Source organism: Notechis scutatus, chromosome 3, assembly GCF_049901735.1.
Source record: "Notechis scutatus isolate UNSWTSFEM ecotype Mainland chromosome 3, rNotScu1.2, whole genome shotgun sequence".
Lineage (NCBI taxonomy): Eukaryota > Metazoa > Chordata > Lepidosauria > Squamata > Elapidae > Notechis > Notechis scutatus.
The window spans coordinates 45,448,832-45,502,814 of NC_142011.1; the positions used below are offsets into that span (position 1 = coordinate 45,448,832).

Genomic DNA, 53,983 nt, shown 5'->3' on the forward strand with positions numbered 1-53,983 from the left:
ATACAAGGTAACTGCTGCTATTTAAATGTAAGGGTGCTATGAAGCTCTGCAAAACTAATCCCCCGATCCTTGACTCAACATTACTTACCCAAAGTTCCTCCTGTTTACTCCTCCCTATTAGAGGTCCTTTCTATAGCCTGATTGCTATTGTTCAGATTTTAAAGGCACAATATCTCTGATTATCAAATCCTCATGACAAACAATGGGAGTACTAAATGTTGCACTAACACTTTGCTTATAAATTTCCCAGAGGTATATGTCAAGCTACTATTAAATGGGTAGAAGTTTTACATAGGGAGATCCAGAGTTGAAATTGGGAGGAATGACCTGACTGAAAGGCATTAAACAGAGAACCAGCCTGCAATCTGAAGACATGAGTGCTCTTATCACTGAATATTTTCATAAGAAGATTTGGATAGAATCATTGGGCTGGAAGGGACCTTCAAGGTCTTCTAGTCTAACTCCTTGCACATGACAGCCATTTGTCCAGGATAGTATGAGGATATCCAAACTGGGCAGGGTTAGACTGGAAGACTTCTAAGATCCCTTCCAACCCTACAATTCTGTGATAGTTCTGGGATAAGTACATATTTTATGTGCAGAAGGTTCTGAGATCTCTGCCCAATTGCACTGGAACTGGTAAGAAAGGTCTCAGCCTGAGTTTTGAAGAGTCTCTGCCGTTTGATTGTATTGCAAATATTACGCTAGATTTGTGTTCCTCAATCTCAGCAACTTTAAGTTATGTAGACTTCAAGACTGGCTAGCAAATTCTGAAAGTTGAAGTCCACATATCTTAAAGTTGGTGAGATTGAAAAACCTTGAGCTATTTGGATATTCTCAATCATCCACATCATGATTGTCCCAAAGATGCTTTTTCCAAAAGGCAACTGGACTTTCTTAGGCTTTTCTTTAAAAATGTTTTCTTTCTCATCCAAGAAGCTTCTTCAGTTCTACTAAGCTAAAATTCTGTTGCTGAGCAAACCCTCCTGTTCAGGGGTGGGATACAACAGGGTTAACTACCGGTTCGGGATTTACGAGGTTCAGTGATTTATGATGTGCTTCCCTGCACACTGCGAGCACACATCTGTAAATCGTCATCAGCACGCTGCGTACAGAGAAGCAGCCTTTGAAACAGCCCTCTTTTCCTGCTTTTTTAACTGCAGCTGTGCCTCGTTCGGCAGCTGAAGTTGAAAAATCAGGAAATAAAGATCAGGTAAGAGCCCAGGTGGGTGGGTGGGTGGGCAAAAACATCAGCAGACATAGAACCAGTTCTATGTCTGCTGCTCTTCAGAGCTACCGGTTCTACAGAGGTGGACAGAACCGGTAGAAACCCACCCCTGTTCCTGAATCAGGAGGGTTGGTTCACCTCTCATTGCAATAAACATGGGGCTGCCTTTAAAAGACCACCTGGAAGCTGCAACAGATCCAGAATGTAGTGGTGCACCCATTTCTTTACATGCTGTACTGACTCCCAGTAGACTTCCAGGTGCAATTAAGGATGCTGATTTCTATCTATAAAGCCCTTTAAAGGCATAGTATTGTGTTCCAAACTTGCCTAGCTGCAAGATTGCCCATTTCCAATTGTTTATGTACATTCCTCTCACAAGATCTGACAGAGCAAATATGCTCCAGGTCCCTTTTATAAAACAGTGTTATCTGATAGAATGCCTTCTCAGTTGGTGACTAACTCTTTGGGACAGCATGATGCCGCCGCCACCACCAAGGTTTGGATGGCCCTGACCCTGTTGGCCTTATGTAAGTTCTTGAAAGCCTAGCTTTCCCCCTGGACACTGGACTTCATGAGCCTGCCTTAATACTTGGAAAACAAATGATTGTAGGACTCAGTTTCTCCTGCATATGTATGCATGTTACCTGTGTGCATACTTTTCTATGTTGTATCAGCTGTCCAGCTCTCATAATCTGAAAGGTGTGCAATATATAAAATAAGTTGACTAAAGAAATAATTAAACTTTATCTGCAGGTTGGGTTGATTCTGAATCAGATTGGATTCCTCAAATTTGCAAACATTTTTGTAAGTTCTCCTTCACATTCTGTCATCTTTTTTACTTTTGTCTGAGTTGCATCTGGATCTGATGCTTGATCTTTAGTTAGAACCTTAAATCATATACGCACATGTACAACTTTTAAAAACAAAGATGAATACATGCAATTATCTTACTTTGAATTATGCTTACTAAATAAGAAAATACAGAATGATTCATTCATTTCATTCTGGATCTGGAGGAGTAGCCAAGCCACCAAGAATGATGGTGTGTTGAACTTTTCCCTTTTTTCCAGCTATTACATTAAGCTTTTTTTTTTTCCCTTAAGGAAGAAAAGATTAGCAGACCCCTCTTAGAGGAACACTGAATAAAGCAAAAGGAATCCAAATATATTTTGAAGAGTCAAAAGTGGATGAACCTCACTTCCACCATATGGGGAGGAAGATAAAAATGAAAAGATTAAAACGGCTTCTAGATTTTCTATTGATTCTGATTCAGTCAGATATTTAATTAAACATCTTAAAGAAGATTTGCAATGGGAGAAATCTATAGCTTTGATAGCAATAGACCTTCCAGGTATGCCTCAACAATTTATTAAACAATTCCAAAAAATTGTTTTTAGCAGTAAAATTCATTTTACTGCTGACATTGCCCTTTAATAATCTATTTTTGCTACTTATTCTTGGTAAGTGTTGAGCCCTGTGAAAGTTTTTGCTCACAGGCTAGGCCTGTCCCTTCTCTCAGTTCTGCTGCCATTTCTTAGCCCTGTGGCCTTTGTTGCTCTTCCATGCCTCAGCTACCACAACTAAACCCCATTACAAGGCCACCTACACATCCCTCCCATGTACTTAGGAGTGGTCAGAGATGTTAAATGTGATAAATGAGGACTGAACAATTGCCATTCTTCTCACTGCAGACAGAGCGCTAATATGGAAGCCTCCTGAGGAATAGAGGTTCGCTAGAATGGCACCTCTCAGAAATACTGCTGTCGGGACATGTTTACAATCACCCTGCACGGCCTATCGGCCGAGCTGCCATTTAAAGGAACTCATGCTTCATTTCCGGGCTTAGCAGTTTCCCGGGACAGCAGGCTCTACAGATAGCATGAGCTCAGTGTGATGGGAAAGGGAGTGCCGTGCATCATTCTCCCCATTCCCTTCTTTGTGATGGATTTAGGAACAGCAGCCACCGGCACAAAAGGAAATGGTGTCAAACAGGAAGGAAAATGACCACATTAAGGGGAGGGGGAAATGATGGATTTAATGATAGCTCAGCTGGTCAAGCCTGGGACAAAGCAATGCCATGGCCAATGAAGCAGGCAAATTGAGATATGGGCAATTCTTACTGAAACATTCCATTATTGTTTTCACATTTTCTTTCAATGTGTTTCATTATCATTAGGTGGAGTAATAGTAACATTATACCAGTTACAGTAGGCTAGGATAGAGGAGTTTACTCAGAATTATAAGCCTCTGTATAAAATCCCTTCCATTCTCTGTTTTCTTTCTATATGTCTCAAATTTCCCCACACTTTCTGCCATTTCTGATCATAGAATAGCATGCAGAAGAGATGTGTCTCAGAGTCTAAAGAGTCTGTATGCTAAGTCTCTGACACTGATAAGCTTCCTAATAGGGAAAACTCAGCATATTCACAAGGAAATACTCATGGCTGGCTGGGGAATTCTGGGAGTTGAAATGTGTTTGAATATTAGTAGTTCGGGTTGGTAGTTAGGCTATTGGTTTGAGCTCCAAGCCCGGAGCTCAAACCAACAGCCCAATTCTGAGAATCTCAAAATTGCCAAGTTCTGCTCTGCTTTATGTGGTTAAACACCTCTGCTTTATGTGGTTATACAAATATTATAAATGCTTTATTCCGGTCTCCTCCTATAAACTTGCATAAAAAATCCAATAATCTTTCTCTATAGACAACTTCCGTCTCAAACCTACTATCTCATATCTACAGCTCTACAGCTCTACAAATTAATAAATATTGATCACTGGAGCTAGAGTTCCATTCACTTTCTGCTTTATTAACAGTAAATGGGTGCTGTCATGCCCCTGGTGGAGACTGACTCTGAGGGAGAGGAGGAACAGTTGATAGGGAGTGGAAGTGTGGCTCCGGAGGTTGTGGAGGAGGCTGGGGAAGGGCAGAGGCCAGCTGAGCAGTCAGAGGAGGACCCAGGCCCATCCCCTATCCATCCTAGGGCACGCAGGGAGGAGAGGATAAGGGAGAGACGTGGTCAACTCGGGAGGAGAGGGCCTTGATCCTCTTCATGGGCTGCAGCTGTGACAACTGAATAAGAGTATGGACCTGTGTACTGGCGAACGCTGGAAACAAAGCATGTAAATATCTCTAGTTTATAGTTCCTCTCTGAGTTTGGCATCCTTCCCAGTGTGTGTTATCTGTGGACATCCTCCACCCCTTATCTTGCCTGGTCTGTGTTGCTTTTTTCCTTCTTCGTGTAACTGTGTGGGAGTTTTTTTTGTCTTCTGTCAAAGATATTCAGAGCTTAGAGGCAAAGTGAAGGAATAAAGGGGCTTCACCTATTTTCTGTGACTGTTCATTTTGTATCCCACCCTGGGTCATCACAGGTGCCATGTGAAGGTTCAGCTTCAGACATTATTACTGTTTTGGAAATCGTATTCAACATTAAAATTTGGATTTTCTTAAAATAAAAATGTATATTCAAAAATATATAGGTAGGTGCTATATTCCTGATATTTTTCTTCTGAATAAAGTTAATAGGCATTCCCTGCATCCTACAGCAGTGCACTAGAAGTGCCACTCTTTAATAATTAATCCTATGCTTATTTCCTCATATATAAATCTGATTCATTAGGTTGATATTTATCTTAGTTAACGCTACAGCAATTCTAAATTAACTAAGTGGGACTGATTTCCCACCAGATTCATGTTAGAATTGTACCCATAATATTAAAAAGAGAAGCAGTTCCGTTCAATGAAATCAAAAGAAAATGAACATGATTTTTGTATTTTATTAAATCAATATATTCTCAATGAATATAATTGGAGGAGGAAGCCTGAATTTTTATTTGATAGGTGGGTGTTTTGTCAGTTGAACAACAGCAGCTGCATAGGAATCTAGCCCCATTACACAGGATATGAGGACACTTTAATCTCAGCTGTGGCTTTAACCCCCACTGAGGGAACAACTGAATTCACAATGGTGGGTTATCTTACATACCATAAGACAAGCATATGAAAATGTCATGATGGGACAATTCTATGTTTGCATGTTCTCAGATCAGATTGTGCTTATCTCATATACTGAACTACCAGATAAGGAGTCCAAGGACTCCTTATTATATATTATTATATAAGGAGTCCAGCAATACAAAGCTTAGAGCTTTCAACTGTTTCAAAAGTTTGGGCTCAAGCTTAGCAAATATATTGCACTCATAACCAAAATACACGGCTGGATAGAAGAAAGGCTGAAATAATGGAACTATACTAAACAGCCAGGAGAGACCCCATGCTCTTCTAAGCCACCATGTGGTTTGTTTGGGACTTAGCATGTTGTATGAACATTGTCATCTATAAACCATGGGTTTATAGTATACGATTCCCCTCCCCCTTATATTATTATTCATCCAATAATGTACAGTTAAGCAAGATACAGTATATGTAATCCAGACAAAAAATACAGGTAAGACAGATATATTTGCACATTGAATGAATGAATGAATATAACTTTATTATGGTCTTATAATGTGTCAGTATTTTTTATGTATATTGTAAATAGTGATGTCTATTTACAATATACATAAAAAATACTGACCCATTATAATACATTAATAGTGGATAAAAACATCCATTAAGAAAATACATGTTCTCAAACAGTTAGGGGCACTCCCTGGTTTATACGAGTGGAGAGCCAATAAGTATGTGCGTAAATATCATTTTCCAAAGTTTGTTCTATCTCCAAAAATTGTCACAAATTGACAGCTATAATTCTGCAACCAATTTTTTTTCTAGTAGACATTGCAGCAACACAGAATTTTGCCACTGCACATGTAATAGCTGGGTTTGAATCCTCGAGGAGAAAGTCTATATAAAAATTGTCTGCCCTCCCTGGCAATCTCTCTAGTAAGGGGAGAATATACAATAACCTATAAACTCTACATAACTCAGAGTGCAATAAAACATGTGAGATATCTTCAACTACTCCTTTACCACATATACATACCCATTCTGCTATTGGTGTTTTCTTATACCTGCCCTGAAGGAGTGCTGATTGGGGAATGTTAAATCTGGCTCTGAAGAATGCTATTCTTTGTTTTGGGAAGATCAGATCATTCAGATATCTTGCTGATTCCACACTCCCTGTTTGATTCTGTCCCTGATTTGGCAAGCCAACCTATTTAATTCTTCTGGGAACTCCACGTCCTTCATTCTATTGATTACTACTTGCTTTGCTTGGTCAAAGCCTAGGGACATTAGGAATACTGGTGAGAGTCCATAGGAGCCCAGCTTGTGGTCTATTGCCTGCTTCTAGGGGGAGGGGTCAGTCAGTGCTAGAGGGGTCAGTCCCTCTGGGAAGAAATGCATTTTTAGCCATTTTTAGCTATTTGCACATTTGAAGTTTAGGAAAGTTCATTCAAAGCTACACTTTAGATGGTCAATGGTTAATCACTGCTAGGACTATATAATCTTTCACTGAATCTGGCTGCTTGACCAAAGAAAAGCAGATCCAAGTTATATTTGACAGTTCCAAGTTATATTTGACAGCTAATAATAGTGCATTCCTTCTAGGTTAACTGTGGCATAGATCTATTTGCTGCAGTGCTTTATGAATATGAGGGATTTTGGTTAAGTGTCAATTTGGTGTAGTGGTTAAGATGCTGCTGGTCTAGAAGAAACAAGAAAACTGCCTTAGGCATGAAAGCCAGCTGGGTGACTTTGGGTTAGTCATACTCTCTCAGCCCAACCCACCTCACAAGGGTTATTGCTGTGGAGAAAATAGAGGAGGAAAAATTATGTATGTTTCCCAATCTAAATTACTTATAAAGTAATTAAGATGGATAAAAATAAAGTAAATAAATGAATTTGTTCCCATCACCAATCAGGAAGATGTAGCCTATTTGTGCAAAAAAGAGACACCAAGCAGGTGGGCTAACATTAGGTTAAACTTAGAGAGAGTCCCTGCTATCCCAATGACTGTTTTCTTGCCGCATAGTGTTTGGATTTTAATGTCTCACACAAATCTTATGAGAATCAGCAAACAGAGTTGGGAATGATATCAAGAAAGACATATATTCCTCAATAAATATTGACTGTGTATAATAAATATTAATGCATACTATACAATGAGTAATATCAGGAAGGAATGTACAGATCACCAGAGCAATGGCTAAATGCCACTATAAAGTAAAGGGGTCCCCACTTATTTTACTCCACTAGTCATTGCCAACCATAGGGGGCAGTGCTCATATCTTTTTCAAGGCCATGAAGCCAGCGCTATCCGAAGAAATTTCCATGGTTATTTGGCCAGCGTGACACCACAGAGTTCTGTTAGTCTTCCCACCAAAGTGGTACCTATTTATCTATTTATGTTGTATGCTCTTGAACTGCTAGGTTGGCAGGAGCTGGGGCAAGGCCAGGAGCTCACTCCATTGCATGGCGATCGGATCTTGAACCTGGGCTGCCGGCTTTCCAGCCAACAAGCTCAGCATCTTAACCACTGAGCACTGTGTTGCCCTACTATAAAGTAAGGATATGTAAAAATTGTTGACCTGGTAGTGGAACATTCTAGAGCAGTGATGGCTAAGCTTTTCGGCACTGAGTGCCCAAAGCACACACATCCCCAAAATGCAATATGCGCACATCCCACACACATGCACTCTGCTCCCACGCATGCGTGCACATCCCCCCTACGTGTGCCCCTAGGCCAAAGTAAATGGGAAATCCAGATTCACTTAACAATCATGCTACTAACTTAACAACCGCAGTGATTCATTTAACAACTATGGCAAGAAAGGTCATACCTTGTTTAGCAATAGACATGTTGAGTTCAATTGTGGTTGCAAGTCAAGGACTACCTGTATCGTAACTCTGCATATGAAGAACAGTCTTAATTAAACTTTAGTACCACATCTTCATATCTTTATTGGACAGGTTCCCAATGATGCCTTGGTGTTTTTACAATTCTGGTTAGATATCATATTTACCTATTGTATTTTTGCTTTGAAAAGAATATGATTGATGGATTGATTGAATTTATATTACCGCCCATTCGCCCATGGCGACTCAAGGCAGCTTACAGAATATAAAACCACAATAAAATATGCTATTAAGAGGAGGGGAAGAAGGGGGAAAGGTGGGGGGGAAGCTAGTTCCTCTAAGTTTATCAGGTGTGATCTAAAAATATTTGCAATGCCTAAATACCCTAATAAGGTAATAGCAATTTTTAGCTCCAAGAGTTTGGTGTTTCTTTCTTCTAGCATATGCAGCATGAATTAAGCTGGTTATTAAAAAAAATAGGTGTGGAGGTTTTGAAAGTTTTTCTGTAAATCATTTCATTGATCCTTTCAAGTTATATTTTTAAGCATTCTTCTTGGAAGTCCTTTGCCTTGAAATAAATGGAAATCTGTACCTTTAGCAGTTAACTCCTTTATTTTTTAAGAGTTCCAGGATTGGTTGTACATGTGCTACAACATGAGACTAGCATTTGCACACTGGGCCATTCTACTTCAAGATAAAAATGAATCATTTTATGGTAATTGCAAATGTAAACAGAAAGATCAGTGTTACTAGCCACATCATTATGTTTTTTGGCAGCCTTATTGGAGTGCTTTGCCATTGCCTTTTTCCCTAAAGATTTTTTTCCAAAGTAATTTACAACACTGGAATTACCTGGTGGTCCAAGTCTTAACATGGTGCCACCCTGCCTGCTTCTGGGCCCTAATAAGGTCTGTCAAATGTGGCTACCTGTTGAAAAATACAAACTCACTGAGAGATGTAAACACTCCCTTTGTGGGGAACAGAAAACTAGTCTATCTGGGAGCAAAGCTCTTCTACCTGAAGAGTTAGTTTTCCGGTTTCAGCAATGCTTGCTTTAGGTTAAGTGAAAAACCCAATGCAATCCTAAATTGCATTAACAGAGGGATTCAGTCAAGATCACGTGAGGTACTAATACCACTCTATAAAGCCTTAGTAGGACCCACAGCTAAAATATTGCATCCACTTTTGGTCACCACACTAAAAAGATATTGAGACTCAAGGTAAACAGCACCAAACTTGATTGCAGGAAATATGATTTCAGCAACAGAGTGGTCAATGTCTGGAATACTCTACCTGACTCTGGTTTCTTCCCCAAACCTCAAAAACTTTAACCTTAGACTGTCTACTATTGACCTCACCCCTTTCCTAAGAGGTCTGTAGGGGGCATGCATAAGCACACCAATGTGCCTACCGTCCCTGTCCTATTGTTTCTTTTTATTTTTCTTATATGTATCCATTTCATGTATTCCTAACTATGTTTATACTTATACATATTATCTTATAATCGATTGACAAATAAATAAATAAATAAATCAAACTCTAGAAAGCGTGCAGAGAGGAGCAACAAAAATGATTAGGGGACTGGAGGCTAAAACATACAATGAACATTTGCAGGAACTGGGCTTGGCTAGTCTAGTGAAGAGAAGGACCAGGGGAGACATGATAAGCGGTCTTCCAATATTTGAGGGGCTGCCACAGAGGAGGGGGTCAACCTGTTTTCCAAAGCGCCTGTAGGCCAGACAAGGAATAATGGATGGAAACTGATCAAGGAGAGTTTCAACCTGGAAATGAGAAATTTTCTGACAGTGAGAACAATCAACCAATGGAACAGCTTGTCTTCAGAAGTTGTGGATGCTTCATTTTATTTATTTATTTATTTATTTGTTTATTTATTTATTTTGTCAAGTGATTATAAGATAACAGGCATAAGTATAAACATAGTTATGAATACACGAAATGGATACATATAAGAAAAATTTAAAAAAAACCAATAGGACAGGGATGGTAGGCACATTGGTGCGCTTAAGCACTTCATCACTGGAAGCTTTCAAGAAGAGGCTGACTGCAATCTATCAGAAATCGTATAGGGGTCTCCGGCTTGGGGAGGTGGTTGCTCTTCCTTAAAGCGCCAGTTCCTCGCACACCCCATTTCGAAACAGCTGCCGAAACTCCCCAGGAAAGGAACGCCGCGGCATTCGCAGGCAACACGTGATTGGCTCCCACTCCGCCAAGCCTTGCAGCCCATTTTCCGCCTCTCTTCACGGCAAGAAGGGAAGGCGTCCTGCAAAGTCCCGCCTCCTCCCCTGCTGCGGTTGGCTGGAACTGCTACCAATCCGCTCCAGGAGTTCGGAATTGTCGTTCGTGTCAGCGGTGTAGAACCAATAATCGGTAAACAGGCGGACGAGCATTGGAGGCGGGTGATGTCAACTCCACCGAGTGTGGGTGGGGTTTATATTTAACCCGCCCTCTCCCCTCCTCAGCTCGCAGCAGCGGCTTCTCGGTCCCAGCTTTAATTGGAAGCCAGCGGTTGTCGGGAGAGGTGAGTCGAGGGGGAAGCTTGGATAACGGAATCCAGCAAGTGGAACCAAGGAAGCCGAATTGGGATGCAGGTAGGTCTCATTCGCTGCTCAAGTGGAACTAAGGCAAGGTTGTAGGTGGTGGAGTAGAGATGCAGTTTCCAGAAGAGGCTTTAAAAGTATAAAGCAGTGGGGATGGGGTGGGGGTGAACTGTAGGTACCTATTCAAGTGGTGGGCTTTTTTCTGCCTTCCTGCTTGCCTCTCTTTTTCTTCAGTCGTCTTCGCTTTGCACCCAGGACTTGTGTTTCGGTGGCGGGGGGGTTGATTTTTTTCTGGACAATGGCTGTAGATGCTGGTTAAAGAAATGGAGTCTCCATAAAAGTAGACTGCTCTTCTCGTCTTTGGGGTGGGGGGTCGCTTGTGGGTATCACTTATAGGGATGCAGATCTTTGGGGAAAGGGGAGGTTTTGTTGATGGCAGAGGGAAAGGGAAGGATAAGCAGGTTAGGATGTGGGTTTCGAGTAACTGGATTCTTTCCCTAGATTGTCTGATAGGATGCTGACAATATGGATTTGAGTGCCATAAGGAGCATTAAGGGGTGTTTCTGACCAAATCATGCATGAAAAGTAAAAGTAAATCTGACTTTCTGAAGGAGATGTAAGGTCATCACAAATATCAGGGGCCTGTGGATGGATCCACAGGATGTGGTCTGCTAAAATTAATACTAAGAGAGGAAGGAAAGGAGATGCATTGAGATAAGACAGAATATCACTTTCAGAAAGTATTTGTGAAACTTAATGGTAGCTTATTAGATTATCTTTATTTCATGTAATAATGACTAAGAAGCCACCGCCTAACTCATACCTAATTTATTAAATGTGTATACTACACATCTCTGGGCGACTTGCAACAATTATGGTAAAATAAAAGACATTAGACAAAAGACAGCAAGCACTCACTTAAAAGCCTAGGTGAAGATAGCACATCCCAACTTTCTTTGAATATAAAGTTGGATGGATTACATAGCTGTCTGAGAGCAAGTCTCTGCCCAGTGTTCATTCCTTATGCATGAACTTTCAGCCTTGGATTTCAAGGCTCTTGAAGGCCCTCTTTCAAAAACATGTTATTTATTGCTTATACTGACATAGCAAGTTTCCAGGTTTTTGTTTGTTTCATAAATCAATAATGCCAACTGCAAATAGAACATAAGAAAGCTTGATAGTTTCCAAATTTAATACAAAAATATGCTCGTGGACTAGTGGGAGCTCATATATTCTTACAGAACTTTGACAATATGGCTGGTTGATGTTCAATGGGTTTAAAAAAACTCTTCAGAATGATTCCAGAATTCACATAACAACATCGCCTACCTAATGACAATATAATTGCTTTTAGAATTTAGTATAAAGCAGTTAAAAACGTGTTGAGATATGGTGTGTTGAAGTGACTTGTTACCTGTAGGATTCCTTGTACATTAATAAAACTAGCTCATAAAATTTCTTCAGTAAATTGTGTAAGAATTTGGGGAAGTGCACCTACATGAGATGTTGGAGAACTACAGCTCAAGGAAACTCTTACCTGGCCCTCTTGATGTAATGAAACTCTGTTTTTACGCAGTGCATTAGGTCACATTAGCTTAGTTATGATTTAGTCACTGTTGTGGATGAATTAATACAGCATACCTAGCCACAAAACACAATGGTGGGATGGGTTACATCTTTTAGGTAATAGCTGGGTATGTGCACATGTTGATCAAAAATGAGGTTGGATAATTTGTGACTCAGTGTATTGCAGTGTAAAGTTTGAGTACAACCTTTCTAGTGTGGCCTATCTATGTTTTAGTGTGTTGCATGAGCTTATGAGATAAGGTTATTTCAATGAAATATGGATTAGGGTGTTTGTAATCAGAGTCAGAAAACAATGTGGAACTTATGCTCTAAACAAAATTTGTTAGCTGTTGGAGTAAAAAGCATCAAACACACAGCACAGCAGAGGGCAGTAATGTACATACATTAGCACATTCATGTTTCTGCTGTAAGTTTCCCTACTTCTATACTTATTCCAGAGAAAAACTGACAGCGATTTAGCTTCATGTCCCCAAAATGTTCCGAAGATGTAGCTTACCAGCTACTTACAACTTCAACAATATTCATTGGCTGAAGTTACACTAGGTCACTAACAACAAATACTATAATAGTCTCATCCTCTGCATGAAATACATTTATGCAATATATCATGTGACTCTTATTGATGACAATCTTAAATGACATTTAACATAAAAGAGAGAAGTAGGGGCTGGGCAGATGTGATGGTGAGAGCGGAAACATATGACCCTCTTCCTTTGCAGCTGCTATTATATTTCCATATGTGCTCATATAGGGTTTTTGGCTTTTTACTAGCATAGGGAAAGTAAAGCTAATACACAGGAAGGAAAAACAAAATGAAAGTTTTTCTAAGTTTTTGAAAAATACATTATGTCTTTTCCATTTTTCTATATTTAAGGTGAGACCAGTATGATCCTTGAAGAGTCTATGAAATACTTTGTCATTGCTAACATTGGACGAGCTGGCGGTGTAAGCCTATCCAGGGACTTCATGCTGCTTTAAATAAAAATCTTAATTGCCCTGGGTTGTAAAGTGTAAGATATCCTTTCAGAGAAAAGGGCAGCTCTTCTTACGGGCAACCAATAACCTAGCTGTCCTACAAGAACATGAACTTGAAGTTGGGAGACGGCAAGATGTTAATCAAGCCTTTCATAATCACCTAGAGTCACATAGCAGCATGTCAGCTCTGACCGAACTAGCATTCTCCATTCTAGAAAGAGGTAATATAAGAGTTTGATTTTTTTTCCTTTAAAAGTCTCGATTATAGAAACTGACTACAAAGCTGAATTCAGATTTTATTTTGTTAATCTTGTTTTTTTAAAGCTTGGATCCAAATTCATTTCATGCTATTTTTAAAGACTATTATACAAAGTGCCTTACTGAAGGATCTCTTTTCTCTACTCTGAAGAGCAGCCGAACTGTTCCTAGCAGTCACGGTGAAACATAACCTGAAATCAGCACACCGCTTTGGATTATGTTCTGAACATTGCAGACCAAAGAAATCAATAATCTGGGCGTTTTACATTGTGTTTTAAGTGTGCTGGATATTCCTTTCTGGAGGTTAAATTACAAGAAAAGTGAACCGGAGTGGATTTGATTTGATTGGAAACTATTGTAGTTTCTCTGCTGGCTCTGTGTCTGGCAACTCCAGTTCTGAATTGTGCTTGATGGGGGTTTTTCTTAGGGGTGCCAACCTTTCAATTAAGGACAGAATATTAGAGTTGGGGGACTTGGCTTCTATGTGCCAAAAGCCATATCAGCTTAACCCCCAAACAGAAGTCTGTTGTCCTAACAGTTGCCTTCAGTGCTACATAAAGAAGAACTATATAATTGTGCAACATAACATCTAAGATGGAACTAAAAGAGGCTCATCATGCCAATGGAGTGTTGCTGCCCATTGTGGCTGGGCCTATAGACTGTCTATCCAGCCCTGACCGAGAACATCTTGTTGAGTCTTCTGATTTTTTAGAACCAGAAGAAGGAGGAGGCATGGAAGTGGTGGTGATAGAATCCCGAGCCAATGCAAAAGGGGTGCGTGAAGAGGATGCCCTGTTGGAAAATGGCAGCCAAGCTACTGAAAGCGATGATACTAGTACAGACCGGGGTCCAGAACCAACCTCTCCTCTCAAAGAGACTTCTTTTTCTATTGGTCTACAAGTCCTTTTTCCATTCCTGCTGGCAGGGTTTGGAACAGTAGCTGCTGGGATGGTGCTGGATATTGTACAGGTAAGACTGAACTCTTTTACAAAGTATGGTATGAGATTCTTATGAGTCTGTAACTCTGCTCCTTGTATAAGTTAAATACTAAACAAGCACTTATGTGTCTCTAGAAGTCTTAAAGTTTCCTTTTTAGTTAGTAAATTGCACATTCTGGAGTCAGACATATTGTTATTTCTTAATTGATTCTTAAATAAGAATCCCACCTTAAAAATTAAGGGAGAAAGAATGTTTGCAGTTCCTGAATGAAACTATGTTCATTCTCTATTCTCCTATCCATTCAAGATCTTTCTTATAATTCTCAATTTTAAGCAATTCCAATAAGTTTCTATCTCTTGTTATCAAAAGAGCATTTTAAAATATCTTCAGGATTCTACTCAAAACTCATTTTAAATAGAATAAATACGTTCTAATTCACCATAACGTTTTCAGTACTTTCTTTGTATCTTCAACATTGTCCATCTGGGATGACTCTAATTGCAGTAATATGTCATTAAGTAGCCAATGATCAAAACTGGTAAAGATTTAAATGTTGATAAATCAGAGCAATTGCTAGGTGGCCAAAAGATATAGTTGAGAATTCAGAAGCATCCTAACGTTTTGCAGTGTGTTAAGTCCTGATTTGGCTGTGCCCAAATTCAGGTTCTTCCTCCTGTGCAATAGATATTAAGACAATTGAGGCTTCCAGCAGACTAGTTGAAATCTTAGCTGACATGTGAAAGTAAACCATTTTTCAAATAGAGGAACTGAATTTCTAAGATTCCAATGTCACTGTCCTCTGAATTACTTTGCAATGAGAATGTGTGACTGGGTTGTATTAAAGTTCAGGATTATAAGTTGTTTGTTTCCTTTATTCAGGAATAGATCTTTAAATTTGCAGAATCTAATTTATGGCTTTTATAGGAAATAGGCAATGGCATACTATTATCAAGTGGTCTTGGTTTAAAGTGTTATGTCCAAGGAATAACAGTTATTTCTTAAGCAGTTATAACATTTCCTTCTGTTACAACACCTATTCATCTTAGCCAGCATTAAATATTATACTCAGAAAAAAAGTGCTTTTGGCCAATGATACATCACTTTGAAAATTTATCCATTAATATATCAGTTTTAATTTTTTTAAATTAGGTAAAGAGACGGCTGTTGTCTGTCCTTTTACCTCAAAAATGCTTTTACAGGTAGTCCTGGGCTTAGGACCACAATTGAGCCCAACATTTTTATTGCTGAGTGAGACATTTGTTAAGTGAATTTTGTTCCATTTTACAACCTTTCTTCCCACAATTGTATGAATCACTGCAGTTAAGTTAGTAACATGGTTAAGTGAATCTGGCTTTCCCATTGACTTTGCTTGTCAGAAGCTAGCAAAAGTTGGTCACATGAACCCAGGACACTGCAGCCAACATAAATATGATTCAGTTGCTAAGTGTCTAGGTTTTGATCCTGTGACCTGTGATGCTGCAACAGTCAAAAGTATGCAAAACAGTCACTTCTTTTAGTGCCATTGTAAGTTCGAACAGTCACTAAATGAAATGTTGTGTGCTTCAAATTAGCATTTTGAATTGAAACCCCCTGTGTTTAGGTGGTCTATCTGTAGCCATTGTGTGAAACAAATTTTGATTTTAAACTGTTATTTCTTTTATGGTGCTTCTTTGTTTTATACTTGTGGACTGCCCTGACAACCTGCTGCCAAAAAGCCTGTATAAAAGTTATGAATAATATTCCAATATATCAACTAATTAAGTCATAGTTTTTGAGGTCTAAGAGATATGTTAGGAATGGGGGGGGAGAGAGACTTTAAACTAACACGAGATTTTTTTTCTTAGGAAAAGTAGATTAGGCTATACAAGTATAACTATTAAATTCTGGTGGTTAATTTTTGGGGGGACATGCTTACAGCTATTTTTTCTGCTTCTGCAGTTCTGTTCATCAGCTCCATGAAGCCAATGTTCCTGGTGTTATGAAATACGTACAATTTTATACTTAATGGAGAGAATCCTGGGCAAAAGATCACTGTGATGGAATATAGTAATTTGGCACTTGGATAAACAGTGGCTCTGTAATGATGATCAGGTTACCCCCTAGCCATTTAAAGTTCTTCAAGTATCTCTTGGTACTAATCAAATGATTGGTTTGCTAAAGGGGTGTGGTAAAGACATAAGTTAAGATGGTTTTGCATAATTCTGAAAAATGCAGAAAGTGGAATGGTCACTGTTTTATGTAAAAGGACTACCTCCTTGTGACTTCATGGATAGTAGGTACTGTTTACGTAAAGTGAATTGTATTTCTGTTTTGCATACAGTGAAACATCTCTTGAAGCATATTTTGGTTGCTTTAATGGACATGGGAATCCAGTGTTTTTATCATTTCAATTTGAACCAGTTTTTCAATGTGATGTGGAAGTTCTCTGAACTATAATATACAAATTTGATCATTTTTTAAAATTATCTACAAGTAACCCAGAATTCTACTTAACCTCTGATCAGATTTTATAGTATTTGGTGAGTTGCTTTGATCACCAAAGCATGCTTATTTATAGATAAAAGGTTAAAACTGCTTTGGACAAGCTGAAATTCTAATACTGTTCAAGAGCACGAAGCTAATGGATTGTGAGGCACTAAATTTCAGAACTGAAAAATTTCCATCCAGCAGATTTGTCTGCATTAACACCTACTTGGGAATGGTTACTGAGAAATCTATACTATGGTTTCACAGGTCATGTCTTTTGGGTATATCAGATTTCACTGTTATTTGCTATTCAGAAATGCTCTTCCCCAAATAAAAATACATAATTGGTATTTACAATGATCTGTGAAAATACAGGTAACATAACTAAGGGTAGATGAATTTGTTAAAATTATGTCAAAGCTTGTTTTGCTGCTGTTACAGCTTTGTGTGCCAAGTATACAAGAACGGCATGCATGACATTTCCATCACTTACAGAATCTTTCTACTTATTTATCTAATTGTCCTGAGACACAAAGCTGAACTACTGCCTAATAGTTGTAATTTTCCTCATTTTGCTTGTAATTATCACTCGTGGGAGGTGAACTGTAAATAATGTGTTGCCTGAGGCAGAATAAGTGCAGTTCATATTCTCTTCCTTCCCTTCCATCCTTTGGAGGTGATTTGAGGAACTTGTCTAGTCTTTGGATGTTGAAATCAGAACAGATTTCTTTTCATGGAACAAATGCAATGTTCTGAGAATCAGAATTGATGAGAGTCAACATGTGATTACAGGAATAGGATGTAATTAATATAAAAATACAAAATTACTATTGTAACAAGTCTTGTAACAAGTATTAATGGTTCAGAATGATCCATGTCTTTTTATTTATTTAAACATTTCAAGCAGATAAGTTTCAGAATAGGCCAGTACAGCCTCTTAAACCAGCATGGATATTGACATAGATGGATTTTTATGTGTCAGATAATTTAGATTCCCTTTAGAGGCAAAAGTAGTTGATGAATGATTTGGCCTTTGTTGATAGTACCTGGAGTAGAGGTTTTGAGATTTTATAGTTAAAGATTACAGTAGAAAATGCATAATTTTGAACAGATTTGACTTTAGCTAGTTAAAAGTTGCATAGGGATAAAGGAAGGGCCTAAAATATATGGACTTGTTATTGAAAGGCCATACATCTTTTGCTTCCTTTTCAATCTAAGACAAGTCTTTTCTCTAAAATATCCTTAGAAATAACTAATGATTTAAAAACATGAAATGTAAATTGAACAAATAAATATAACAATGCATTCTAAGAGTTGAAATTCTCCCTTTTCTTTCAACCAAAGTATTGTTTTTCTTTAACTGAAAGACATTGTGATTCTGAATGGATTCAGTAGCACACAGATTTATAAGTATGCACATAAATGTTGTCAGATGTAACCCCACAGTGTTTTCATGTATGTAGAAACTGAGATATTTAACCCAAGAAGTAGTGTTGCATGTCTCTGCCAGCCAGCACTAAAAATAATCATTGTGATAGAAGAACATGTTGGCTGGCCTCAGTCCATGACTTTTAAAAGATTGCACTACAGTGAGTCAAAAAATATCTGTTACAGGTCATGGTTTAATATCCCTTTTCTATGGGTAAAAAGTAACACTAAACTTCATAGCTTTTAATGTTTTTTAGTTTTAACTGAGGAAACTATGTTTTTAAAGAACAGATCTCTTTTTTGAAAGAAAAGAGTCAATGGTTTCCTAAGATTGTTATTCTCTGCTCCAAATGCTTTCCGTATCTTCAGCTGTGAATTGATCATCTTTTATCATCCAAGCACAACTGACCTGTGTGGCAGATAGAGTAGGTATTGGGCCATAGATATTGCATCGGAGCTAAACAGGATAATATTGAAAGTAATACTAAAGTAAAACTAAAGATATCTGTAAAAGCTATACTTTTATATCAGTGTGTGTAAAGTAAAAACAAATTTTCACTTTGAAAGTACTGATGTATCCTGACCTGGCAAACACCAACTTGAAAAGAAGTCCATGGTGGAAGTCTTATTGCTAAGGTGTTATGTAAATTCAGCAACTATAGCTTAATCAACCATGATTAAATAAACAGCGGTTTATTGCAATGTATGAATCAAGCCATTATGATAGAAACCAATGGTGAAGATTTAAAACCAAGATTTTTTTAGACAAATCTAAGAAATATCAGTGGTTATGCCTTTATTGGTAGTTCAGGATAGAGGCAATAGGCTACTCAAGTGGTCGCCAACCGGTGAGCCGCAGACCACCGGTGGCCCATGAGAAAATTTTGGTGGTCTGCAGAAATGTCACCCCAAAGCACCCCGCTCTGTCTCTGCAGACAGAAACCCTGGGAAAATCCAAAAAAAAGTCTGCAGTAAAATCCCCCACCCCATTTTCCTACCGATCGATTGTTCTTTATTTGGGATCGCAAGATACCCTTTCCCCCCCCTCTCTCCCTCCCTCCCTGAAAACGGAGCTGAAAAGCAGATTAGTGAAGGAATGTGGCTGCCTTGGAGGGTGTTTTTGTGTATGAGAGACATCTGTGTGTGTGTGTGTGTGTGTGTGTGTGTGTTAGAGAGAATATCACCGCCAGCCCTCCAAGGTTAGATTGGATCTCTCCCCCCAAAGTCAGCAAGCCACCATCAGTCAAAATTCATATTAGTGGTCCACGGGATTTAAAATTATGAGTTTGGTGGTCCCTGAGGTCCAAAATATTGGCGACCCCTGGGCTACTCCATGTAGTTGTTGACGAAGAATACAGTTGTGTCATGTCCTTCTTGTGCATTGCCCATAAGCATCCTGTTGGCTGTGGGGGATACAGAATGCTGGATTAGGTCCAGCACAGCTCCTCTTGGGTTCTTAACTCAGACATCCATTCTTACTGGAAAGTTAATTTTGTATTATTTTGAAGGCTTTATGCCTTTTCTGTGGCCTTTGTGGCTTTCTTTTCTATTCCAAAAACTCTTTGCTCTGTAATTATCATTGCTGAAGAAAACCATGTTTTGCCCTTTATATAGAGTGTTCAAGTGTATCCTGGAAGGGGCAGGATGTTTACAAGTCTTTGGATGAGTGGAAATGAGTTTATGTCTTTTAGTTACCTCAATTTTTCCTTTGCCCATATTTGTGTATTTGTTTTAATCGGACGGTCGACCCTGTAATCTCTTTATGGGAAGAAAGGTGAAATATAATGAAAATAATGCAGAATGTGGGGGGAAATACCTTCTTATTGCTGTTCCTGATCTAGAGTTCTGAATTACCATGTTTGACTCCTATCTACATAAGATAAATTTCAAAAGCTTCAATTTTATCTGTGCTTATATGCTCAACTCTGATCAATGAATTTTACTCCCAGGACCTTGCAGACAAGATTGTAACTTTATAATCATTTTGATTTCTGTAATTACACCTTGACTAACAAACAGGCATTATGTGACCAATTTTGTCCTATTTGGAACTCATGAGACATTGGTAGCCAGGTGTTATTCTGTGATATTTTAATCTTCTACTATGAATTGAACTCATGAAACTTTGAACTTTAGGTGTTTAGATAGATTGTATTAACTTAAGGAGCTATTGCAGGAAAGAATATATAGAATCTATTAAAATGGTATATATACTCTACCTTCACTTAAGCTCTCAAAGTAGAGACACACAGATATTACATTATGTCATGCTCCCACATAAAACTTCACACACAAGGTATGCCATAGTATACAGTATTCATTTCTCTCTGTTCTAAAAGTTTTAGATGTTTTATAGAATTCTGACAGATATATCTAGACCTTCAAAAGAAGGTGATTGCTCTCCATTAAGCAGGAGACAATTTTAGTGGCCATTTTTATACATTTGTTGCAATTGCTTCAGCTTGTTTAAAGCCATATAAGCCTTAATCTTTGGTCATGAAATTCTTGCCCATTGCAAAGGATTCTGTGACTCATTCCACAATATGTATATTCTATTGCCCTATATCAACATAAAAATAATTTATTCTATTGTCCAAGCATAGCCAAATATCCTCTGTTCAAAGTAGCAGAACATCAATAACAAGACATGTTCTTTTTCTGATAGCCAGTCTGCTTTGGCAGAATCTCTTGGTAAGTGTTGAAAAATCTTAGAAATTTTAATGATATATTTGAAAAATAAGTCTTTGCTGAACAATCTCTTACTAGAACCTGATGATTTCCTTGGTTTTATAGCACTGGGATGTCTTCAAGTATGTGACTGAAGTATTTATCCTGGTTCCAGCTCTTTTGGGGCTGAAAGGGAATTTGGAGATGACATTAGCTTCTCGCCTTTCTACTGCTGTGAGTATTTTGATCATCTGTCAAAGTTTTTATGTGAACACATTTTCAAGCAGTATCAACCACTTCAAATAAAAAGTGAAGCAGCTAAATTACAAGCAAAATTTATCTACATTTGGAATTTATGTATAGGCAACTGTTTTCAGTTTGATTAATGAAGCATAATGGCCAGTGTTTTAGAATCACAATATAATTTCTACCTTGTTATGATATAGCTTAATACTGCTAGACAATGAGAACAGAGTCTGTGTGTAAACAGGTACTGTATTATTATTTTTTCCAGATGTGGACAGAATATAAAAACTGTGTCCTAGATTCCCAATTATCCACCAAAAATTCATTGTTGTTCATGTTTTCTTGCCTTCCCATTTGATCCATGTTACTGCAAAACCTACATGAAAATTTAGAAATTCTTATGGAAGGTATAAGATATAGTTAGAGGAGTTTGATAATGAAACCATGGAGGCATGCATGGAGGAATACATATCTGTTTCTTTAAAAAGAAATAGTGTAAGCTCACATTTTGCTAATTTTTATCCTTTCTTTCTTATTTTCTTTTTTTACTTTTGTGCTTGACGTCAAGTTCCAAGATCACTAGTTGTATGACTCTTTTTCTGAGATATGATGAATGATTTGATATTTTTGTAATTTTCCAGAACTTCTTAATTGCCATTATTTCAGCATACAAAAGCAGATTCTATTTTTTAATATCTCAGCCTATTCAATTCTATAAGGTTGCATAATTCAGAGTAAACTGATTTTTAAGATGCAAAGGAAAACAAAGTTACTTTGCTAAATAGAGAGAAATGTTGTAATAACCTATTGCTTGAGAATAATGGGTGATTCCAAGGTGATGTGCCAGATGATTTGGTCTTGGGAGTATCTCTTTATGATGAAAATTGCCTTACTTGAAGAAAGGTGGGATTCTAATAAAAATATTCTCAACTATGGATATTGGTTTTTTTTTATGACAACTAAAGTGGCAGTCTATTTTTTTAAGGATGAACGGCTGACATATAAAAGAAATTTAGGAATCATGAGAGAAATGTAAAGTTGTGTGTATATGACACAGACTGCAAGGTTGCAAATAACTTCGAAAGGAATGGTTTTGGGCAGCCAAAACAAAAATCAAAGTTAGAAGTGGATTTTTTTTAAAAAAAAGTTGAGGTGGGGGAGATGCAGCAAACATCTGTAAGACACTGGAGCACTTAAATATTTCTTAATCAAATCCAATTTTTTTGGCCATTTTTCTCCCTCACTCCCATTTCCTGCATTCAGCAAATACTAGATGTAATTATATCTTTGCCAGGTTAATCTACTTTATGACCCTTTAGAAGAATAGAATAGGAATAGGAATTGAATAGGAATCGAATAGAATCGAATCGAATCGAATAGAATGGAATAGAATTGGAATAGAATAGGAATAGAATAACAGAGTTGGAAGGGACCTTGGGGGGTCTTCTAGTCCAACCCCCTGCTTAGGCAGGAAACCCTACACCTCTTCAGACAAATGGTTATCCAACATCTTTTTAAAAACTTCCAGTGTTGAAGATCGTTTTAGCATCCAGTCCCCTAATCATCTTTGTTGTTCTTCTCTGCACTCTTTCTAGAGTCTCAACATCTTTTTTTACATCGTGGCAACCAAAACTGAATGCAGTATTCCAAGTGTGGCCTTACCAAGGCATTATAAAGTGCTATTAACACTTCATATGATCTTGATTCTATCCCTCTGTTTATGCAGCTTACAACTGTGTTGGCTTTTTTGGCAGCTGTTGCACACTGCTGGCTCATATTTAAATGGTGATCCCTCTCACAGTTACTACTATTACTACTGTAACTACAGTTACTACTATTGAGCAAGGTACCACATATACTGTACCTGTGAATGAAACCGGCATGCCTAACATTAAGTAGCAGTTATAGTAAGCTTTATTACAATAATTGGCCAATTCAAAAGCAGATAAATTCTGAGACTAAAAAGCATAGTAAAACTTAATAATTCTAATGCTGATATAATCAAACTATGGTATAGCTATAAACTTAGCTGGATTCAGAAAAAGCTGATTAGATGGGGAATCATTAGCTGAAATCACACTTGTACAATAGCGATCTAACAAAATATTGGTTACTGCTTCAGGAATTCTTTCATCACAGGGACAAAACCTTGGTTCAAATGGAATACCAATGAGTCAATGATAATGAACACCAATGCTGAAGGGCAATCAATCAATACCAACTGGCCTATTAAAGTTCTGAAGATACGTTATAAGAGAACTGTAGTAGAAACGTAATGATGTTTGACTTTCTGTGGCTTATAATTTTACTAAACTGTGGTTAAGTAAGCCATGGGGACTGGCATCATATGATATATTAACTAAAAACTGTTATAGTTTAAGCGAAATGTGTGAACCCAGCCAGTGAATTGTCTGCCTATTTATAATGTATGATCCCAATTAGCAGATAAATTTACACTGATTTTGAGATGCATCCTCAATTTCTAATCATGGTTTGAACATTGCATAAATCTATGAATGGTCATTCTAGGATGTGAAAGCAGGTTCATATTTTTCACAGATTGCCTGATTTTGGCAAAGTATAATGTGAATATTGAGCCATTGTGGTTGATAAAGTATGGTTTATCACTTAATATTACATATGAAAGTTGTCAAATATGGCTTATTCCACTGCCTGAAGTTAAAAATAAACACAGCTTAGTGTAATACATATGAACTTTTATATATGTAACCCTGGTTATTATTGTGCAGAAAATATTCCCCAACATTGAAGACTCCTTCATATAATCATGCTATTGCTACCTTCTGCAATTGTTTCTTTTTGGGGGAGGGCTTTGGCTTTCCCTGTACAAATGTCATAACCTTAAACCTACTATAGAACTCTCCAGTTGTTTTTTATTTGACCTTGACTTGAGAACTGTTTCCTTCCTCAGTCCTCTTTGGAGCTGTGCTTCTATGGAGCACGAGTCACAGTTTGATCACTGAAGCTCTTGCTGTATTCCAGCAAAGCTGAAAGATGCTGGCAGCAAGAGGAGCTTGGCTGGGAAACAAAGCTTTTTATTTTCTCTCATCCTCTTCTTGTTGCTCTGCCTCTGCCTTGGGGGGAGGCATGTGCTATTTATTACTGCATTAAAGTGTTGTATGAGGGAATTCCCCACAGAGAGACCTACATGCATGCTTCCTCAACGTTGAAGTCTGTGCAAGAAGAATGACGTCCAGCTTACCAATTACACTGAAACTGCATCATGTGGGATTCAAAAGTGTTGCTCTTACTCACAATAAGGTTTTGTGAGTTTGAGCTAGCAGTAAGTTGTGACTTCAAAGAGTATCCCTTTTCTCTTGAAAGGACTTAAGCATGTATGTTGAAATTACATGAGCTCCCTTAATCAAAGCCTTCCAAGGGAGACTCAAAAGCCTCATCAGGAAATATTTTGGTGTGGCTTTTAATAACCAGTTTGCTTGATCTTTATGAAAAAGAAGCTTAGAATTGCTTCCAGGTTCTTATTTGATGTGCATTAAATCTTCCAAAATAATTTTCTTGTGTTACTTAAGAAAGGAGAACACATTCATTCTGTGCAGGAGATTAAACACTTGTTTTTGCCAGTAGCCAAGTTATTTGGATCACTAATCTAATTGCAAGGGAACAAGGAATTCCTGAGCCAAATTCAACAGTAGAACTAAATACAATTTTGTAAGCTGAATGACTTGCGTCCTATCTTTCTCTTTGGACCTTGCCAGAGTTGGGACTGCCAGCAGCTTTATGTGTCTTTTTCTCTGAAGCAGTTCTGTTGCTGGTGATGTTTTCCTTTCTGTTTGTACTGGTGAAACATGAAAGAAGCATAAATGAGACAAAAGGCCAATTTGCCTAGTAGACGGGCAAACGTAAATGTGAAAAGGGGAATTATAGAAAGGTCTGGTGATCATTCTTAGGTCACTGATGTAACATTATCCCATTGCCATGAGTAAGTGCTGCTCCTGTCCTGATGATCTTCATACATTCATATTATATTTTGATTTAAGATTATGTGTTTAAGCCATTATATTTTATCATGGCTTGTTAGCCATAGTGAGTTCACCCAGCTGAGCCAATAACAAGCTGTTATGGCTGAATATTAAGTCGTAACCATGCCAATGTAGAGTGATTCATGATTGGTTTTATCTATGTATCTATTTCTAGCCTATATTCCATTAAAAGCAATAACATAACAGGAGCATTTCACTGGTTAGGTTGAACACATTAGGTTGATGGCTCTAGAGGTAGGGAGCACTTATGGAATTCATAATTTTGAATAAAAATAGCCATAATGATAGCAGTAATTAACCTGTATTTGAAATACACATACACATATTTCATGCATATGTTCGTAAAATGTATGTATATATATTTGGACTAGTTAAAAAAGAGAAATCTTTGAATATGAATACACTAATTCAGATGATCTTAAAAATTAATATGTAACTGAAAGCAAGGGCTTTTCTTTTTGGATTGATGGACAAACAGCTGGAAAAAAGTTATAGAACTTTATGCTATAATAATCTTGCTGCAGTTGTCATGTCTAAAAATAAAGGTGGAAAGATTCAGTATTACCCACAATGGAGGAATGGTTGGTGAAGATGATGAAACTTGCGGAGATGGCTAAATTCCTTGATTAGAGAAAGGGTAATATATTTATTACTGACTGGAAAAGCCTTATACACATCTTGCATGAAATAGAGAAAAATGAATGTATGATTTATGGCTTTTGATGATTAGAAAATAATAATTATAGAAAAGAGTTCTATTTGTAACCATAGAGTAAGTGGTAATTTTCTGTTTGTTCTTATAACTGCTGTAAAGAAAACTGGAAACTACCGGTACTTGTACAGTAGAACCTCTGGTCACAACCATAATTCATTCCATAACTTTGGTCATGACCCGAAACTAATTTTGGAAATTTGGCGCTTACAAAAAAAATGGCGCGGAAGGGGAAATCAGCTGCAGAAAAAAAAAAGTGAATTGTTTGGTCGGAACACGATTTAGTCATGGTCAGAAGCATTCGGGACTGTATTTATTTTCTATTTTCTTTTTCTTTCTTTCTTTTTTGTATTCTTGGTTTTTTCCCTTTTTCTTTTTTTATTTTATATTAATTTTATTAGTTTTAATCTTTTTTTTAAAAAAAATAATAAAAAGCTATATTAAAAAAGGAATATGATGAGCAAGACAATTGCTGAAGCAGTAAATCTAGCGTTGTAATGATGAGTCCTATCTTCCTGTTCATAATACTTCTGTGGTTATCATACCAAATAAATTTTAAATAATTCGGGAAGCATTGCTTCATCTATTTATTTTTAATCTCTTTTTCTGTTTTGTAGGCTAACATAGGACAAATGGACACAGCAAAAGAGCTCTGGAAGATGATAATAGGGAACATGGCTCTGATACAGGTGAATTTTGGAGAAGCTGACAATATTTCCTGATAGGGGCAAGGAAAAAGGCTGGTAGGGGAGGGGAAATCGCAATTTTCTACTACTGGGCAATTTCTGGATACATCTGTCATATAGTCATCTGTTCCAAAGAATGTTAAGCAGTCTTTTGGCAGTCACTACTGTCACAACCTGTTAAAGTGTAATAGTAAACCGTTCTGAGTCCTTTCCTGTGACTCAGCAAAAGAATCAGGATTTATCAGTGATGGCAGGAACCTGAGGAAGTACTGGTTTGAAGCAGTGGAGAGGCAGACTTACCTAGGACACCCAATTATTTCTGTCCTCCGTCACCACAATTAGAATGACATTTGCTAGTCTCTGAAATGGTTCCATGTGAGTGAGAATACAGTTTGCTCTTCACGAGGCTGCCATCGTCATATCACTTGAAAACTGCAGCTGGACCTGTTATTTCAATAGAGTAACAACTATCTTTCAGGTTCAGCACTGATTGCCAGTAGATGGTAAGCAGGTGCAGTTCAAATAATCTGGGCCTTTCTTATGTTGGGAACCATTGTTTATGAGTAGAATTTCTCTGTCTTAAGCAGTTTGGATAAGAGGGTGAACTCCAATGCCTCCTGGGATTCCAAGGATGAGCTTTGCAATAGAATGGCTTGCTTCCCAGAATCAGATTGAGCCTCATCCAGTTTTCCTTTAGAAGATCAGTGAAACAGTTTTCTTCCATGGATGAGTTTTAACTGGATACCAGGATACTGTATACAGGTAGTCCTTGACTTATGACCACAACTGAGCCCAAAATTTATGTTGCCAAGTGAGAAATTCATTAAGTGAGGTTTGCCCCATTTTATGACTTTTCTTGCCACATTTGTTAAGTGAGTCACTGCAGTTGTTAAGTTAGTAACATGGTTGTTAAGTGAATCTGGCTTCCCCATTGACTTTGCTTGCCAGAAAGTTGCAAAGGATGATCACATGACCCCCAAGACACAGCAACCATCATAAATATGAAGTGGTTATCAAGCATCGAAATGTCAATCACATGGTCATGGAGATGCTGCAATGGTCATAAGTTGAAAAATGATTATAAGTCACTTTCTTCAGTGCCATTATCAAACGGTCACTAAATGAACTGTTGTAAGTCAAGGACTAGCTGTATTGTCTTTTATATTTTATTATTAATGGTTATGATTTATTTATGTAAGCTAGCTAGTGCGTGATTAATCAGGCAGTATATTTTTCTAATCTAAGCAAACTTATTTTTCCCCCCTGCAAATAAACATGGCTGCATTTTCTAGGTTCAAGCAACAGTTGTTGGTTTTCTGGCTTCAATTGCTGCAGTGATATTTGGCTGGATCCCAGATGGACACTTCAGCGTTGGCCATGCCATTCTCCTTTGTGCCAGTAGTGTGGCCACTGCCTTCATTGCCTCGCTTGTGCTGGGTAAGAAACAAAAGCTCCCGTGAGAAAGAGATTTCATCTGCAGTTCATTGTGTAGTAACACTAACATTTTCTTTCTATGGGCTCTAGGCATGATCATGATTGGCGTAATCATTGGTTCCAGAAAGATGGGTATCAATCCTGACAATGTGGCTACTCCTATTGCTGCCAGTCTTGGTGACCTCATTACTCTGGCTCTGCTTTCTGGGATAAGCTGGGGCCTCTATATAGAACTGGGTAAGACTGTGAAGACTACATTGTTGAGTAGGAAATACTGTATGTGCCAAAATTTTGTAGTATTTAAATGTCTTGAACTCTGTAGTTCATTTCCATTGATCTAGTTTTAAGCTCTAATTGTATCATTGTAATACTTTCACATCATCCTTTTTAGTAATACAGAGAAGGTACAGACTACATTACCAATGTTAGTTACACGTGTGCCACATGAAGTATTCTCAGCTAACAATAAGGACTCAAACAGTCAGCCTTGGCATTTTAGGGCCAATATGCCAATTAAGATGCAGAATATAGTGTTGACAGTATAAAAAATGATTGTGTGATAGTAAAAAAGGCAGGATATAAGAAAAATACATATAAGAAAATGGTTGCTGAAAAAAAGATGGATGGAATATATTGTATGATGTGTCTTTTAAAAAAGCTACCAGTAGTTTCAAAGAAAGTAACCAAAAAGAGCAAGGTACACTTATGAATAAAAGTGGCAGAGAGAATGCAGAGTAATGTTGATGAAAATAAAGAAATGTGTTGGAAGTGGGTAAAGAGTTGAAAAGGGTCTAGCAAAGGGATTGGAATGAAAAATGTGATGAAATGATTAAAGTGAAGTAAGGGAATGATGAAAGAACAATTTAATAGTTCTCTATAGAAGTAAGAGTATTATGTTGGAGTTGTAATTGAAGTGAATGCTGTAAATGCTAGTGTTCAAGAAAAAATGTGAGAACAGTGAACAATGGGAAGATAGCAGGTATAAATGGGACAACTAGAAAATGCTAAAAAGAAATACAGTTTTCTTATGGAGTGGCTGTATAATTTGAGTAGTGGGCAATAGTATATGCATCTATGTCTGATGATAGGAAGAATGTTAGCATTGTTCATATAAATATCTTGGTCTTCCTATGTTTGTTCTGCTTTGGTATTTTTGTGATTTTTGACTTTGAGTAGAGTAATAATTTTTAAAGATATTAATGAAATAGTAATGTACCAGATTATCTGCTGGTGAAGAACTTTGAATTTTCCATCATGGAGTATACAATAACTTTAAAAAATTGTTTTTCTCTACTAGAAAGATATTACCATTCCATACTTAAAATATGAGACATGTTATCCCTCTCTTTCTTTGAATTTACTCTGTCAATTATCACTCTATGTGGTCAAGGTTCAATTTAGATTTAAAAACTCTTCTAACTTGTTATTCAATCTAGTAGCTTTTATGTTTGCATAGCAATGTATATGTTTTTATTTTGGTTTTTTTATATATATATATCACCTGAATATTGTGGCAGTTTTTCTGTCGTTTCTTTTTGTATAATATGGCAAAATGTTTCCCACGGAAAGGGAAAACAGCAAGAGTGAAAGCTGAATTTACAGTGGATTAGCTTGTTAAGTGAACCTGGAAAAAATATTTGGCAAAATTCTGATTGAAAAGGATATAAGCGGAAAAGGCTGGCTGTGAAGAAACTTCGCAAAGTACATTGTGGTTTTATGCTAAGCAGGGGGTCTTCAGACTTTTGCTCTTTAGAAAGTCCTCTGAGAAATACGAAGGGGGAAAAAGACTCCTTGTTTCTTAAAATATATATGCCTATTCTTCTAAATAGATAAATGTTTAAAGCAGGTTTGTGTTGATATTAGAGCTACATTGACTGGGTGTGTGAACTTATGGAAATATCCAGGTGATATAGCCACATATAATTTTTGGTCGCTCCAGTACATGTCATGAGATATATAACAGTATGTTGAATGCAGTAAAAATGGGATACTCTAGAAGTGTGTGTGTGTGATAAAACAAAAAGATCAGGAAGGAAGGAATTCTGAATGAATAAATAAAAAAAAAATATGAAAGACATTTGTTGAATTGGTTCAGTCATTTAGAGAGAATGTATATGTGTTCAAATCATGAAACAAATATATGAAAGAATGAATACATTGAGAGGAAGAAGACTGAGAAAGTTATAATTAGCTGGAACTGATGAATGGAATTGATTAGTTCTTCAAAAAATGAGAGGTGACAAATTTAAGGTAAAGGAAGTGGCATATTTGATTAATTTATTAGATTTTTATCTTGCTTTTATTACTTTATAGGTAGCTCAAGGTGACAAACATACATACTACTTCCTCCTATGTTTGCAACAACAATACTGTGAGGTAGTTTGGGCTGAAAGATAGTGACCAGCCAGCTTTCATGCCTTTCATTTCTCATGAGAACTCACAGTCTCCAGGTTTCTAGGCTAGCACTTTAACCACTACACCAGGGGTCTCCAACCTTGGCAACTTTAAGACTTGTGGACTTCAACTCCCAGAATTCCTCAGCCAGCTGAGGAATTCTGGGAGTTGAAGTCCACAAGTCTTAAAGTTGCCAAGGTTGGAGACCCCTGCACTACACCACTTTAACCACATACTTGGTAGAAGCAAGTATCATTTTCAAAGATAGATATGGACAGGGTGAACATATTGATATAAATCTATTTAATTTATTTTTCTTATCTCATGCCTTCCTTATTTGTTTTTTACTCCTTGGACAGGATGTTGCTTGCCCCTAAAGGGAATAGTGTAATGTGTATATCACAAGTAATATCAGTCTTAATAATGGAGGTTTATTACAAATGTGGGTATTTGTTTCTGTGTGTGCAGAACAATTGACCCTTTGTCTCTTCTGGGATTCCTCTCATTGAGCAATTGGTACCATAGTAATGATCTTAAGACAGGAGGATTAGTCCAACTGAAGCAAATGTTCTCTGCCTGCGTACCTGCCTGCCTCTCACTTCTGAGATCTTCCCTAATGGAAAGAGAAAAGGAACTACCCAGATCACATTATTTGCAGATTAAGGGGCAATCTTAGCATTACTCACCTTTCCGGAGAAATGGGGAATGTGCTGAGGCACAACAGCACTTGCCTGTAAATCAGCATCTTCGGAGCATCCACAGCAACTTAAGGAGTAAAATGTTTCCATCATCATGCTTTCTGAAACATCATGCTTTTTAGAATCAAATCTGACATGTTGCATAGCCACCCTATAGCAGTATATAGTAAAAATTACAATTTGGTGTAGTGATTAAGGCAGCAGGCTAGAAGGTGGGAGACTGAGTTCTAGTCCCACCTTAGGTGACCTTGGGCCAGTCATTCTCTCAGCCCCAGAAAACTAGCAATGGCAAGCCACTTCTGAAATCCTGTCAGGAAAACTGCAGGGACTTATCCAAGCAGTTACTAGGAGACCATGCAACAACAACAAAAAGGAACAACAACAACAAAATCTCCTAGCAATAAAGTGGAAAGTTCTCTGTAAAAATTGCAAAATGGGTACTATTTCTGCAATGTCACCTAAAAGAATAGCAATTATACTACCTAACTATCTTGCTTACATACACTGTAGGGACAGTATTTGAAGTTCTAAGATATAGGTGTGGGATATAGACTTAGGAATCTGTATTCATTAAAACAAATTGTAGATAGTTTGTGTGTTCACCTTAAACTCTTCTGCCTGTGGCTAAAAAGGAATGATTCTTTAGGTGAAATATGATAAATATTTCACTTGCCATTTTGTTGTATCTGCCATGCACTGGTTGTTCATTCAAATTCTTTTTCTTCTTTCTATCTAGAAGACAAGCCTTATGTGAATCCCTTAGTGTGTGCTTTTTTTGTCGCGCTGCTACCCCTCTGGATCATCATTGCTAAGCGGAATCCAGCAACCCAGGAGGTACTATACTCTGGCTGGGAACCAGTCATCATTGCCATGGCAATTAGCAGGTACGAATAGCAATAGCACTTAGACTCATATGCCACTTCATACTGCTTTACAGCCCTCTTTAAGGAGTTTATACAGAGTCAGCATATTTCGCCCAACAATCTGGGTTCTCATTTTACCAACCTTGGAAGGATGGAAGACTGAGTCAACCTTGAGCCTGGTGAGGATCAAACTCCTAGCCGTGAGCTGAATTAGCCTGCAATACTTCATTCTAACCATTCTAGCCACATAGCTCATGAAGAGGGTACCCTGGGCTCAATGAGCCAAATAAAATTGAAGAGGCAAAACAGATGTTTGATTTTTTTTTATTTAACATACTTGAGTCCATTCAAAGGCTGAAGTGTGTTAAAAAGCCCACTTAGATATGTAATTATTATTTCAATTCCATACTTAACCTACCTCAGTATTAGTATTGTATTCTAGATCACCCATGACCCCTTCATTTCAGAGATATTTTCATCATTTCAGAGATATTTCCTTAACCAGATTCCTCAATGCCTTCAACAATGGCAGACCTAATGTACTTGAAAAATTCTTAAAAATTCAGGGAGATATTCAGATATGTACGAGCCAGGCGATAAGACACTTTTTGCCCAAAAACAGCCCCAACGGGGGTCGCCTTAACCGGGCGCCACGAGGAGCAGGCCCCCCCAAACGCCCGAGGAGACACTTGGCCAGACGCCCGCTTTTGCCATTGTTCGATTTTAAACCCACCCGCGCACCCACCACCCCCCCCCCCCTCCCGAAACCCCGCGCCAACGCCGCCACCGACGCCAGCCAGCCTTTCCACCAGGGCCAGGCGGGGCCCAGCGAAACAGCCACCCAGCCGACGCGGAGACGGCAAGCGCGCCAGCCCGCCTCCTGTTTGAGGCCTGCCGAGCGCCCGCCGCCCACCGGGCGGTCCTCCTCGCGGGGCGCGGGGGAGGCGCCGCCGAGGACCCCCCTCGCGCAGGCACGCGCGCAGAGAGGGCGCAGCCCCCGGCGAGGTGAGCAAGCCCGCCGTCCCGCCTGGCCTTTCTTTGAGGTGGAAAAGGTCGCTGGGCTGAAGGGACCGGCGCGTGGCCAGAGGCGCGCAGTGTAGGGAGGTCGGGAGGAACGGAAGAGGCACCGGAAATTAGCTTCCCCACGCTATTGGGCTGCCCTCCTCGGGCAGGGGAGGCTTTGTAAAATAATTCGCTTTACCTTGAAAGCAAAGGGAAGACGGAAGTGCAGCAAGGGAGAAGGGAAAGCAACGTGTGGAAGGTCTCCGATATGAAGTTCCCCCACCAACGCAGGCAGCACCATATCTGGGCATGCAACAAAAGTACTTCCCAAGAGGCCGGACTCCGCTGGCACCGCTCCAAGTGGGGGGTCGCCTTATACGGCAAGTATATAACAAACTCTATATTTTGAGTGGAAATGTTGGGGGTCGCCTTATACGCCCAGTCGCCTTATACGCCGGCAAATACGGTATCTGCTTTCAAATTAGCCAATGTTTAAACAGTCAAACACCATGAGTTGACAATAGGAAATGTTTTTTGACTTTTTGTATTATTCATAAAATGGTTTATGATTTTATGTCATAAAAAGTTTTATGAAATTTTCTAAAGTCCTGGGTCCCAGATTTTGCATCTATTCTGTACCTTAGTTCATTTAGGATACCTTGGTTCAAAAAGCGTTGCTCTAGGATGCACTGTTTCATCCAGTTAAAGATTACTGATACAAGAGTTTTAGGAGTATATAGACTAGTAATTACCCTATCCTAACAATCACAATATTGGTACTCCTTGATTAAATGTAATGGAATCCTCTTCTCTCACAAAAGTGTAAATTGCCTTCCTTAAACTTTACACTAAACTGTTAAGAAACTTGTTCAGTGTTGTGTGTTAATACTGTATTAATACAATGATAGAATTTACCTTTTTCTTTTAATTCAGAAAAATGATTTTAGAAGTTTATTCAAATTTTAAAACTAAACAAATCTAGAGTTACATATTTGTAATACTTTCCCCAATCTTGATTTTAAAAAGACAATTGTTTGAAAAGAAATCTAGATGCACCTTTCAATAGATGGAATGCTCCAGTAATGTGATGAAATGAACTAATGAACTTCATTTTCTAATATGTCTTTTTCTTCTTTTCTTACCTAGACACAACCTACAGGTGTGTAGGTTCTCAAAAATATTTTACAGGGTGTGCTTGAAAGAAACAAATATTTGAGAAAATTACTGTATGTTATGAATGCATGTGTACTTTTAGAATGCATCAATATTTTCCAAGCATTACGAAAAATAAACAAGTTTTTGAGGCTGTAGCAGTAATTCTTTTATGCAGTTGACTATTATATCTTCCATTTTTTTCAATGTTTCTTTTTGCAGTGTTGGAGGATTGATATTGGATAAAACAGTGTCAGATCCAAATTTTGCAGGAATGGCAGTCTTTACTCCTGTTATAAATGGTGAGCTGTTCTTCGTTTTAAGCAACCAACTTCAATATATTTAATACTTGGTGAGAGTGAAATATTAAATACTCAATTCCTGTATGTTGCGGGAATGAAAACTCACATGACTTATCTTGCGTCTAGTCCATGGGTAACTGTAGAAATTGCTGCTTTAGGAACTTCTTCAACTTTCCAGCCAGTGATGCATGATGGTTAGGATTCTGAACTACATTGGGAAGCTTTAGGATCAAATCCATGTTTAGCTGTATGTTATTAGGTGATGGGGCAGACATGATGTCTAATCCCAGCCTACCTTATGGGGTTATTGTGAAGTTAAAAAGGGACGAGGGTATATTTACTTATTAATGTTTAGTATGCCTAAGCAGTGGGTTAGAATAGAAGACCTCCAAGATCCCATCCAACTCTGTTATTCTATTCTATTTATAACTCACCCCTATCCTAAAGGACTCGGAAGATATACAATATCAAAGAAAAACATGACGATAAATAAATAAAAATGAACATCAAAAGCAGAAATTAACCATATATAAAAAAATAAAGATAAAAATCAAGATAGACACTATCAGCTAGGATCAAATTCATTTTGGAATAAAGGGAGTTTTAACTTCTTATTAAATTGCAACAGTATCAGGTCTACATGGACTTCTGAACATTATGTATGTTGTCTTTTGCTCCTAAAAGAAATGAAAAATATAAATGTAACAAACAGGGACCAGAGACAGAACATTGCTGAGATAGTAGGAGATCCTATATTTATATGCCAGATATAACACTTTTCGTGTAACAATGGTTTTGCACATAATTTTGAACTCATACTCTTAATTAAATGGCAGAAAGATTTGTATTGAAGGCAGGATGGGAGGAAGAACTTAATTTGTAACTAAATCAAAAATATTACAAGAAAAGTCTGGGAAAAAAGGAAAGAGATCAAAAGAAAATGGCATATAAGAAGTTACCATGTTGAGTAATAGTATACCTGGCCAGGAAAATTTAATATAGTTTCCTGATTAATTATTTTAGCTTAATGTAACAGTTTGATACTTGTGAATGACCAGTACTAAAATGTGAATATAGGTAGTCCTTGGTTTATGATGCAAATTGGAACTGGAATTGCCATCACTAAGCTATGCGGTCATAAAAAGTGGCATCACGCGAGACCACTTATTGATGGCAGTCCTAGTTGCCATTGTTAAGAGAAAAGCATATGGATCATTAAGTGAGGACCTCCAATGACTGACTTTTGATTTTCTGCCAGCTTTCTGATTGAGTATGCTTGTGGGAAGCCAGTAGGGAACATCAGAAATCATAATCGTCCAAATGTGGCTTGCTGTAACAGGATTACAAGCCAAGTACCAAGCGCCTGGATCACAATCATGTGTTCAGGAGGATATCGCTGGAACTCTGAGGACCAGTCAGGGGATTGGTAGAATTGTACTTGTGCAGTACAGTCATAAGTTTGAACAGTCACTGAAAGAGTAGTTGTTAAATGAGGACCCTTCATAAATTTATCAATATCTTCTAAAATGCATTAAAGTTGGGGAGTTTTCTCCTTCTTCCAATGGCTTGTATCATAACATGCATTGTTATTTATGTATGAAATGATTTGGTCTAATGAGCTTTAACTCATTAGAAAAGTATTCATATGTTAAAGTGCCAGTCTGAAGGTGTGTGGTAGTCTAGGTGTTTTAAACAGATGCTTAGTAGAAGTGTGATCTATTTGGGGAGAAATTGGTTATTGGCAGACTCAAAAAGTTAAATAAGAGGAAATGAATATTAATACACTGTACAGAAATCTCCAACTCTCTTTCTATGGGTCTGTTTGTAGTCTCTTCATGTGAATGGCATAATGTGGTAGTTGTAAAACATATCCCTTCTTCAATTACATTATTATTTTGAAACTCTCAACCATGAATTCTGTCCACCACTGATACGGTATTGCACTTCACAGTGTTGGAACCACAGTAGAAATTGGATGTGCCACCTATAAAATCTCCTGTAGCTCTTCCCATATGAAGTGATGGTGATCAACTTCAGATTGTGCCAGTCGTCTGCTGTACACAAGTATGGAAGGAATTTCTGGATGCATTGATGCTAAGGAATCATTGGTAGTAATATAATTAATCATATCTTGTCTCTATTTTCTTACAGGTGTTGGTGGCAATCTGGTGGCTGTCCAGGCTAGCCGCATCTCCACTTATCTCCATATGAGTGGGGTGCCTGGAGAGAATTCAGGGATAGCCTCCCGCAAGTGTCCAAGTCCCTGTAGCACCTTCTTCAGTTCAGGTAGCTAAGTTTGCTTTGTTTGAATACTTCCCTTTGAATCAGAAGGAGGGAGGGAGGGAAGGCAGGAAGGAAAGATGTTATTATCATGGCTAGATTAAAACCTTTGGGACATGTAGTTGCTGATGTTGCCGTGCAAGAAGTGAAGACAGAATTACAATACGAACATATGAAGTAAGAAACATGAACATGGGAAAGCTCAACTCACTGAAAGATGAAATGAATCAACAACACATTGGCATTTTAGGCATTAGCAAGTTGAAATGGATTGGAATTGAACCCTTTAGTCAAAAGATCATACTGATTAGAATATATATATATATATATATATATATATATATATATATATATATATATATATATATATATATATATATATATATATATATATATATATATATATATATATATATATGACATGAAAAACAAGGAACAATGTTGCTTTTATAGTTAGGAAGGACATAGCAAGAACAGTACTTGGCTACAATAGAATGCAATGTCTTTAAACCCAATTGAGTAAAAATATTTAAATCCAACTGATTAAGATTAAGTGCTATATGTCAAGGATAGCAAACCTTTTTGACTTCAGGGACCACCAAACTCATACTTTTCAATCCCGAGGACCACTAATATGATTTTTTAAAAAGCTAATATATTTAATATAAAAATTATGTTAAATATAAATTTAATTATACACACACACACACACACACACACACACTTATTTAATTATAACAAAAATGTAAATGCTTAATGATAACAAAATAAAACGTTCCAGGCCGGAAGCCTCCCCCCACCTGGCACCATCCAAAGAGACAGAAGAGCGGGCGGTGTGTGTGTGTGTGTGTGTGTGTGTGTGTGTGTCTGAGCTGAGGGCACTCGGGGCAACTGCCTCTGGGGAAGCAGAGGCAGAAAGGAGGCTTTGCTCTCCTTGGGGGCAGCGCCTCAGCCGCCACTCCAGGGGCTTCTCAGCAGGCACCTGCCTATAGAAGGACTTCCACCCTCAGTGATTAATTGGGGGAGGGGAGTGGGAGAAAGTGGGAGCTCCTTTCAGATCCCGGGTGGAGAATTGAGAGAGCTCAGATCTGTAGCCAAGGAAAAGCTGGGGGGGGGCTCTTCCAGCCTCACCCAGAGACAGGCAAGGAAAGGTGTCCCTGGGGGCACTTTGCTCGCTTTAGCACTTTGCTGCCAAACCCAGCCACAGCCAGTGATTATTTGGGGGAGGGGGCGGAGAGAGACAGAGAGAGAGAGAGAGAGAGAGAGAGAGAGAGAGAGAGAGAAAGCATTTCTCGCATTACCAGGCGAGGAAAGGAAGTAAAACAAAGCTCACTCTTTCACCAAGACCTACAAAACTCCAATCTACCACGTTCCAGGAGTTCTTCGAAATCATCAAATGCTCCCACTCACAGTTCTTGCGCCTCCCAGTCCTTCGAGGCACCCCGGAGTCAGGTCCCTGAGATGCACGAGCCAACCAGCTCCCACACATGGCAGCGGCAACAACAATCCCCTCTCCCAGCGCCCACTGTTAGTTCTCCCCATTAGTTCTCTAGTTTTGAATTGCTCCCTCCTCTCTCTCTTTCCTTCCCCCGTCTCCCCCCTCCCGTGCCCACGTGCAGGCAGGCCGTGCACAGCTCTCTGCTCCTCCAACACTCATTGCCTCTCCCAACATCGAAGCCTCGTAGATGCAGGCAAAGCCACTGCAGCGGTAGCGCCCTGAGTTGCTTCTCCACTACTGCTTCCTCCTCCTCCAGCACCACCTCTGAGTAGGGCAATTCTTAACTAACCCAGCATGCTAAGGCAACTCAAGGCGCTACCGCTGTGGTGGTTTTGCCTGCATCTCCAAGGCTTTGATGTTGGGAGAGGCAGCGAGGGCTGGAGGAGCCGAGAGCTGTGCACAGCTCTGTGTCCCTTTCCTTGCCTGTCTGCACGTGGGCGCAGGTGGGAAGGCTGCCCACCATGTGTGGGAGCTGGTTGGCATGTGCATCTCAGGGACCTGACTCCGGGGTCCCTCGACTGGGAGGCGTGAGAACTACGCGGCCCAGATTATTTGCTTTCGGGGGCCATTTTTTCTGCGGCCCACCAAAAATTTTCCACGGCCCACCGGTTGGCGACCACTACTTTATAGTATACAATTCCGACAAATAGTTCCAACAACAAATGTACATTTTCCAATTTATAGTTAAAACAGAGGCTGGCATAACAACGTAGAGAAGTTTCCCTTCATAAGTAGCATAACTCTATCCATTTTGTCAGCAGATGTGAATTCCCGGTCTGCTCGGGTGCTTTTCCTTCTGGTTGTGCCAGGCCATTTGGTTTTCCTTTACACCATCAGCTCCATGCAAGGAGGCCACACTACCCTCACTCTGATATTTATAGTTTTCTACATGACTGCAGCACTTCTCCAGGTAAGAGATGTCATCATTTGCCTGGCTTATCTTGTCAGAGGGGATAAAGACAAGACAAGATATAAAGAAAGGGGCCTTTTACCACACGCGTGGGCAACTCTTTTGACTCAGGAGCCAGATTTTCTCCCCCTGCTGTATCAGAGAGTGTGGGGCCAAATGTTTTTGATCTATTTTCACACAGGTGGGGGAAGGGGGCTTTTAATGATTCTACTCCCTTTGGAGACATAGGGATAACCAGAAGGGCATTTTTTTTTCCAGAAAATGACATCTATCCATTTTCTTGGGTGCATTATAGCATCCTGTCAATAGACTTTTTTTTTTTAGTCTATCATGGATTTCAAGGATTGTTTTAGATTTCACTGTTAAGTTCGGTAACAACATTGTTTGCATTGCAGCCATTACACTGCAGTGTAAAAAGGAGAATCAGTGTAGTAGTATATTTACAGTATTGAACTAGGACTGAGAAGAACCAAATTCAAGTCCATGTTCTGCATGCAACTCACTGAATCTTTGGACCAGATATTGTTCTTCACAACTCTGTGTATGTACCTTGGATATACCTTGTGTACTGTTAAGGGAAGAAGTACTGTTTGCAACATCTTAAGCTCTTAAAGAGGCAAGAGTTACACATTAACTAAAATAATTACAGAAATAAAATAGCAAAACTTGCTTGGAATAAGTTAAGATAATTTGTAATGCATTTTTTTTAAAATAAAGTTTTATTGAGTTTTAACAAAACAAATAAAACATCTTATTTGAGTACAGCGTGGTTCCGGGTTATCATATTTCCATACAGACACAATTTCATATGCATATTTATCTTATGTATTCAACTTAATATCTTATTACTCTTTTTCCAACTTCTCACTATTTTCCCTTTACTTCTCTTAATTTTCTTTTATGGTTATCTCATTTTCTTCTTATTCAACTGTATTTCTTTTACCTAAATTTCTATATCTTTTTATTCATTATACTTAATACTTTCGTCTGTCTTGTTTACAATTTCATATGTTCTCTTCCAACATTCTTAAAAAGCAAAATCCCCCCTGTGATTGCCAATCGGAGTGCAACACCTTTAAGTCTTATTGTTATTATCGTATGAAATCTCATTGAACATTAAATGTATGCATTCTAAAATTATAACGTTCAAATTTCTAATATCTATTTTATATCATGTAAATCTCATCATTCAAATTCTGCTTGGTACTTCCCCTTGAAAATGTAAAAAGAAAAATTCTAAAAACATAGCATATATATATATATTCTTAAGTTTTCGGTACTTACATATATGGCATTCAGCTTTGTTGGGTATTTTCACGTCATAGTAGTGGTGCTTTTAAAGTTGTAGCTACAACTTTAAAAGCACCACTACTATGACGGGAAAATACCCGAACAAAGCTGAAAATATATATATATATATATATATATATATATATATATATATATATATATATATATATATATATATATATATATGTGTGTGTGTGTGTGTGTGTGTGTGTGTGTGTTTCTGTTACACACACACACACACACACACACACACACACACACACATATATATATATATATATATATATATATATATATATATATATTAGTAAACAAAATATTCAAATTCATTCTAGTACTGGTATGAGCCTTGTAAATCTTTCACGTTTCTTTTCAATATTTATCAATCTTTGAGAACAATTGAAATGTTTCCCTCCCTTCTTCCTTATTACGTTAGTTGTTAATAAACATACCATTGGATAGTCATACAGTTTTATCTTATAAATTATTATTAATAAGCAAAGTAATTATTCAAATTCATTCTAATAACTGGTATAAATTTCCTTATAAATCTTTCACATTTCTTTTCAATATTTTATCAATCTTTAGAAACAATTACGATGTTTCCCTCCCTTCTTTATTATTGCATTAATTATAAACATACCATTACATAACAACACAATTTTATCTCATAGATTATTTACTTATTTCATTTCTAACTCATTACAGTATTCTACTGTCACAACACTATCTTTTGTACCTTTGCAGGATCCTCACTTTTAACTTAATTTAGCCATTGTCTCTGTGTTTTCTAGCTGAGCAAATACCTTTAATCCTAATACGTTTCCCCTTTTTCTTTATTTCCTGCTTTTGTCCCTCATAAGTTCTTTCCCTTTCTATCTCCCCCCCACTTTTTCTCATCCCTTTTTTTATACCCTTCTCTAATTTTCCCTTCTGTAGTTTTCTTTTCTGCTTCTCCTTGCTATTATATTTCTTTTTCAGACTACCGTATATACTCGAGTATAAGTCGACCCGAATATAAGCCAAGGCACCTAATTTTACCACAAAAAACTGGGAAAACTTATTGACTCGAGTATAAGCCGAGGGTGGGAAATGCAGCAGCTACTGGTAAATTTCAAAAATAAAAATAGATACCAATAAAAACTTTCACTAGGACAGTTGAGAATAAGTTTGATGTTCACAATTTCCTCTTTGAAAGAGACCAGTAAATAGGGAACAAGAAGATGAAGAAAAAGAAGTGTGTTTTTTCACACTTTTCACACAGCAGTGAACAAAAATGGCATCGTAGGAACAGCCTTATTCTCAGTCCAAAGGTTTTTTTGTGATTTCTTCCCTGATTTAAGGGAAATTTGGGAAACGATATCACTATCATGAAAGGTTTAATTGATTCACTAACCCAAAGAAGATGATGATGACAGTGGGAGGCAGGAGTCACTCTCTCCCTTGCAAGAAAAAGCAAGAGCCGTTCTTATGATCTTCTCTCTCTCTCTCTCGTATACAGTCAAGTCTTTCCAGCATCGCGCGATCTGCGCCGCAGCTTTGTACCTTGCAAATGCAAAATCCCGGGGTTTTTGCATTTGCAAGGTGCAAGCGGCGGGGGCAGATCGCGCATGCTGGAAAGGGCTTGACTGTATTACAGGGAGAGAGAGAGATCATAAGAACGGCCCTTGCTTTTTCGTGCAAGGGAGAGTGACCCCTGCCTCCCACTGTCATCAACATCTTCTTCTTTGGGTTAGTGAATCAATTAATTTGGGAAATGATCTCACTATCATGAAAGTCAGTGTTCTCTGCCCGGGGCGTTTGAAGAAAACGCCCGCGGCATATCCACGCGCTGTAAGGGGAATCAGAAATCCCCGCGTTCAACGCCTAGCACACAGCTGTGAGCAAATACTGGGAAAACCTGATTGATCAGAAGGAAGGAGGCAAAAGAGGGAGGGGTGGTGGTGGACAGAGGTCCCACTGGTATTTGTGAAACACTTGGTCGGCAGCGCTTAAAGTCAACGTCCTGGCTCCCACCCACCCACCCACCCAAAGCCACGAAGTCCCCCAATTGCGCAGCCCAGAATCGCCCTCCCTCGGGCAGCAATGACGCCCGGTGTTTCCGAGACAAGAAGCTCCGCCGTGCAATGAAAGCGCCCTGGCTCTAGGCTCTAGGCTCAGAAAACAACGCGAACCGAGGTCACTGCCGGCCCTCAACTTTGCTCAGCCCCAGCTGCTTTAGTCCGCCGGGAGGAGGAGGAGGTGGCGGCTGCTCGCGTTGTTTTCTGAGCTCAGGCTCATAAAACAACGCGGGAGGCAGTTGCCCGCTCAGCTTCATTTCCTCAGCCCCAGCTGCTTTCAGCCCGCTCAGGAGGAGGAGGAGGAAACGAAGCTGAGCGGAGCCAGCGAGCTTCGCGTTGTTTTCTGAGCCTAGAGCTCAGAAAACAACGCGAGCAGCCGCCACCACCTCCTCCCCTCCTCCCGAGCGGACTGAAAGCAGCTGGGGCTGAGGAAATGAAGCTGAGCGGAGCCGAAGCGAGCATTTCGGCTCGCGTTGTTTTATGAGCCTTGAGCACAGAAAACAACACGAGCAGCCGCCACCACCTCCTCCCCTCCTCCCGAGCGGACTGTAAGCAGCTGGGGCTGAGGAAACGAAGCTGAGCGGAGCCGAAGCAACCTCAGCTCGCGTTGTTTTATGAACCTAGAGCTCAGAAAACAACGCGAGCAGCCGCCACCACCTCCTCCCCTCCTCCCGAGCGGACTGAAAGCAGCTGGGGCTGAGGAAACGAAGCTGAACGGAGCCGAGCGACCTCGGCTCGCGTTGTTTTATGAGCCTAGAGCCAGGGCGCTTTCATTGCACGGCGAAGCTTCTTGTCTCGGGAAACACCGGGCGTCGTTGCTGCCCCGAGGGGAGGGCGATTCTGGGCTGCGCGATTGGGGGACTTCGTGGCTTTGGGTGGGTGGGTGGGTGGGAGCGAGGACGGACGGAGTCTGTGAAGTGGGGCTTGCCTGCCCTTGCTGGCTGCCTCTGCTTCCTTAGGGGCAGGGAAGGGGGCTCATCTGGACCAAGGGTGAGTCTCCCCCTCAGTTTCCCCTGAAGGATCTTCCGTAGCTTTTGCCTTCTCCCTACATCTTCCCTCTGTTAAAAATCCCCCCCCACACACACACACACACTTATTTTCGGGCGGATAGATTTCGTGTCTGAGCATTCTCACATGGCGGTGGGTCTTCCCCTAAAAACAGTTAAAAAAAGAAAAAACAATATATCCTCATGCAAGAACTTTTCTGCTTCCGATTACCCCCATGCTTAAAAGTTGCAAAGGAAACACGGAAGCAGGGAAGCGGCTGCCCAGCTCCGGAGCTCCACACCATTTTTTTTTCAGAGGGAATCTGACTCGAGTATAAGCCGAGGGGGGTTTTTTCAGCACAAAAAATGGGCTGAAAAACTCGGCTTATACTCGAGTATATACGGTATATTTCTTTTTGGCTGTTCCCTTTGATCTCAAACTTTTAACTCCTTTCCCCCTTTTCCCCCTTTTTACCACACTTTGCATTATTTGATCATTGAAAATGGCTTCTTCTTTGTCCCGCCCTTCTTCTTGCTCTTGAAGCTTTTCCTTTTGCTTTTCATAGTTCAGGATCTCCATTTCAAAAAATTCAAATACGAAGCCAAAGGATCTTCCTCTCCTTTCTGCATCTTCTTTCTGTTTTTTAAGACTCATCTTCAATTCCTCCAGGAGCGATGTTATTTTAAACACTTTTGAACAACCACCTGATTAACTTTAAGTAAGAACAGAAAAAGAAAAAAACCAATGCCAAAAACTTTTGTTTTAAATCATCAAATGATCCCAGACTGTTCCTTCTTGTTTCTTTCCTTTACTTTTCCTTTCCGTGGGTTACTGTATCTTTTAATAAGATTTCAGTTACAATGTATCCTTGGGAGTCTTTTCAAAGTTTCAGTTAATCCTCTTTATTTTTCCAGGTGGCACTCCATTTTTTCATTATTCCAAGTTCCATCCTTTTGTCTCCGCTCTTCTCCTTTTTAGGGCTTTAAACTGACCAAAAAAGTTCTTTATTCTCCTTTTGACACTTAGATTTCAGCTTAAAGTTGCCTATTAGTGTCAAAATAGATTAACATAAATTTCTTTCTATACCATTTGTAATTGTCAATATAAAGGTAAAAAAAGAGTTTTTAACCTCCCTTTTCTATCTCCTTCGTTGCTTAAAAATCTTCTTTCAGAAGTATCCCTCTAAATACTTTTAGATTCAGGGTACCTTGCTTAGATGTTCTCTGTTGTTTAGCCTGGTCTGTCCTGCTTTCCTCTTTGTCTTCCTCCTGCACAATCTTATCCAGTCGGGTTCTTCTTTGAGGTGGCCATTTCTGACCTCCACTGCAACCACCTTCGGCAAATGGAGTTTAGACCAGCCAAGGAGGAGAGATGCGCTCCCCTTCACTCGGCGAGCAATCTCCCCCCTCTTCACCATCTCTATGGGGTGGCTTCAGCCCCGAATCAAAAGGATCGGGGCGCTCCAGTGGCGAGCACAGATCGAAACCGCGCACGATCACGGATTTCGGTCTGTCACTGAAGAAACCCAAACTGGAAGTCCCCAAGATAATTTGTAACGCATTTGAGAGCCAGTTTGGTCTAGTGGTTAAGGCACCAGGCTAAGAGAGTGGGAGTTCAAGACCTGCCTTAGCCATGAAAGCCAGCTGGGTGACTTTGGGCCAGTCACTCACTCTCAAATCAACCCACCTCACAGGAGAAAAGTGTGTTGGGTATGGTCACCAGCTTGAGTTATTTGTAAACAAACTAAAGAAAGTTGAATTACAAGAAATGAGGCTAAAGTATGTTAGTACAATCTGAAGTTGTGTTGATTAAGCTTAGAAGTACCATGCAATAAAATTACAATCAAAGTTTTTAAAGGAGTAATTTGTTCTAAGGCACTAATATTCCTTATATGAGTTAACTGCATATATCATGTGGTACAATATGTGTGAGACTAGAAGTAGAGCTCCATACTCCTCTGTACTGAAAGCATTTCCCCCTTTTTCATAGCCATATGGTAATAAAAATTTAATTGCCTGCAGGCAGAAGGGATGTGAAGCCCACAGTGCAATCTTACATAAATTGCTTCTCTCTTTGATCATGCCTTCCTTTGTCTACCTGGTAGTAAACTGCCACATTAAATAGAATAGATAAGGCACAATGGATGCTGGAGGGGCCAATCACTTTGATCTGTCTCAGTAGGATCTTGGCTTTGCATGATTCTTCATCAATATGGGAGGGCTGTGATATTGTCCCAAGATGTTTCTGGTTGAAATTGGCTTTCCGAGTCTGTGGAAGTGATCGTTAAATCTTGAAGTGAATATACAATTGAGCTAAAATTCACAAAGCAAGGTATAGCTCTTCTAAAAAAACAGTAGATGTGGCTAATAAACACAGCTCATCCAGGGATTCTGTTGTGCTCGCATTTGAAAAATAGGAACAGTGGGCTATAGCCCATTCCAGGGACAATTTTGTGGGCTGTAGCCCATTCCAGGGTATAATTTTAGGGCAGTACTGCTGTTTCTATATCAATTGCCTGCAAGGATTAGGACTTTAAGAGTGTTATAGCAACTTTTAGATAGTGCCTGCTGAGGTGTAATAGCAAGTTGAATACAACTATTATTGCTGTCTCACAGCATGTATCTATTTATAGAATTTTTATCTTTCCAAAAAATATCTGTCCCCAAGGGATTAGGTACAATAGGTGAAAAAATATATATTAACTCCGTCTTGCAGGCTTACATCCCAAAGATGTGATGGAAAAGAAAAAGAATAGGTGGAAAAATGAGAAAAGCATCTTCAAACATCAGCTCTTAAGTTAACCTATTGGTGAGGGCATGTATATAGTATCTCTCTTGAACCCTTTTTGTCATTACCTTATTGTCAGAAAAACAAGGAGTGCAAACATCTTTGTCATCTAGGAGGTAACATCTGAAGTTGGGCTTTCCTTCCAAGAGCAGATCTCTCTGTCCACTACTAAAGAGGAAAAAAAAAAATCACAATTCCATGTACTGTACAATAGTCTTCACTGTAGTATTTATAGATAGTCCTTGACTTAAGACCACAATTGAGGCCAAAATTTCTGTTGTTAATTTGTCACATTTGTTAAGTGAGTTTTGACCCATTTTACAACCTTTCTAGCTCCAGTTCTTAAGTGAATCACTGCAGTTGATAAATTAGTAACACGGTTGTTAAGTGAATCTGGCTTCCCTATTGATTTTGCTTGTCAGACGGCTGCAAAAGGTGATCACATGATCTTGGGACCCAGCAAGTATGAGTCAGTTCCAAGCATCTGAATTTTGGTCACATGATCATGTGGAGGCGACAACGGTTATAAGTGTGAAAAATGGTCATAAATCACTTTTTTTCAGTGTCATCATAACTGCTGTAAGTCAATGACTACTCGTATGTGTGTGTGTGTATTGGATTATATATATTATATATATATAATCCAAAGTTCTGATCTAAAATAACTCAGAATGTTTCTTTCTCAAGTTTATCAATGCTACGAACATTTGCACGTATTTTTATAAATCAGCAGCCAAGAGTCCAGAAGGACCCCCAGGTGACACCCCCCTGATTGTAGTGTCACACCATGCAGCACTGATGATGAAAAGTCCCCAGGACCAGGAGGTTCAGAAACCTTTTGTAGTGTACAATACAATTATTTTTTAAAAAAATATCATTGATAAAAAAGAGAAATGAAACTAGCACTATTAAACAGCTTGAAAAAATATTTTGTATTTCTTCATAAAGGAAAGGAAAGTAAGAAATGCATGTTTTGCATTTTTTCTTAAACTATATTCTATTACTGTAATATAATAATTATTTATTCCATAATTTTGCCTTCCACCAGAGAAGACAGAATTATTCATTAATGGAGAAATCTAGCAATAGCAGTAGCGCTTAGACTTATATACCACTTCACAGTGCTTTACAGCCCTCTCTAAGCACTTTACAGCATATAGCCCTCAGCAATCTGCGTTCTCATTTTATCCACTTTGGAAGGATGGATAAAATTGAGCCGGTGAGAATTGAACTGCCAAACTGCAGCCAGCAGAAGTAGCTTGCAGTACTGCATTCTAACCACTGTGCCACTACGGTTCATCTACAACACAGGTGCCAAATTAGATCTCATCATGTGACTTATCATGACGCATCGTGACTTTTTTGCCTTTGCGGAGCCAGGGTGGGTATGGCTTGCACATAACACAACTGGCCCGCGGGCCACCAGTTTGACACCCCTGAATTCTACAAGGTGCTTTCCCACTGTTGAAGTAATATAAAGGGCTATAAGAAGTAGTCTTTACATCTGCCTTGGTGTTTGGATCTAGTCATTGCTAATGTGACCATTATGCTTGTGCCTTTCAGGTTCTCATTCTTCTTTACATTGCTGACTGGATGGTTCATTGGATGTGGGGTCGAGGCCTGGACCCGGACAATTTTTCTATACCTTATTTGACAGCACTGGGTGACTTGCTTGGAACAGGTCTCCTGGCACTTAGCTTCCACATCCTCTGGCTAATTGGGGATCGGGATACTGATGTTGGAGACTAACAGCATCCTTCCACAGCTTCTTCAGTCCTCAGTTCATCTCCTTCAGTCACATTCCCCTGCCCCCATGAAGCTTTGTTGCCACCCTCCGTCATTCTTTGGGACTTTAACTTTGATACTAGATTCTCATTATTTTCAATGGGAAATTTTATGTGGTTTATATTTCAAGCCAAGTGTGTACAGGAGAATTAGTTTTAAGAAGGACAAAAGAAGAAGAAAATGTATAAAGACAATCACCAAGTGCAATTTCAAATGGTTAACTATTTATATATAATAGACATAATAGAGAAAAATTGAACAATGAATTTTAAAGAAACCCACCTTCCTCCATCTGTACCCACTTAAGGCATAGATGGGTGTTTTTCCAACTTGGCATCTTCAAGATGTGTGGACTTCAACTCCCAGAATTCTCCAGCCAACACATCTTAAAATTATCAAGTTTGAAAAACACTACACTAGGTATACAAGGCTATCCCTTGTGTAACATATGTATGTGAATAGTTAAGATGCAGCTCGTAATTGGTTTGTTTTGAAACTAGGCTGATATTTTTCATCAGTTACCATAATTGGTATCAGGTAGTAGCAAATAGATGAAGTGTTTTGGACACACACATACCCCTCCTTGCTTATCCTTCATAGTATAATAAATCTAATTGACCAAAAGACAGGTCTTTATGGATCTGAAAACTTTCAATATATGAGATTGAGACGCTTGTTAATGTTTTGATGCCAAATCCTGATACTACAGTTGAAGGCAACTCTAGGTGTTTAGTACTTCCTCAAATCTACAGAATTCAAATAAAATTATTAAAGTAATTTGTGGGATGTTTCCCAGAGTTGACCTGATGCATTGTAACATCAAGATGAAGTTGGTTCTTTTGAAAAGCCTTCACGTGAAACACAATTAGAAATTAAAGCTCCTCACACATATGTATTTCACAGCCTTATCTTGAAGTTTATACTTGTATACAAACATTGTCGTGTCTGTATAGTATAGTTATAAAAACTGGCAGGTACTACCTACATGGTAGCGAGATCCAATATTTTCACCATAAGTTCAGTCTTCTAGGTCAAACATCAGAACATCTGTAATATTGCATTCAATAGATAAATGTGATTATTATGAATCTGAAGAAATTACATTTATTTTATTTTTTCATGAAAAATGAGACATTTAGAAGACATTAAGTCTTAGAATTGTAAAAACCAGACAGCGATCAGATAATTTGGATGTTTTGGACAGCAATTGAATCTGTCAAAGCAACAACATATCAGGTTCTGTAAGCAGGGAGTTTTGGTATGAAAGACATTGTTCTTCCTATAGAGTTATTTAGAATTTATCTTCTCACACTATATTGCTTGTATAAATGGAGCTTGAGCATAGTAGCTCAGAGTATTTAAATAGGGAATGCCAAATTCGTTTCATAAAACAAGATGTGAAAGGGGGATCTTTTTCGTTTTATTCAAGTATACAAATTAAGATTCTGTGCTGTCCCAGAGAGAGTGGAGGCCTATTGTGCTGCAAGTTATTTGATACTGAACTCAACAATATAACCAAATTTGCTGGGACACCTACCTCTTTTGTATATGACTCACTAATCATATACATTTCCTCAGCTTGTTTTATTAAAAGTTCTTATGCTTCGGCTTCTCTATAACCAAGGATTGTTTTTGAATAGTTTTAATTACCAATAAAGCTGAAGTAAGTAAGGAGGGATGGATCAGTATCGACCCTTGGAAATGCTGCGTCCTAGGTTTGATTTATTACTTTCAAAATGCATAGGGCTACCAGATAAGGATTGCAGAAATCCAGAACCACCAGATGGCAACAAACATTTAAACTTCTTAGCATTTCTTTTTTGTCTTGTGGTTACCTTACAAGTTGCAGTCCTAAACTTGTTCAAGTAATGAAACTGAATGCTTGTGGCTTTCAGAAAAGTGTTGTCTTTTTTGCTGGAAACGAGCTGTTATCTGGAATGTGACATCAGCCTTCCTGCAAGTTTTCCTTAAAAACATGATTGCTATTTACCAAAATTAAAATTCGGAGTGGAAGTGACTATAATATATTGTATTCAATATATTCCACATGAGCTTATATAGACTGCAACTATTTTTAGGATAATCCGGTTACCTAACTTTAGTTTTACATCCTGGGTGCTGCCATAATCATATTTTAATATGTCATCAAGGGAGGTTTCAAATTCATGCTGCAATTGTTTGTGAATTAATCCTATGTGCATGATGCCTTCAGTAATTTGGAAGTAATGGATATGGCTGAAGATGCTGTTCTTGCCTGCCCTCTGTGAATACAAGTATTTATACTGTTTCTTCAGATTTCAGTAGGTGCAAATGCTTAGTTTCTTCTTAAGAAATGAACTTTTTCCAAGTAAGTTACTAATTACTTTAAAAAAAAAGTCTACAGTTTCATCCTATCTTAAGCATTAAATTGTAAGCTCTTTAAAGAACTTTCATCTGCCTTATGTAAATGTCCAGTTGGATGCATTCATTTTAATCTAACACTCTAGGCACTTTTCTTATATATGTATATACCACATAAGCATTTTTCTTCACTGTTTATCTCCGATTAATATCTATGTCACTAGATCTCATGAATGGATATATGTCTCCTAGTTAAATTTAGTCTTTCATCCAGGAGCTGAAATGTTTGTGCTGCTTGGGTGACATCCCTGAATTGCCTTGAAAGTGGTAAGGTGGGAAGCAAAGTGCAAGTATATAAACAGAATGTTGTAAAAAAAAAAAAATTTATACTTACAAGTTGCACTCAAATGCATGTATATTTAAACTTGGCTGCAAATGAAAATTAAGCTATTGGTTTATACCTTTACTCAACAAAGAAAACAATTTCTTATTTATAGTTGCTGTAATTGAATTGACATATGCAAATTTAACTGATAAATTATATTTGGTATAATAAATATTTACATTTATTTATATGGTTTTTGGTCCTTCATTTTATCAAAAATTTGTAGCTGACATTTTAGCTGATGTTCATATTAATAAGCAAAACAGACTAGGCCACATCGGTTTCCTCCAGTTTTAATCATTGCCCGTTTGTCCTTTATTTTCAAACTACATGCTCATTTTAGGGATTCTTTAAGAAGGAGACACATGTGACGGTTGTTTAAGGCCTAAGAAAAATACGCCTTATCCAAATTAACTTACATAGCTTAGATTATTTCCCTCTGTTCAGAGTATGATTGAGTGGTAATGTACCATGAAATCTGTGTCAGCTCTTAAAAACCACATTCATAGATCTATCCAACTAGGTCCCCTTGCTGACCTCTTTTCACATTTCCTAGTATTATGGATTTTTTCAAGAGAGTTGAGAATTTTTGGACCTATATAGTGTCACAGTGATGGCAGTAGCGGAGGTGGGCAGGCTTTAATGAACGTTTTCAGTATCTAGGAAATTCTTTGATTAATTTTTCTAGAATAAAGCAAGCTAGGAATGTGAAAAGTACAACCCCAAAGGACTGGTTCAAAGCTGCCAATGACACTGACTTTGAACTTTGCTGATTTGCAAACACATAATGGAAAAATCACACCTCCTGAATGGATGAGCATTAACAAGTTCATACTAAGAAATTATGTGATATTACATGCTAGCACTATTGTGCATATATACTACATCAAGAGATGTGCCAAATGATTTAACGTTTAATGAAAGAACTCACTCCAAAGCCAGTATGTTTTGACCTGTATGTAATTCTCCACCTTTTATAAACTGCTCCTCTTTTAACTGAGTGGCTAGTGAGGTGCTCTCTCTACTTATGTAATAAATAAAGATAAATTTAATCTATCTTTGTGGCTCAGAATCTCTTTGGGCAAGGCATATAGGGATAACAGACCTGCCAAATGTATGGCTAACAACAGGAAAACTATTGCTTGCATGATTCTGACTTTGTTGCTATAAGGACCAAGGATTATGAACTTTAGATCTGTTTCCAGCGGCAACATCTCAGAATCTTCTCACGCAGTCTCCATGCTCAGAGCCAAAAATGGTTATGCTTCAGCCATCTACCATTAAAGGAACAAAAAGTTTAAACAAAAAACAACTTTGCTCCCCTGTAGGGGATTTCACTATATAAGCTTCAAAAGAAAAGTGTTGCACACTAAATCCTGTGAATTATGTATATTACAAATATTTCAGAAACTAAAGATAGGCAACACACTCCTGTGTTTCTATGATCCAGCTGCTAGATTAGTTTAGGAAATAGATTTGAATTATGGAAAGTTTTGGAAATCTCACTCCAGGGAACTGTGAAGCTGAATCCTTTGTCATTTTTTGGAGATCTTAAACAGTTTTATTTCAACTGGCCTTCAACATTGGCTAAGATTTATTGGCATTCGTCTTGGGGAAAGAGTTGATTTATTATTACTACTGTTCTTTATACTTTTGACTTCTTCCATTCCCTTTGTTGGTTTTCCAGAAATTTAAAAATCTTTTAAGTGTTTTGGAAAACTTTTGCTATTATGTCTAAGTTTTTAGAGGAGCAGGACAGTTATTCCTACTGTTATTTGTTGGATTAAGCTAACCATGTACACTGCTCAAAAAAATAAAGGGAACACAAAATAAGACATCCTAGATCTGAATGAATGAAATATTCTTATTAAATACTTTGTTCATTACATAGTTGAATGTGCTGACAACAAAACCACACAAAAATTATCAATGGAAATCAAATTTAGCAACCCATGGAGGTCTGGATTTGGAGTTACACTCACAATTAAAGTGGAAAAAAACACTACAGGCTGATCCAACTTTGATGTAATGTCCTTAAAACAAGTCAAAATGAGGCTCAGTAGTGTGTGTGGCCTCCACGTGCCTGTATGACCTCCCTACAACGCCTGGGCATGTTCCTGATGAGGTGGCGGATGGTCTCCTGAGGGATCTCCTCCCACACCTGGACTAAAGCATCCCCCAACTCCTGGACAGTCTGTGGTGCAATGTGGCATTGGTGGATGGAGTGAGATATGATGACCCAGATGTGCTCAATTGGATTCAGGTCTGGGGAACGGGCGGGCCAGTCCATAGCATCAATGCCTTCATCTTGCAGGAACTGCTGACACACTCCAGCCACATGAGGTCTAGCATTGTCTTGCATTAGGAGGAGCCCAGGTCCAAGCGCACCAGCATATGGTCTCACAAGGGGTCTGAGGATCTCATCTCGGTACCTAATGGCAGTCAGGCTACCTCTGGCAAGCACATGGAGGGCTGTGCGGCCCCCTAAAGAAATGCCACCCCACACCATTACTGACCCACTGCCAAACCCGTCATGCTGGAGGATGTTGCAGGCAGCAGAACGTTCTCCACGGCGTCTCCAGACCCTGTCACATCTGTCACATGTGCTCAGTATGAACCTGCTTTCATCTGTGAAGAGCACAGGGCGCCAGTGGGGAATTTGCCACTCTTGGTGTTCTCTGGCAAATGCCAAACGTCCTGCATGGTGTTGGGCTGTAAACACAACCCCCACCTGTGGACGTTGGGCCCTCATACCACCCTCATGGAGTCTGTTTCTGACCATTTGAGCAGCCACATGCACATTTGTGGCCCGCTGGAGGTCATTTTGCAGGGCTCTGGCAGTGCTCCTCCTGTCCCTCTTTGCACAAAGGCGGAGGTAGCGGTCCTGATGCTGGGTTGTTGCCCTCCTACTGCCTCCTCATCTCCTGATGTACTGGCCTGTCTCCTGGTAGCGCCTCCATGCTCTGAACACTACGCTGACAGACACAGCAAACCTTGCCACAGCTCGCATTGATGTGCCATCCTGGATGAGCTGCACTACCTGAGCCACTTGTGTGGGTTGTAGACTCCGTCTCATGCTACCACTAGAGTGAAAGCACCACCAGCATTCAAAAGTGACCAAACCATCAGCCAGAAAGCATAGGAACTGAGAAGTGGTCTGTGGTCACCACCTGCAGAACCACTCCTTTATTGGGGATGTCTTGCTAACTGCCTATGCTTTCCACCTGTTGTCTATTCCATTTGCACA

The 53,983-nt window shown here is 38.8% G+C and overlaps 1 protein-coding gene across 7 annotated transcripts; it reads left to right on the forward strand.

Moving 5' to 3' along the window:
- The first annotated feature begins 10,478 nt into the window (after positions 1-10,478).
- SLC41A1 (solute carrier family 41 member 1) lies at positions 10,479-50,924 on the forward strand. Of its 7 annotated transcripts, none has more exons than XM_087959649.1 (12): positions 10,481-10,634; positions 13,045-13,366; positions 13,470-14,372; positions 21,030-21,137; positions 26,501-26,572; positions 27,862-28,006; positions 28,094-28,240; positions 31,832-31,979; positions 34,335-34,414; positions 36,566-36,700; positions 38,954-39,102; positions 47,790-50,924. In XM_087959649.1, the coding sequence occupies exons 3-12, from the start codon at positions 13,998-14,000 to the stop codon at positions 47,973-47,975; spliced, it is 1,545 nt and encodes a 514-aa protein (XP_087815775.1). In that variant the 5' UTR covers positions 10,481-10,634; positions 13,045-13,366; positions 13,470-13,997; the 3' UTR covers positions 47,976-50,924. The 7 variants fall into 7 exon arrangements, with proteins under 7 accessions (XP_087815779.1, XP_087815775.1, XP_087815774.1 ...); XM_087959651.1 differs by having other exon boundaries at positions 10,482-10,634; positions 14,116-14,372; XM_087959648.1 differs by having other exon boundaries at positions 13,045-14,372.
- Positions 50,925-53,983: the final 3,059 nt, after the last annotated feature.

What these genes read in the sequence shown, in the direction of transcription:
- SLC41A1 (XM_087959648.1), top strand. Translation starts at nt 13,998, where the DNA reads ATGGAACTAAAAGAGGCTCATCATGCCAATGGAGTGTTGCTGCCCATT. An exon ending in TGGTGCTGGATATTGTACAG is followed by an intron (nt 14,373 to 21,029) that starts GTAAGACTGAAC and finishes TTGGTTTTATAG; the next exon opens with CACTGGGATGTCTTCAAGTA. An exon ending in TGACTGCAGCACTTCTCCAG is followed by an intron (nt 39,103 to 47,789) that starts GTAAGAGATGTC and finishes TGTGCCTTTCAG; the next exon opens with GTTCTCATTCTTCTTTACAT.